General features: G+C 36.9%; 1 protein-coding gene across 1 annotated transcript; it reads left to right on the top strand.

The window, feature by feature from the left end:
* The first annotated feature begins 25410 nt into the window (after positions 1-25410).
* On the top strand, positions 25411-26988 carry LOC127093553 (uncharacterized). The gene has a single exon (XM_051032498.1). The coding sequence runs from the start codon at positions 25860-25862 to the stop codon at positions 26760-26762; it is 903 nt and encodes a 300-aa protein (XP_050888455.1). The 5' UTR covers positions 25411-25859; the 3' UTR covers positions 26763-26988.
* The last annotated feature ends 45101 nt before the right edge of the window (positions 26989-72089 follow it).

Here is a 72089-nt window from a genome sequence, read left to right as displayed (position 1 = left end):
CTTTAATTAAACATGCTCCCACTATTTTATTCAAAACAAATGACCCTCATCATTTGATTCGGAAAATCCCGTTGAAAGATTTTCTAGTGGGTCGAGATCCATATTTCACTTCGTTCTAAGTTCGCGTAGGCGGATTACACAAAACTAGGTTATTTAGGTAGGAACTCCTTCCAATTGTATCTCATACAACTCTCGAAAATTTCAGTTGGGTGAATAACTCCTTATTCCAATCCATCATATGGATCATTCCCAACTCTTACTTCTAAACATATATATAATCTTATTTTAATTTGTTTAGTTAAGTTTGACCCATTGTTTTAACAGTTGGATATTACAATTATCCCATCGCACCTTACTAATATAGAACATGCACCTCGCGTAGGCGAAACCTACATTATTCGATACTAGTCTTGATGAGTGTTAAAACTTGGAAAGCATAAACTTAATATTTAATTTGAGGGAATTGCAATTTTTCTGATCTCACCGGCTTGTTTATCATATAGACCGTCTCTCACATGCATCAACATACATTCACATGCATCAACATACATACAAATAAAATGAAACAGTTATGGCCCCTAGCGCAATTGTTCTCCCAAGCCAATGAGAGAACCTAAGCTAACCTACAACGATCTAAGTTTCTCCAAGCAAGATCTTCAAGGTTGTCCTCCTTTGGCACTGACTTCTTTGCTTTCTTCATATCATTACATTACAAAAGAAACTCGTTTTACATACGAGGGAGTGAGATAAGAAAAGAAGTTACATTTGGGAGATTAAGAGAGAGGCACGACACGCAGGTCGTATTTTAAAACCCAAAGCAGAATAAAGGAAAACTAAGGCCATAACCGATCACCACAAGACAATAATAAACACTTTATTATTATTATTATTATTATTATTAATTCCTTTAATTAATTAAAACCAAATTAAATCTCGACGACCGATCACCATATTTTAATGAACAATTCATTTAAAATTAATGTCGCTTTTCGCATAAACACTTGATACTTTTAAAGCACTGAGTTAGCCGAACGGGTGAATTTTGCCTTGCGTTAACCGGTTAACCATATGCGTTAACCGGTTAACACTGTTTGAAATCTGTTCAAAAAATTCTTTTCTGCCTTGCGTTAACCGGTTAACCAAATGCGTTAACCGGTTAACACTGTTTGAAAATGTCTTGGAAAACTGTTTTCCGCCTTGCGTTAACCGGTTAACCAAAAGCGTTAACCGGTTAACACTGTTTGAAAAACTCAAAAATTTTATTCCGTATTGTGTTAACCGGTTAACCATATGCGTTAACCGGTTAGCATTGTTCCAAAAAGTGTTTAGAAAGCACAACTCTTGTGCAGTCAAACCCCAATCGCGTAACTCTCTGACAACACAACCCTTGTGCCGTCACTAACCCTGATGCACCAATTCCAGACCGTCAAACACATCTTGATTGTTGATTCAGTATGATTGATCAACACGTCATTGCTTCACCATACTAATGTCGGATCAAGAAGCAAATGACCATTGATCGCTCAAAGGAAAACAATCATTGAGTGTTTGAATGAACGAAACGAGAACACTATATCATATATGATGTATTTTGCATCAGGATTACATATATCATATATATGTAACTTGATCGATCTCAATTTAATTTTTTATTCATTCTGCCTTTAATCATATTAATACAGAACAAAAACAGTTATCAGATTCATGGTTTAGTAAGTGGCTCTGATACCACTGAAGGAGAATTGCCATCCAAGGCGCAGCAGAATTTAAAAATTTCTCCATTTAGTGATCCTTACGAATGGGCATGATCAGTGATAGAATCGTTACCTCTTGTGGCGATTCAATCCTTTGGTGCAGATCTCTTGTAACGATCAAAACCTTGGATACGAATCCACGGGGTGATCACGAACGTTGAACGATGACAACGTCTCTACTCAGTCCACACGAATGAATTCCTTCAATCGCAGTGCTAGTTGTTATGAATGAAGGCTTTGAGTGAGAGAAAGAGAGATACAAAATTCCAACTCTTCAGTTGTGTTGTATTCCCATACAATGCTTCTGCACAAGAGTTCTATTTATAGAACCACTTGTGTGGGCTTCAAGCCAAAAAGCCCACTTAAGTGTATTTTGGCCCATATCTCATAATATGCCAAAATCACTTAAGTATTTGGTACCTTACCATACTTCGTATTCTACTTAAGTACACCGTACCTTACGATGTTCCTTAGTTACTCTATCTCTCATCAATCCGTCATTTGTATGTGACCCTGTAGGTTTTCGTGACGTTGGCAATTACATTAAATCACGCATTTAACATAATAAACAGTGAGCGGTATCTAGCAACACATCACTGCTACCCAAGACACAAAAATGTCATGTGATCTAACAAAACCTCCTGTGATAATAATTATGTGTATAATTACCCCTTTGCCCTTATGTCTATATTGAACACAAGGTATAGACCATGTCATCCTTGTCCAGTTCAATATTGGGCCCATAGACATTTATCTTGTTACGCAGGATGGGCAAATTCCATCTAGGACACTCATGTCCCTCAACATGCTTTGTGGAGTACCCATCAACTGTCTTTATGGTTATCCAGTTACGGACAACGTTGGATCAACAATAAAGCACTCGACTCTACATCTAGGATCCATAGTGGTTTCAGGTCGAAGAGTGGTATACACTATTATCACCATGAGAATAACTTATGACACTTTGCATAACTTTCTATATAGTATTCTCATAGCGGGTCAATCCGGTATAAATATTACTCTTAATATTCATACCTATGTTTAAGACTTGATAACTCTTTATCCATGATCCATGAGATATGATCATCAGTCTACAAACATAATAGTCTTAATGCTTTAATGTTATCCCACTTCACACTAAAGCTCGACTACGGATACTTTAAGAATAGTGTCCTTATGTTTAATGTGCTCTCATGATTAAGTCACACTTAATACATTAAACGGACTATCTATTCCAGGGACTTTATTAATCAACCATAATAAAGAAAATGCCTTTTATTATTAATAAATAATTCGATACAAGTACCAAAAGTATTGGCCTCTAGGGCTTACACCAACAGTAACAGCCATAGAAGAATCTCAAGACATTTCAAATATGAGAGTTGATGAGCTAATCGGATCCTTCCAAACATTTGAGATGGGAATATGTGATGGATATGAAAAGAAAGCCAAGAGCATAGCCTTCATGTCAAAGGCTGAAGAGGAAGATGAGGAAGGTGATCAAGATATTGATGAAGATCTGGAAAAAGAGGTAGCATTGCTGGGAAGACAGTTCAACAGACTTATGAAAAAGATTGATGTGAGATCTAATGTCAAGAACATCGTATCTGACATCAGTAAATCCAACAGTTTTGGTAGAAGAACAAGGTCTGAAGAAAAGCCCAAAGAAGTTCAATGCTATGAGTGTAATGGGTATGGTCATATTAAAACTGAATGTGGGACCTACCTCAAGAAACAAAAGAGGAGTCTTGCTGCCTCTTGGTCTGATGGAAGTGAAACAGAAGAAGCTGTAAATCATGTGACTGCATTGACAGAAAATGGGGTTCTGATGAAGAGTCAAGTGATGATGAAGTAACCTTTGAAGAGCTGGCCACTACCTACAAAGATTTGTGCCACAAAAGTGCAGGAGTGTGCAGACAAGTTGAAAGCCAGAAGAAAGTGATAGCTCAGCTGGAAAATGAAAAGGAAGAATATGTGGAAACCATCTCCAAGTTGAAGACTGAAGCAGTACTTTTAAACTCCAAACTAGATGAGATGACCAAGTATGTAAGAATGCTTAACAATGGATCTGACATCTTAGACAAGATTCTCCAGACTGGTCAAATAACAGGGGACAAATCTGGCATTGGATTCAATGAATCTAAGGCTGAGTGCAGTTACACTGGTTGCAAACCAAAATCCAAACCTAAGTGCAGCCATGTTAAAAACAAACTTGAGATGTCACATCATATGTCACGATAACAAAAAGGGAAGCATCTAAGACGGAAATGCCATTACTGTGGAAAATTTGGCCACCTGAAGCCCTTCTGCGATAAGCTATATGGTTATCCTAGCTCTGATCAGACTCAATATCAATCAAGACCCAAACCTCACAGGCCTGTCAACAAAAAGCAATGGGTTCCTAAGACAAATGTTACAAGTCTAATAGCTCACACTTCCTTAAGAGTTTCAGCCAAAGAAGATTGGTATTTTGACAGTGGTTGTTCCAGACACATGACTGGAAACAAAAACCTGCTAACTGACCTACATCCTCATGCCATGAGTTATGTTACCTTTGGTAATGGAGCAAAGGGTGAAATCAAGGGAATGGGTAAGCTGGATTGCCCTGGAGTTCCTGACCTTGACAATGTCCTACTTGTTAAGGAATTAACTACTAATCTAATAAGCATCAGTCAACTGTGTGATCAAGGCCTGAATGTAAACTTCACTAGAATTGAATGTCTGATTACTAACAAGGAAAATGAAGTGATCATGAAAGGAGTTAGGTACAAAGACAACTGCTACATGTAGAGCTCTTAAGAAACTGGCTACTCTTCAATGTGTACCTTAGCCAAAGAGGAAGAAGTGAAGATATGGCATCAAAAATTGGGCAACCTACATCTTAAAGGTATGAAGAGGATCATATCTGTTGAAGCTGTTAGAGGAATTCCCAACTTAAAGATTGATGAGGGAAAAATCTGTGGAGAATGTCAGATTGGAAAACAGACAAGGATGTCACACCAGAAGCTCAGACATGACATCTACCAAAGTTTTGGAACTCCTTCATATGGACTTGATGGGACCCATGCAAGTAGAAAGCCTTGGTGGGAAAAAGTATGCATATGTGGTGGTGGATGATTTCTCCAGATACACCTGGATCAATTTTATAAGAGAAAAATCTAATGTGTTTGAAGTCTTCAAAGAGCTTTGTCTAAAACTACAAAGAGAAAAGGAAAGCTCTGTCATCAAAATTAGAAGTGATCATGGGAAGGAATTTGAGAACAGCAAATTTGCTGAATTCTGCTCTTCAGAATGAATTCATCATGAGTTCTCATCTCCCATTACTCCCCAGCAAAATGGTGTGGTGGAAAGAAAAAATAGAACTCTTCAAGAATAAGCCAGAGCTATGATTCATGCTAAGAAGTTGCCCTACCATTTTTGGGCTGAAGCCATGAACACAACCTGCTATGTTCACAACAGAGTGACATTGAAGAAAGGGACTCCCACAACCCTATATGAAGTCTGGAAAGGAAGAAAACCTACAGTCAAATACTTCCATGTATTTGGTAGTAAATGCTATATCTTGGATGATCGTGAGCAAAGAAGGAAGATGGATCCCAAAAGTGATGAGGGAATATTTCTGGGCTATTCTACAAACAGCAGAGCTTACAAGGTCTTTAATTCCAGAACTAATGTATTGATGGAATCCATTAATGTTGTGGTTGATGACCAACAGACTGATGTCACAGACGATGTCGAGACATCTCTGAATGATTCCCCAACTGACTTCTCAGACAAAAATAAGGAAAGTGAACCTCCTCAAGCTGAACCTGAAGATGACAAAATTAACAAGGGACCCTCTATCAGAATTCAGAAGGATCATCCCAAAGATCTTATCATAGGAGATCCAACTAAAGGAGTCACTACTAGATCAAGGGAAGTGATCTCACATGGCAGCTTTGTGTCAAAGATTGAACCTAGGAATGTCAAAGAAGCCTTGACTGATGAGTTCTGGATCAATGCCATGCAGGAGGAGTTAGGTCAATTCAAGAGGAATGAAGTATGGGAACTGGTTCCTAGACCTGAAGGAGTAAATGTCATAGGTACAAAGTGGGTATATAAGAATAAATCTGATGAACAAGGGGTTGTTACTAAGAACAAAGCAAGATTAGTAGCTCAAGGATATACTTAAGTTGAAGGGGTGGACTTTGATGAAACTTTTGCTCCTGTAGCTCAAGGATATACTTATGTGTAATTTATGACAGTCCTTACTGATGCCTTTATGTAATATTTTGGGCTCTTAATGAGTTCCATGGATTTGTTCATTATCTCACCTATCACAGCTGTGTATGATGATGGTTTGTATCTCCTAACAATTATGTTTTAACATTTTTAATGTTATAACATCTGATCTGACATTCTCTGCTAGGATAATTGACATTTATTTTGTCTAATTGGTCACCTTTGGTCAATTTTGACTAAAAAGGGGGAGAAGTGTTTATGTGGAGCTAGAGTTGTGTGGAAATGTATGTGCTAGTGTAGCTGAACAAATGAATAACTATTATTGGAGGAGATGTGTTTGATGTAAGACAGAACGTTGTTCTGTTTACAGATGTCAAAGGGGATGTCTGATCTGGTGCACAGGTGATGTTGAAGCAGATGTCAGAATGATATTCTGACTGTTACAGGTGTTGTGGTTACAGGTGCTGTTATTTTTAAAGGAGATGTTGGTGATGCACAAACTTAGGGGGAGAAGTAGTACTCATGTGCATTTGTGTGTCTTACTAGTTGCATCTATAACTAGTAATTCTGTTTGTGTAGCACAGATTTAGGGGGAGGAGAAATACCTTTGTGCTTGTGTGTAGTACTAAGAGCTACTACTAGTAATTGTGTTTGCTTCAGCTGCTATTTAAACTGCCATTACGCTGTTTAACTGCTGATAGTTTCCTTGTGAACAAAAAGGACAGATATATGTTTTAGCCAAAATTTGCCAAAGGGGGAGTTTGTTGGTTCTAAGTGTTGGCAACAATTTTGGTAAAACAAATAGTGTTCACAATACGTTATTTGTGATGTCTTAACATAAGATATCTGTGTACCTGCTGGAGTTTCAATGGAAAACATAATTATGCAGGATTGTTTCAGAATGTCATACACAATGTCATGGCATCTGATATGTATGTACCTGCTGGAGTTTAAAAACATAATTATGCAGGATTATTTCAGGATGTCATACACAATGTCATGGCATCTGATATGTTTGTACCTGCTGGAAATTATAAATGAAATTATGGAATTATGCAGGATTGTTCCAGGATGTCAGACCCGATGTCATGACATCCTGTACACAGAACATTCAGTATAAATGTCCGGTGTTTTGCGATTGCACATTTAATGGCAATCTATGTATGATTGAAGATCTGATTTGCAGGCGCATTCAATCATTGATTACAACCTGATTTACTTATTTTTAGGAGATCTAACTAGCTGTCATGAGAAGATTTAATTGGAAAATAGTTTAGGGTTTTCAAGATGTCCAAGCCCAGCTGAATGCTTCTATAAAAAGGGACTTGGAAAACCTGATTTAATACACAACCAATACTGAGCGAAATATTGAGAGAGAGCTAGGGTTTGTGTCTTGTTTAGTCGTTAGACTTGTAAGCCATTCAAGTCACCCGTATATGATTGAATTGGTCTGATTTATGGTTGTAATTTGTCACTCAAAGCTTTTAAGCAAGAGTGTGTGTCTACTTGATCAAAGCTGTTAAGCAAGATCAAGTGTGTGTCTTCTTGATCAAAGTTGTTAAGCAAGATCAAGAGTGTGTCTACTTGATTGAAACTGTGAAGTAAAATCAAGTGTGTGTTATTGAAAAGTGTTTTCTTTTCTCAAGGGATTGTTGTTTAAAATCACAGGTGTGATTGTAGGGAAGTGAGTGGGTTCTCATATCTAAGAGTGCTTAGGTAGAAATTGCATGAGTAGAGATTAGGTGAGAAAGACTGTAACTTGTTAAAGTGTACGGAGAGTCTTTGAACTAATTCTATTTTAGTGAATTTCCTTCCTGGCTTGGTAGCCCCCAGATGTAGGTGAGTTGGACCGAACTGGGTAAACAATTGCTTGTGTCTCTTGCATTACTATTCTCTATCTTTATTCTATTTGCTTTACTCAGATATTAGTGTCGTGACATTACCTTCGACATCTCATATCTGATACCAGAATTTCACTTTTTATCTAAAGCATCTGAGTGTTGCTCGAGAAGCTGCAATCTATTCAACTTCAGTAGTTGATAGTGTTATGGTTGATTGTGTCTTATCGGGCCATAAGTTCAAGTTGTCTCCCAGAAACTGACAGCTTGCAGAAGTGCTTTTTCTTTCAAGTCTATTTCCAGCATAATCAACATCACAATAACCCATTAGATTATACTCTTTTAATTTTCTATAACACAAGTCACGGTTAATAGTACCTTTCAGATACCTGAAGATCCTCTTAACATCTGTTAATGAAGGTGTGAAAAACACAAGAAACAGGGGGGGGGGTCAATTTAGTTTTAAAAGTAAAAGTTTTTTACCAACTCAAAAACTCCATACAAATAAGAGAACAAATAGAGAAAGCCACAAGGATTTTTATCCTGGTTCGCTTGAAATGAAAGCTACTCCAGTCCACCCGCCAAGGTGATTTTGCCTTATACACAAGGACTTAATCCACTATAATCCAACAGATTACAGAAAAACCACAAAGAACAACTTTCTTTTTCTTATCAAGGATCCAACTAAACCTAGTCTCCTTAATAAAAATCACAAATAACAACTTTCTTTATCTTCTTAAGGATCCGACTAAAAGCTAGTCTCCTTAAGGAAATACCAACAAACAAGTTTGAATAAAGCTTTTTGTGTTACAAGTTGCTTCTACACAAGCTGATTTTACACAAGTGAAAAACAAACACTTAAAGAAAAACTGTGCACAAATTTGATAGCTTTTCACGTAGAAACAGACGTTTCAAGTTGTAGTAGTAGCGTTAGCGTTAGCAACTTTCTTCAAGTCCCAAAGTCCCTCTTATATAGCATAAGAAAGGTACCATTGGAGGGCAATTTAGGGATACAAAAAATGCATTTGTCCACTAACGGATTAGTGACAGGTGTGAAGAATCGTATTGTCCTTCGCCCACGATTTCAGGTAGTGGAAGGAATATTTGATTTGTACCATGTACTATTTGATCACATATCCATTTTGATCTTATTTTCAAATTCATTGGCTTCTGAGAAACAATTGATGAAACATGAAAAGAAGAAACACAAAGCTGAAATCAGAATCTTCAAAATCTTCAGTTAGAACCTTGACCACGTCAGTGTCTGGCTTGAGATCTTCAGAGTCTTTAGCTAAGCAACAAAACTTTAGAATCTTCAAAATCTTCAGTCAGAACCTTGACCACGTCAACGTCTGGCTTGAGATCTTTCGAGTCTTCAGTTAAGTAATAAAACTTCAGAAGCTTGCCATTCTTCATAAGCTTGACAATCAGAGTCACATCCAAAAGCAAAAGTGGAGAGAACATTGCAACATCAACATAGTGTATTTCCACAACTTCTCAGGAGTGAATCAACGCAGAAGCAGAAAGAACATTGCAGCATCAGCTTGGCTTCTTTTAGAACTTCTCATGAGTGATTACGCAGAAACCAAATTCAGAACAAATATTCAGAAACTGATGACATTGCATGTCAAAAACTCAGAATCAGAACTGGATGTTAAAGCTACACAATAACAAACCATTAGAGTACCAAAATTGTTCTCACACAAATTCAACATTGTTATCATTAAAACTAAAGGTATAGATGCAGAACCAAATCTTGTTTTAACAGTTAAGTGGGATTCTCTAGGATCTGATTGGAAGCGAGCACATAAATAGACACTAAACAAAATATCAGGTATAGAAGCAGTTAAGTATAAGTATGAATCAATCATACCTCTATAGACATTTTTATCTACCTTTGCACTTACCTCATCCTTCTCAAGGATACATATAAGATGCATATGAGTCTTTGCTATCTTGCATTCTGACATGCCAATTTTCTTTAGAAGTTTTTTTAGTATATTTACTCTGATGGATATATGTTCCTTCTGGACTTTGATTAATCTGAATTCCCAGAAAGATCTTGAGTTCTCCCATCAGACTCATCTCAAATTCTGCCTGCATAGACTTAGCAAATCCTTGCACAAAGAGGCATTAGCAGAACCAAATATGATATCATCCATATATATTTGAACAACAAGGATATCATTTTTGAATATTTTACAAAACAAAGTTGTATCTGAAGGTGAGAAAAACAAGAAAGGGGGGGTTTGAATTGTTTTGGAAAATAAGCGCTTTTTCAAAATAAAGACCACACAAGGAATTTATACTGGTTCACTTATAACACAAAGCTACTCCAGTCCACCCGGCCAAGGTGATTTCGCCTTCAACAAGGACTTAATCCACTAATCTTGAAAGATTGTTTACAACCAACGTCTAAGAGAAAGATCTCTTAGTCCTCTCAAGTATACAGACTGCGCAGAGTCACTTGAGGAAATAAAACACTAGATAAAAAGACTATGTAATTTAGAGTGCTTCTAAGATAAGCAAATATTACAGCAGTAAGAACAAAAGAGTGTTTCACGTTCTAAGCAAAAGCTTTGTGAAAGATTGAGAGAGAGAGAGAGAATGTTTCAGTGTATGCTTGCGCGCCTCTCAATGTTGATTGCTGTCCTTTATATAGGAGTGAAAGGACCGTTGAAATTGATGGCAGATAATTTGTCTTGAATAGGAATTAATGCCATAACTTCTGTTGTTTCTTGCCAAAACAACTTTGTCTCCCTGAATAACTTCTTTCCAAATATAGTTCCTTTCCATTTGAATTTGAAGTTAACGTTACTCTTTCTGTATTAGGAAATCCATTATCAAAGTCTGCGTGACTCTGGGAATCTTGGAATCTTGCTGTGTTGATTCGGAGCTTCTGATGTTTATCTTATAGAGTTCTGATGATGTCTTCAGATGACGCAGAGAGCTTCTGGAATGATATACCGTTGTTCAGAGTCAGAACTTCTAGAGTGCACTTCTTCTTCAGATGCTTCTGATATTCTGCTGTTTTGCTCAGAGTTAGAACTTCTTGAGCGTGTTTCTACTTCAGATGCTTCTGATCTTCTGATAATTTGTATCTGATATGATTCTGTATCTGATGACGTCATCAAATCTCTTCCTTCTTTCCTTAGAACCCTGCACACTTAGAAACTTTTCGTTAGGGTGCCATTTTTGGTTTCATCCTTTGTTATCATCAAAACCATGGAATATGTTGTAGAACAATTTTTGTTCTTACAATCTCCCCATTTTTGATGATGACAAAACAAACTTAAATAGCAGATGAAACAGGAAATATCAGATCAGGAGCTCCCCCTGAGATGAGCTAGGGAGTTCAAAAGTTCTTACCAGAGCTTCCAAGCAATGAAGTTTCGATACTTTCTGCAATTTCTTAAGTCCAATGTTAGATGAATTTATTTTTAAGAAAAGCATGTTGCAGAGTGCTTAGGGTATTAGGCAATTTTCATCAGAGCTATATTGATTTCTCCCCCTTTTTGTCAGAATCAAAAAGACTTAAACAAAATAATAAAAAAGATATTATATTCAGATAATAGAGCAACAGAGACAATGGCAAGAAAGCAAACAAGCAAACATCAGAACAAGGAAAACAAGGCAACAAACAAAAAATCCTAAGTGCCTAAGGGTTGGGAGGCGGAGGCATTCTCTGAAGCAGTTGAACCAGTATGTTCTGAATGTTGTCGTTGACGGTGTCCTGTTTGTCCATTCTGGCTCTGAGTTCCTTCTGGTCTTTTTGAAGTTCTTCAAGTGTCTTGAGAACCATGGGAATGACAGAAGAGGACTCCCCCTAAGTCAGCGCACTATGTTCTTCAGCAGCTCTGGCTTCAGCTTCTGCAGCTGCCTTTGCTTCAGCTTCAGCAGCAGCAGCAGCATCAGCTAGAGCTTTAGCCTCAGCTTCCTTGGCCCTTTGGATTTCTGCTTGTCTAGCTCTTTCTTCTTCTTGCCTCCTGGCTTCTTCTTCAGCTTCTCTGGCAAGTCTCTCCTGTAGTCTTGCCTCAGCATCTCTGATGAAGTCGTTTCTGACTTGCTCAGAGATGTGCTTCAGCTTGAAAGCCTCAGAAGTCATCCAGCCAATAACTCTGTTCCAGTGTGTCCTTACAGAGTCAGGATCATCACTGATGCCAGAGTTAATGGTCAGAGACTTGACCTTTTGTACTGAAGCCCCTGCGAACAACATTATGGCTTCCTCAAGGGTGGGCAGGGAATGTTCAGGTTCAGGTTCAGATGTTTGGGGTGGAGAGGTTGGAGGGCTTAGGTTTAATGTTAGAGGTTCAGGTTCAGCGGAAGTGTTTTGGGGGGTGATGTCAGAGGGTTGAGCTTCAGAAGGGTTGTTGGTTGTTTGTTCTGGGGGTGGTGAAGTGACTTCAGGTTCAGGTGGAGGTTGTTGTGGTTGTTGTGAGTTTTGGTTTAGAGAATAAAGGTGGGCTAAAGTGGGAGAAGCGGGGTCAGAAGGTTCTGGGTCAGAGGAGAGGATAAGGTAAGGGGGTGATTCTGGGTTTGAAGATGAAGAGGTGGTTTGATTGAGTTCTTCAGCTTCGGATAGAGGTAGTGATGTATGGGCAAGATTAAATTTAGGTCGAGGTTGTGAGGTTCTGGTTGTAGAAGGTGGGGTTTCAGAGGTGGTGTAGATAGGTGCTGGGAGAGGATTAGAGGAAGCCACGGGAGGTTCAGAGGGAATAGAGGGAGCAGACTTACCAGTAGTTACTTGCAGAGGCGCTGGAGATCTTGTTTCAGAAGTTTCTCCTAGCCTTGCTTTCTTTGCCTTTGAAGACTTCTTTTCGGAGGGACCTCTTTTGAACTTGACGAAGTCTGATTCTGAATCTAGCATATCGTCTAGTATGAAGTCAGAGATGTCTACTCCTTCATCCTTCAGACGCTGCATATAGTGAAGGATTGCTTCTCTGGGTTCATTCTTGTAGAACCTTGCAAGACCATGTGGCAGCTTCCTCTGATCTTTCAAGGCGTCCCAAGAGGTGTCCAACGTGGGTTTGACTTGAATCTTCTTCAGAATTCCCATACTCTTCAGATTTCTGGCATTCAGAGGCCTTCCAGTATCTATCGCCAGATCTTCCATAAGTTTGTTCTTCTCCAGATGATCTACAAGCCCATTTTCGATCAGAACATCAGACATAAGTCTTCCCAGAGGGATGTAGGTTCTGGGTTTCATGTTGTTTCTGGTCTCCCGTACAGAGTCTCTGAGATACTTGAAGAGTAGTGCTGGGAGGCAGAGCTTCAAACCCTTGTGAATGCAATACAGAATGCACTTCTGATCTGTATTGATGTAGTCAGAGGAGTTTGATGCTGGGCGGTGATGAATGGTTCCCAGAATGATCTTGAGCCATACTCTGAGGTTCTGATGAAGTTCTTTGTTCTTTGATGGATTGCCTTCAGTGTTAGGTTTGAAGATGGTGGGATTGATTACTTGAGCAATGTACTTTGATCTAGGGTTGATGTCGTAGATCCTTCTTCCTCCAGTTTTCTCCATGTTCAGTAAAGAAGCAATTGACTTTTCAGTAATCACTATCTTGACCCCCAACACGTAGGAGACGATGAAATGGTCATCAGTGTCAGCAAATCTCCAGAATTCTTTGATGAGGTATGGGTAAATAGGGCCATAGAGCCGTTGAAAGTAGTTTTCCCAACCTTGTTGACGAAGTTCTTCAGTAAGATCTACTCCATTCCTTTTCATGTTGTTGAAGTCTACCAGTGATTCACATAAAACTTCCAGTCCCTCAAAGGGAGTTGCCAGGTTGATATGAGGCTCACGATCAAGAACATGGGGTTCCTTGTACACTAGAGTAATGGTTACGCCTGTAACGATTGAAGTGGGAATGCTTGAGCTTTGGGTTGTGGTGCTTGATTCCATTTGTTGAGAAAGGTTGAAAACTTGTTGTTGTTGAGCATCCATTGTTGATGAAGATGAGTTGAAGATGAACTGCTTGCAGAAATGCTTCAGAGAATAGGTTTGAGAGTGAGTGAGAGTGAAAAGTGTGTGAAGTGTGAGAGGAGTGTTTAAATACCCTAAACAAAAACACATGCAAAACGACACACAAAACAGCGTTAGCACAAAAACCAAGTTAGCACGCTTGGGGGAAAAATGATTATGGCTCATTAATGAATGTCTAATCCCAACAGTATGCACACTGCTCGAGGAGATCTCAAACGCCTGGCCTTTGAATTTCTTCTGGACAGCTGTCTAGAAGTTCCAAGGTTAGACGTTAAGTGCTCCACGTGGTTTGATGTATCTGATCTTCAGGAATACCAAAGGATTGGTTCCTGGAGATTTCTAACTCAGATATCTTCTTAACTTGGTAGAAGTATCAGAGTCAGAGACAGAAGCTCATTTGTTTATGTCAGAGTCTCATTTTACATCTTCAGAGGCACAATTTATTCAGGGCAATTTTGAATGTTCAGATTTTCTAAGATAAAAAGAAATCTATCTTCAGCTAAAGGCTTAGTAAATATATCTGCCCATTGATGATCTGTATCAATGAACTTCAATGTTACTATCCCTTTCTGAACATAGTCTCTGATAAAATGATGTTTTATTTCAATGTGCTTAGCTCTGGAGTGTAGAATGGGATTCTTACTTAGACAAATGGCAGCAGTGTTATCACAGAAGATAGGAATGTTACTCTCGAAGATTTGCAGATCTTCTAACTGATTCTTCATCAAGAGCATCTGAGTTGTGCACAGTGATGCTGAGATGTATTCTGCTTCTGCAGTAGATAGAGCGATAGTTGACTGTCTCTTGCTGGCCCAGGATATCAGATTGTTTCCTAGGAGCTGGCAATTTCCATATGTGCTTTTTCGTTCTAGTCTATCTCCTGCATAATCTGCATCACAGTAACCCGAAAGTCTATACTCTGATGTTTTCTCATACATCAGGCCCAGGTTAGGAGTTCCTTTCAGATATTTGAGAATTCTCATAACTGCTATTAAGTGAGTTTCTCTAGGATCTGATTGGAATCTGGCACAGAGACAGACACTGAAGAGAATATCAGGTCGAGTAGCAGTTAGATAGAGAAGAGAGCCTATCATACCTCGATAGAGCTTCTGACAAACCTTTTTGCCTACTTCTTCCTTTTTAAGAATGCATGTTGGATGCATGGGAGTTTTTGCAGAGTTGCAGTCAGCCATGTCAAATTTCTTCAGAACATCTTTAATGTATTTTCTTTGATGAACGTACGTGACTTCTGAAGTTTGATTAATTTGAATTCCCAGAAAGAACTTTAGTTCTTGCATTAAGCTCATTTCAAATTCTGCCTGCATTAACTTAGAGAATTCTTGACAAACAGAGGCGTTAGCTGAACCAAAAATAATATCATCAACGTATATCTGGCATATCATGAGATCATTGTTAAGGTTCTTACAGAAGAGTGTGGAGTCAACTTTTCCTCTGATAAAATTGTGTTCCAGAAGAAAATTGCTTAAACGTTCATACCAAGCTCTGGGAGCTTGTTTAAGTCCATATAAAGATTTTTTAAGTTTAAAGACATGTTCTGGAAATTTTGGATTTTCAAAACCTGGAGGTTGGTTGACATACACTTCTTCTAATATATAACCATTAAGGAATGCGCTCTTGACATCCATTTGATATAATTTGATAGAGTGGTTTATAGCAAAAGAGACAAGAAGACGAATAGATTCTAACCTTGCGACTGGAGCAAAGGTTTCATTGTAGTCAATACCTTCTTGTTGACTGTAACCTTGAGCTACCAGTCAAGCTTTGTTTCTGACGACTTCTCCTTTCTCATTCAGCTTGTTTCTGAATACCCATCTGGTTCCAATAACGTGAGTGCCTCTAGGCTTAGGAACAAGATCCCAGACATCATTCTTTGTGAATTTATCTAATTCTTCTTGCATGGCTGAAACCCAGTCGTTATCTTGAAGTGCTTCATCACAGGACGTAGGCTCGATCAGAGACACTAGTCCCAGAGGAGTATCTTCAGAGGTCCTGAAGGTAGATCTGGTTCTGACAGGTTCGTCCTTGTTGCCCAGAATCAAATCTTCAGATACGTTGATACGACTTTTAACTTTCTTTGGGATTACTGGGGAATTAATTTCCTCAGAGTTCTGAGTGGCAGTTGCTTCTGGAGCTTTATCAGATCCTGCAAGAGTGATTTCTAAATCTGCAAAATTTTCAACTAGCTTTGACTTTTCAGGGTCAAGCTTATCGTCAAATCTGACATGAATTGATTCTTCCACAATTTTGGTTTCTGTGTTGAATACTCTGTAGCCTTTAGAGCGTTCTGAGTATCCTAACATAATACCTTTCTGTGCTTTGGAATCAAACTTGTTCAGATGTTCTTTAGTGTTTAAAATAAAGCAAGAACATCCAAATGGATGAAAATATGAAATGTTTGGTTTCCTTCCTTTACACAGTTCATAGGGAGTCTTATCCAGAATAGGTCTTATGGAGATTCTATTCTGAATGTAACACGCTGTATTTACAGCTTCGGCCCAAAAGTACTTTGCCACATTAGTTTCATTGATCATAGTTCTGGCCATCTCTTGGAGTGTCCTATTCTTCCTCTCTACAACTCCATTTTGTTGTGGAGTTCTAGGGCAGGAGAAATCATGGGATATTCCATTAGAGTCAAATAATTCCTCAAAGGATTTATTTTCAAATTCCTCACCATGATCACTTCTGACTCTGATAATCTTAGAGTCAAATTCTTTTTGCACTTTGGAGCAGAAACTAGTGAATACAGAGTGAGACTCACTCTTGTGCTTTAGGAATTTCACCCATGTCCAGCGACTGTAATCATCAACAATGACTAGTCCATACTTCTTTCCATTGACTGATGCTGTTTTCACAGGACCAAATAGGTCAATGTGGAGAAGTTCCAGAGGCTTAGAGGTAGTAACAATAGTTTTCTTTTTAAAAGATGTTTTTGAAAATTTTCCTTTCTGACATGCTTCACATAGAGCATCTGAAGAAAACTTCAGTTTAGGTAGGCCTCTGACTAACTCGAGTTTATTTAGCTGAGATAGTTTTCTCATGCTAATGTGGCCCAAGCGTCTATGCCATACCCATTGCTCTTCGTGAAGGACATCAGACATTTAACATTTTGTTCTTTTAAATCAGAAAGATTAATTTTATAAATATTGTTTTTCCTCTTGCCTGTGAATAAGACTGAACCATTGTTTTGATTTATGGCTTTACATGTTTTTTGATTAAAGATCACGTCATAACCGTTATCACTTAATTGACTTATGGATAACAAATTATGCATTAATCCTTCTACGTAAAGAACATCAGATATAGAGGGAAGAGTACCATTACCAATAGTTCCGGAGCCTCTGATCCTTCCTTTCTGATCTCCTCCAAAGCCTACGAATCCAGCGTCTTTAAGTTCCAGGCTTTGGAACATAGACTTTCTTCCCGTCATGTGTCGCGAGCATCCAGAGTCCAGGTACCATGACTGGTGTCTGAACTTTGCTGCATAGGATATCTGCAACATAAACAATCTTATCTTTTGGTACCCAGAGTTTCTTGGGTCCTTTCTGATTAGTTTTCCCAGAGTTTCTTATAACTTTGGGTTTTCTAGCATTTTCAAATTTTTGTTCTTGTGTGTGCGTATAGTGATATGAAAACGGAGATTTAAGTTGGTCACCAGTAGAAGTTTTATCTTCCTTAGGATCATACCCAATTCCCTTTTTATTGTTCTGACTGACTCCATAAATCATGGATGCCATGACACTCCTACCTATCCCATTTTTCAGAAATTCTTGAAAGGCTTCTTCGTATTTATAAATTATTATATTTGAAGTCTGTGGAGCTTGAGATAACACTTCTTCCAGTTCTAAACGATTTTTATTCGCTGCATCTCTTTGTAATGTTAAGGATCTGATTTCATCCTCTCGTTTTAGAATTGTCATCTCAAGTTTGCCACATTCTTCAAATTTTGCTCCAAGACAGCCTTTTATATTTTTAAACTTTTGTTTTAATTTCTGATATGAGCTAAGAGTTTCTGACAAGCATGATTCTAGATTAGATCGAGAGAGTTCAGAAAATACCTCTTCAGATTCTTCATCTGAGCTGCTCCTGGATGTGGTAGCCATAAATGCCACATTGGCCTGTTCATCAGAGTCAGATTCTGATGAGCCAGATTCACTATCATCCCAGGTAGCCATTAGTCCTTTCTTTGTCCTGAAGGTATTTTTCTTGAAACTTTCTTTTCTGGGATTGTCTTTCTTTAGCTTGGGGCATTCATTCCTGTAATGACCTGTTTCTTTACATTCATAACAAGTAATATCTTTGTTAGTTTTACCTTTTGAGGTTGATTCTGATCGATCCCCTATGGGTCTTGGTCTTCTGAAGTTGTTGTTCCTCTTTTTCCAGAGTTGTTTAACTCTTCTGGTCAGGAGGGACAATTCTTCTTCATCATCAAAATCTTCTGGTTCAGAGTCATCAGCATCTTCAGTTTCTGCCTGGAATGCTTTGGTTCTGTCAGATTTGCGTCTTTCAGATCTGGACTTTAATGCTACAGACTTGTTCTTTTTCTGATGCTCATCTTCCTCTAGTTCTATCTCATGACTTCTGAGGGAACTGACAAGCTCTTCAAGACTGATATTGTTCAGATCCTTTGACAGCTTCAGGGCAGTAACCATGGGTCTCCACTTCTTTGGCAAACTTCTGACTATCTTTTTGACGTGGTCTGCAGTTGTGTATCCTTTGTCTAGAACCTTGAGACCTGCAATAAGAGTTTGGAATCTAGAGAACATTACCTCTATGGCTTCGTCATCTTCCATTTTGAAAGCTTCATATTTCTGGATAAGCGCCAGAGCCTTTGTCTCTTTGACTTGGGAGTTTCCTTCATGAGTCATCTTCAGAGAGTCAAGTATGTCTTTGGCTGTTTCTCTGTTGGTGATCTTTTCGTACTCGTTGTAAGATATAGCATTGAGAAGTATGGTTCTGGCCTTGTGGTGATTTTTGAAGACACGCTTCTGATCTTCTGACATCTTGCTTATGGGAACTTCAACTCCATTTTCTGAGACGGGAGGTGTGTATCCATCTGTGACAATGTCCCAGAGATCAGCATCATAGCCTAGGAAGAAGCTCTCAATCCTGTCTTTCCAGTAGTCAAATTTTTCTCCATCAAAGACAGGAGGCTTAACATTGTAACTGTCTCTTTCATTTGTGTGGGCCATAGTTTTTCTCGTTCTGGATCTCTCTACACTGTTAAGTGTTTGATTAGAAAATCAATAACAGAGCCGAAGCTCTGATACCAATTGAAGGTGAGAAAAAAAAGAAAGGGGGGGTTTGAATTGTTTTGGAAAATAAGCGCTTTTTCAAAATAAAGACCACACAAGGAATTTATACTGGTTCGCTTATAACACAAAGCTACTCCAGTCCACCCGGCCAAGGTGATTTCGCCTTCAACAAGGACTTAATCCACTAATCTTGAAAGATTGTTTACAACCAACGTCTAAGAGAAAGATCTCTTAGTCCTCTCAAGTATACAGACTGCGCTGAGTCACTTGAGGAAATAAAACACTAGATAAAAAGACTATGTAATTTAGAGTGCTTCTAAGATAAGCAAATATTACAACAGTAAGAACAAAAGAGTGTTTCACGTTCTAAGCAAAAGCTTTGTGAAAGATTGAGAGAGAGAGAGAGAATGTTTCAGTGTATGCTTGCGCGCCTCTCAATGTTGATTGCTGTCCTTTATATAGGAGTGAAAGGACTGTTGAAATTGATGGCAGATAATTTGTCTTGAATAGGAATTAATGCCATAACTTCTGTTGTTTCTTGCCAAAACAACTTTGTCTCCCCGAATAACTTCTTTCCAAATATAGTTCCTTTCCATTTGAATTTGAAGTTAACGTTACTCTTTCTGTATTAGGAAATCCATTATCAAAGTCTGCGTGACTCTGGGAATCTTGGAATCTTGCTGTGTTGATTCGGAGCTTCTGATGTTTATCTTATAGAGTTCTGATGATGTCTTCAGATGACGCAGAGAGCTTCTGGAATGATATACCGTTGTTCAGAGTCAGAACTTCTAGAGTGCACTTCTTCTTCAGATGCTTCTGATATTCTGCTGTTTTGCTCAGAGTTAGAACTTCTTGAGCGTGTTTCTACTTCAGATGCTTCTGATCTTCTGATAATTTGTATCTGATATGATTCTGTATCTGATGACGTCATCAGATCTCTTCCTTCTTTCCTTAGAACCCTGCACACTTAGAAACTTTCCGTTAGGGTGCCATTTTTGGTTTCATCCTTTGTTATCATCAAAATCATGGAATCTGTTGTAGAACAATTTTTGTTCTTACAGTATCAACCTTCCCTTTGGTGAAAATATTTTCTAAAAGAAAATTGCTTAGTCTTTCATACCATGCTCTAGGAGCTTGTTTCAGACCATACAATGATTTCTTAAGTTTGAAAACAAAATCTGGGTTTTAATGATTTTCAAAACCGGGAGGTTTGTGTACATATACTTCTTCAGTTATGTAACAATTCAGAAATTCACTCTTAACATCCATCTGATACAAGATGATGTTATGATCAACATCAAAAGAAATTAAGAGACAAATAGACTTTAACCTAGAAATCGGTGCAAAGGTCTCAGTATAGTCAATCCCCTTTTGCTGACTATAGCCTTGTGAAACCAACCTGACCTTGTTTCCTACTACCTCTCCTTGTTCGTTCAACTTGTTTCTAAAGACCCACTTTGTCCGAATAACATAAGTTCCTTTGGGTATAGGCATAAGAGTCCACACATCGTTTCAGGAGAATTGGTTCAGTTCTTCTTGCACTACCAAAATTTATCTCCCAGAATCAATTATTCAGAGTATGACGGTCTTTTAATGAGCTTTCTCAGAGGAGTCTGAACTTCAACAACTTCTGGTTGAATAGTTTCAGAGTCTTTTGCCTCAACATCTTTTGCTTATGAAGTTTTACCTTCAGAACCTGAATAATTGATCTCAAAATCTGCAAACTTCTCAACTAGCTTTGACCTTTCAAGGTCAAGCTTATCATCAAATCTAACATGAATTAATTCCTCAACAATTCTTGTTTTTGTGTTGTATACTTTATAGCCTTTAGAGCGTTCGGAGTATCCTAACATAATACACTCTTGTGCCTTAGAATCAAACTTGTTCATATTGTCCTTAGTGTTCAACATAAAACAGTCACATCCAAAAGGATGAAAGTATGAAATGTTAGGTTTTCTGCTCTTCCATAATTCACAGGGAGTCTTGCCTAGAATAGGTCTTATAGAGATCATTTATGAATATAATATGTTGTTGACTGCCTCTGCCCCAAAGTGCTTAGCCACATTAGTCTCATTGATCACAGTTCTTGCCATTTTTTGCAAAGTCTTATTCTTACTCTCTATAACTCCATTTTGTTATGGAGTTCTAGGATATGAGAAATCATGGGAAATGCCATTTTCATCAAAAAAAATTCAAAATATTTATTTTTAAATTCTCCACCATGATCACTTCTGACTTTAACAATTCTAAAGTCTTTCTCGTTTTGCACTTGAGAGTAGAAGGTATAAAACACATAATGTGACTCATCCTTGTATATTAGAAACTTAACCCATGTCCATCTGTTGTAGTCATCTACAATGACTAATCCATACTTCTTACCATTGACATAAACAATTTTCACTGGTCCAAAAAGGTTAATGTGTAGAAGTTTCATAGACCTAGAGGTAGAAATAACATTCCTTGCTTTGAAAGAATGCTTCACAAAGAGAATATGAAGTAAACTTGCCTTTCATTATTTGCATTTTAATTGTTATTGCATACACCGTGTCACACACATTGTCTAGCACACCGTGTTTGACATCTTTTCAGAAGGAGAACAAAATTTCAGTGTGATTCATATAAAGAGAATTTTAGAGATTGAGAAACACTTGAGTAGAAAATAAAATTTGCACTAAGAAATTTGAGTGACTATTTTCGTATAACTTATATGTAATATTTTGTAACAACTTTTAGAAATATAATGAACCAGAAAGCCACTTTTTTCCACATAATACACTGTTTATTTTAGTTGTTATTGTTCTTTATTTTTATACATTAATATTTTGATGTGATTGAACTTTTCAATTTTATAACCGGTGTAAAAATTATTTTTATATTAATATACTTTTATATGAATTAATTTTGTGTTCAATTCATTTCTACCAAAATTCGTTATGTCAAACATCAAAGTTGTGATGTCAAATACAAAGTATTATTTATTTTGATGTGTATATTTTTTTAAATAGATATAAAAGATAAAAAAATAATATAGACATTAAGTGTTTTAGATTCAAACTCAATCTTCATGAATATGTAACATCGGTAAATTTTTTAAGCGAAAATTTTGTCATCAATTATGATCCTCCTTAATTCAAATGATTAGTTTCTCCAATTCCATGCCAAAAATATCTGATTTCTATTGAAAAAAACATTCAATAGGATTTTTTTAATTCTCTTAAATAAGTTAAGGACCACTCTAATTGATGATAAAACATCACATCTCCAAAACGAATTAAACTTTGTCGTTAGTTTTTTCTATTACTCTCTTTTGCCAAAATATAATTTATCGTGCAAGTGACTTCACTGACCTAGCAACATCAACTGGTTTCTGTTTTAATGTAAGGGTCTATTTCTAAGAGTACATTTTTGATGAACCCTAAAATCATAAGTAGAAGATTGAATTTGACATGAAGAACAAAATGATGGTTTACTGCTACTAGTACTCTCTGTCCTAAATTAGCAAGACATCGTTATTCTGACCTCTGCTGTGAGGACGTATGTTATTGTTAGCCTAGCTGTCTGATGGACAACGTGCTTGCATTTTCAAACCACTTTTATGGCCCCACTTCCTCCCCTCCCACTCCTTCTCTTTAAATACATGCAAATCAAGGGAATATTTTCACCCTCCAATTTTCCATTTATATATTAAAGAAACTACCATCAACTTTATTAGTAGTACATAAATTAAAAGACTAAACTTCTCTTTAGTTGTCCATCGGTGCTTGTCACATTATGTTTTTTTTTGTTAAATTAAAATTTAGTTGAGTTTGCCATTAATGTACAAATAAATATTGATATTGTTTAGTTAAAATTTATGTTTTGAATTTAAATTCAAAAAATTCTTCTACTTAATATATATATATATATATATATATATATATATATATATATATATATATATATATATATTATATATATATATATATATATATATATATATGGCAAAACGTGTTAAGTTCGTTGAGTCAATCCATTTAATCCACCATTTTTGGCGGACTGGAGGGAGGTTTTCGGTTCGGTATTTTAAGTTGGTCCGTCCCACCTAACCCGCTTTTAAAATGGATGGAAAGAGGAGCGGAACGGGGTTTTCACGCAGACTTTTTGTTAAAAAAAATTATTTTTTATTTGGAATTAAAACAATGTTAATGTGGTGTGTAGTAGACATACTTTTAAAACAAACTTCATGTCTTCAAATCCTAATATTCATTTTTCACATAATCAGGAACACCTTATTTTGAAGATATTAATTGGTCTATAATTCGTTCTTTATCTTTATTCATAGTGGAAAAAGTCTTTATTGCAAAATATAGAGAATACATTCTTTTCTCTTTTCTCTTACTCGTTGTCATTGGAGTCAGATTCTAAAGCTTTAAAGTAAGATTTGCATATAGAAGTTTGTTTTTCATTATGATAATAAAGTTTCTATTAATATTTTATTCTATTTGAGTTTTTATTTCATTTATTTTTTAACATTAAAATGCTCAACTAAGTGCTTATTATTTGTCTTGATAATTATTAAATAATGAAGCTTTGATTTTTCTTGGATTATTTTATTTTTGAGATGCTTCTATTGATAAAACTACTAATTTTGATGTTGTTGATCTTGATAATTATTAAATAGTGAGTGAGGATGAGGAGAGAGATGGTTGAAGATTTTATCCAATGACTATGATATCATCCGAAGCTTAATATGTTCACAACATATATGATTATTGATGAAGTTTTTGACATGAAGCCTTTAATATTAGTTTTTTGTTGTTGGTTCTTAGTTGTCTTTGTTTAGATTGTGCTAGTTTGCTTTCTTGATTTTTGTCCATATATATCCTTAACTAGGTTGTGCTTATTGATTTTTTAAACCAAATGAATTATTTTGCGAATTTAGTGTGTTTGTTTTAAGTTTATAGTATTATAGTTACATTGTTTAATTTATGTTGGAGAATATGACATTTACGTTAAGACAAACACACTAAAATCCCAAAACAATCCATTTGATTTAAAGTTTTTGCCGGCCTCTTTGGTAATGATTAACAATTTTGTAAATTATGTAGTAAATCAAATTGTAAAAAAATATTGACGGATTGCCCCACCAACTTGTTAGTAAACAGAGAGAGCTTGACTTTTGAATTCGGACGCCTAAGTTGGTCTGCCCCATCCCGCCCCACTTTTGAATTCGGACGCCTAAGTTGGTCTGTCCCATCCCGCCCCACTTTTGAACGGACTTAAATGGGAGGGCCTAAACGGGGCGGGTCGCCCGCTTTGCCCACTTTTGAACGGGCTTATATTGTTTTCATTTCATTTACATATTAAAATAAAAAGGACGGTAGAATTTCAAAATTCAAAGCATTATGAAAGGTTTTTAATTCAAAGAGTATTTTTTTAAAAATATAATAATATATATTATTTATTATTGTTAAAATTATCATTAACTCATTTGTTAAATAATAAACCGTTATTAATTTTGTTGTTATGTTATAAAAAGCATCATTAAGTTGGACGAGGGATAAAAATATAGATGAAAAATTATAGAAGAATATCTTTTAAAGAAAATATTTTAAAGAATTAAAATCAAAATTTGAGATATTTTAATTAGGAGGGATCAAAATCATGATGTCACCGATATCCTAGTTGCGTGACTCCAAGAAATATTTCCTAAATGAATATCATATTTTATGTATGTGTGGCTGTATTTAGGATGCACTAGATGGACTACAGTATAAGATTAAAATATATTTCAGTTAAATTATAATTAAATATAATCTTATAAAATATTTATTATACTTAAATTATAATTAAATATCATCTATATTTATTTTATCATAGTTAAATCGTAATTAATCACATATCACCTTCAAAGATGAGATGAAGTATATGTTTGGATACTCGAATGCAAACATATTTAGATCATGATTTATATATGCTTTTTTTAAACATATTTGGTTTGAGTTTTAGAAGATTCAAATACAATTTTAGATGTATAGAGTTGATTTTCCAATAATTTTGAGATATTTGATTCTTCTAATAAAGTAGAATAATAGAGTAGAATTGATTATATCTTTAAAATTGATTCTTAAGTAATTTTGAATTGTTCAATTCGTATAAATCACTTTAGATTCCATTTACTTTTAATGAGAATCAATTTATAGAATAATTTCCAAAACCAAACAAGCTAGTAAATAGCTTTTTTGACTTTGTATTATGATATAACAATGGAAATAGAAAAAGATGCTTTTTCTTGTTCCATCTCTAACCTTACCTTTAATGAGTATTGTATTGAGTAACCCTCACAATTCAGCCTTTACAGCATCATACCCAGTTCCCATTTTCTTCCTTATTGTCTCCTTTCTCTTTCCTTGACCTGTCACCATCTCATTTTACATCTCTTCCTTCACAATTCATCATCAAAATATTATAAAATTACACACTTTATTTTATTAAAATAAACTAAATTTTGCGATTTGTTAGTAGAAAAACAGAGTGATTGACAGTGAAAGTGTGAAACAAGTATACTTTTTTGTCTGCTTCTCTGTAACCTTGTTTTACTCTCTACATTCCATTTCCTTCAATTTTGTCTTTAACTTTCCACGCTCCTCTCTCTAGATTCATTCATTTGTGGGGTTCAATTCTCTTCAAAACTCTGTTTTTCACCTCTGCCATTTTTCTCTCTTCTCCTCAGATACCACTTTTTTCGGTGACCCTTTTGTTTTAATTTGATAATTCTATCAAAAAGTTTCAAAATTGAAGAAAAAAAATGAAGGATTTCCCATCTTGTTTTGGAGAGAATGCAGTTCAGGTATCAGATTCATCGTCTTCAAATTCAAGCAAAACTGCACAGAATATGGTGATTTGCGTCTACCAATGTTCAATTAGAGGTAGATCTTGCTTAATTACAATCACATGGAGTAAAAGTTTAATGGGTCAAGGGTTTAGTGTTGGGATTGATGATTCTTCAAATCAGTGTTTGTGTAAAGTGGATATAAAGCCTTGGGTTTTTTCTAAGAGAAAGGGTTGTAAGAGTTTAGAAGCTTATTGTTGTAAGATTGATGTGTATTGGGATCTTTCTTCGGCTAGATTTGGTGTTGGGCCTGAACCGTTGGAGGGTTTTTTTGTAGGTGTAGTTGTTGATAAACAAATGGTTCTTCTTCTTGGTGATTTGAGGAAAGAAGCTTTTAAGAAATCAAATGCGGTTCCTTTACCTTTGAAAGCGGTTTTTGTTGCTAAGAAAGAGCATGTTTTTGGTAAGAAGTTTTTTGGTAACAAGGTTGTGTTTTGTGATAATGGTAAAATTCATGATCTTGTTATTGAGTGTGATACTTCCACTGCAAAGGATCCTTGTCTTATAATTCGGCTAGATAGTAAGACTGTGATGCAGGTGAAGAGGTTGAAGTGGAAGTTTAGAGGAAACTATACTATACTTGTGGATGGATTTGAAGTTGAGATTTATTGGGATGTTTATAATTGGCTTTTTGGTACATCTTTTGGAAATGCTGTTTTCATGTTCAGAACATGTTTGTCTCATGATAAGATTTGGAATGCTCAACCTGTTTCTGATGCGAATGTTTTGCAGTGGTCTTTCTCTCAGAGGTTTTCTGAGTCCAAATTGCAACAAGGTCTTGGTTTCTCGCATGTTTTGTATGCTTGGAAGAACGAATAGAGTTGCGTTGTTTTTCCGGCGTCATCGGTTGAGTACTAACAGAACTTTTAATGAGTTGTGATTGATTTATCGAAGATGAGAACTTTTGTTTGTATTGTTTCACCACTTATACCTTTTATTTCTCTGTGCATTTGAACAAATCTTAAGAATTTTTCATCCCTAATGGTTGTATATTTATCTTCAAGTGTTAATTTTATGATTCATATTACAAAAACTTAATTGTCAAGTGTTTGTCTTATTTGTTGTTCAAGTGTTGCTTCATATCCTTAGAAACATATCCTCTATATCCTTAGTTTCATACTATCATATATTATCGCCGCAGGCACTGAAGCACACATTCATACAGCACACGTTCATACATTCAGTGCATCAGTGACCGTTCGACCGAGATCTAACTTTTAAGAGGGTAGTTTATGACATGGCTTTTGATGTCTTTGCAAAATCTATCTGCTAATTAAACCGATTAGATATTGTCGGCTAATTATGACATCCCGTTCATCACTCCTCCATATAATGCCTTGCGGCTCTACTTTGTTCGTGTATGTTTGGATCGATGGAGAGTTTGACAAAGCTAATGTGGCACTCTGATTCGTTAAAGCTCCAAAGTGTAGTTTTTGTCAAATTCAAAGTGCCTCGCTGCGATTCTGCCAATCTAACCATGAATACAAACATTTGTTGATCTTTTATTCTCTTTCACATCAAAATCTAATAGTTTATGTCTTGTTTTATGATTCTGTCATGCAAATCATGCCACAGGTATAAACAATGATTGTTGCTGACAATGGTAATTTCTTGTAAAACATAGAGCTGCAAATTCAGATGCCAATCTCATATCTAAGAGCTAAGAAATCAAGGACAGTCCAAACACAAGAGCTAACTGTACTGCTTCCATTAATTACTTTATTTATGCTGCTGTGTATCACATTCTTTTCGTAGCATTTGTCTAATTAAATAATAGCTTTCTGAGATATCAATGTGTTCAATTATTTGCTTTCACCACAGATCCTTGCCTGTATAATCCATACAATAATTTTTCCAGTATTGATCTTGTAACTTGAAACTGTTTGGATAAACAGCTTAAACTAAGCACTTATAATTTAAGTGCTCTTCATATAAGTACTTATGTATACATTGTTTCTATGACAGAAGATAAAATAATGTTAAATTAATTTCATATAAGCCATAAGTTATTTGCTTAAGATATCATAATCAACATGTCATAAGCTATTATAATAGATAATTAAATAAATCATTTGTAGCATCGATATCTCTGAACAGAGATGTGTCAACACATGTGTTTAACTTAATATATTTATATTAATAAAGTATATATGATATATATACTAAATAATAAGTATCTTAAGGACACTAGTCATGACAACTATAAGATGATTACATCTTGGTGGTTTCTCTTGTTGGGTGGTAAGATGTCATAAGTATTGTTTGTTTGCTATTAGATTCCAAAAGTTAGGTGTTTCTACAATTTTGAAGTGGGCTACTAATACCCTCTCTAACATTTTTAGAACTATTAAAAAAATCATAAAATTGAACTGAACCACACATCCAAACTAAACCATTATTAATGGAACTAATCTTTTAAACTAATGAACCGAAACAATTTTTTTTAAACGGTTCAATAATCAAATTGAACCACATTTAATTTAACAAAAATTAACTAAATTGAACGGCAATTAGTTACCCAAATTTATTGTATGTATTGCTAGGAATAATTCTAAACACTAAATAGAATTATTCAGACTTCGAAGACAAAGAACAATGGCAACAAAAATAAATATAATCGAGTAATACAATATTTGTCAAGAGTGAAGATAAAACACGATAAAAAACAAGAATGCGAAAATTTGTTTATCCAATTCGATCAGATGATCTAATCGGGGGAGAGATCGACCTTATGATTCACTATACTTCAAAAGTTATTACAAAAGATTGTCAAATGAGGTTAAAGAAAATAGTCACCAAACTCCTCAAGAACAAACCCTATTTTCTACACAAATATTTCCCAACCTCTCAAACTTGTTGAATTGTAATTCCTTGTGTCGAAGCAGATTGCTCGACAGAAACAAGGAAGTGTTGATTCACCTAGGTGTCGAAATGTCGAAGAGTATCTCGACAATAATGTTAGACTTAGTTTTATTTGTTTGTTTAGATGAGTTAATTAGCTTAGTTTTGGGTCTTGCTCGAGGAGCCAGCAAACCCAAAATCTATAAATAAGGAGTAACCCATATTATTGTAAACACTTGAATTTTGCAGTTGCAAAAGGAATAAATAATCACAGTTTGTGAGCAGAGAGAAACTCTGCAGAATCAATTCATCTTCTTCCCTCTCTCGATAAACCCTAACCATTTTCTTTCCCCAGTTCAATTTTCTTTTCTTGTTTTCATCATCATTGTGCAGCGATACAATCTTGCAACTAAGGTTGGTTGATTCACTCGAGTGAAGAAAAAGAGAGAATTCGATCGGTTGATTGAATCTTTTTCATCAAGATTGACTTAGAATTAGTCAATGTTTCGGGTTTAATTCCAACATCTGGTATTTAGAACATTGACTGAATGATTCTTGGAAACATAACATGATGAATCTTCGAAACAAGAATTTTCCTACGAGTCTCCAAATTTTGAAGAATCAGAATTATGAGAATTAGTGCAAGCAGATAAAGGTTGTCTTTTGCTATCAAGATCTTTGGGATCTTGTAAAGGAGGAAGTGACACCGCTTGCAACAAACGCGACAGATGAAGAAAAAGTTATACACAAAGAGTTAAAGAAGAAAAATTATAAAAGCATAACTGATTTTTTCACTAGGGTTACAAAACGGGTGAATCAAATCAAGGTATATGGAGAAGTGTTGACATCAAGATCAATTGTTTCAAAGATATTGAGGTCATTAGCTCCAAAGTTCGACCACATGGTAGTAGACATAGAAGAGTCGAAAGATTTGTCAGCATTGACAAAGGAAGAGCTTCAAGGGACGCTTGAATCTCATGGACAAAGAATGACTGAAAGAGCTGCAGGAAAGTCAAAGAGTGGTGTGGCTTTGCAGGCGCAATCAATATGAGAAAATAAAGGCAAAGGGAAGTGACTCGACAAAAAAGGTAAAAGAGGCTACAACAATTCGAAATCAGCAAGAAGGAGGCTGGTCGAATTAGAGAAAGTCCTCATACAAAAGCAACCAAAGAGGTGGTTGTAAGACCCCAATTTTGATCCTAAGATCCCTCATGCTATCTCATCATTTGCATTGGCTTTGGGATCACACCTTGGTATCCTCTTCACCCCTCATTCATTGGGTTTGCATTAGGAGAGATCACCAAGCACGTTTGATTGTATCATACTTTATTTTCCTTTGTTTACTAACCAAAATACCAAAAATATGTCTAGTGTAGTTTCAATTCTTTTGTAGGTAGTGTGTGCATCCATTTGTGCCCTATCAAGCTCATATCTAGGGTTTAAGACCCTCAATGCAAGGGATCAATCAAGGAAAGGTTCACATTGGTTCTAAACATCATATATGGGTCCCCATGTTCTTTATTTGATATTTTGATCAAGAAATCATCAAGAGTTTGAAGTTTGTTTTCCTTGGAAGCCCTAATTCATCTAGGTATCTTGTGTGACTTCCTTAGCAAGTTTCTTCAACAATTGATCAAATATTTCAAGCAATACTTCATGACACATCATATTATGCATATATAATCCTCCATTATCCCCAAGGAGCAAGATAACTTCAAGTTTGCAAGTTGGTTCAAAGAGGTTGACCAGAGAAGGTCAACTAGTCAAAACCGGGGTTCCCTAGACCATATCTCCTACAATTTGTGTCATATGAAAATGATTCAAATATAAAAGTTACTCTTTATGACATTACAAACAACTTTAATGTTTATATCAATATCTAATTTTGCTTGGAAAGTACTTTTTATGTTGAAAGATTATAGGTCATTTTGTTTGTGCCCTAGTTAGGAGGTCAACTTCTAAGAACCATAACCTGCTCAATTATTATGATATGAAGACCATCCAAGTTTCATGATCAAATTCACGATGTATTCTCCAACTTTTTTATTTAAGAAATTTCAAATTCAACTTGAAAGGGCATCTACCAAGAGGAAACATTATAGGTCATTTTAGGCCATCATCATTGAACAAGCAATTTTCCTCAACTTCTGAAATCCATAACTCCCTCATGCAAGATTCAAATGGTTTCAAATTTGTGACCAAATTTAAGAGGAATCGAATAGCTACAACTTTTATGAAGGAACCATTTTCATTTGAAGCTCATAGAAAAAGTTATTTAAGGTGGAAGAAGTGGTCATTTGACTTATAACTTAGAAAATTTTCAATCATGTTTGATTTCTCCAACTTCAACCTCAAAATTCATCATGATCAAAGCTCCGAATGGAAACGTATTCAACAACAAAGTTGTTCCCCTCTATGTTACCTTTTCAAGAAGTCCAAGATCATGGAAATTGGAGAATTTTTGAAGGACTTGCTCATGGGTATAAAGAATGGTCCCATTTGGAAGATTCTCATGACCAATTCTCTAATACAATTGCATGGTCTCATGTTAAGCTTTCAGCATCACATGTACACAAGTTTGGACCATTTCCAATCATTTGATGGGCCTATCACACGCCCATGTAACCATGCACACTTGAATTACTATTTTTGGCATTTGAATGGAAGTGTGTAGAAATCAATTACCATGGATATAAATACATCTCATTCTGCTCAGAATCAAGGAGACCTTGCCCAAGCCTTGCTCCTGCAACTTCCCCAAACCTCCACTAAAGGATAATCTTGAAGATTTCATTTGAAATCGAGTTTCAATTTCACTTCTGTTTTGAGGTTGAAATTCCAAGTGTCCAAACCATTTGAGCATCCATTTCATCTTCTGCAAGCTAGTGAAAGCAAGCCCAAGCAAATTGAGATCCAGATCGAGCTTCATCACTACAAACAGAAGATGAATTTTTTGAAACTTTCCTTATTCTGTTCTCCCTCAACTCTCCATCATTTCACTTGGTTTTTGGTTGGCTGAAGTTCTACAAATGTAGGCAACAAGATTGAGTTGTTTTGAGGCCAAATCGAAGTAACTCAGATCATGCACCTCAAATTTCAAATCCATGTATCTTTTAATGTACTTGGAATTTGGAGAAATTGAGGTCAGATTCGGACTCCTGAGGATTTTCTCTTTAAATTAGTGTATTCAATTGTCTTTTTTATGGAGGTTGGTGGTGGACCAGTCCGGTGAGGTCTACCAGAGAAGAAGACCGGAGCTAGGGCTCCGGTGGTGCGTTGACGCCCTTCCAACCATCTGATCACGTTTGAATGTTATAATTTTGGCCCTTGGTTGTAATGACCACGTGTGCTACGCGTTGACTGAGGTATTCCATGTTCCATACGCGCGTGGCCATCAGATCTGCCACTTCAATTAATGAGGGAGATCTGATGGCCCATGTTTTTTCATCTATTTTAATTAATTCTGATTTTATTTTAAATCCTTCTATTTTGTTTAATTCATAATAAATTTATTTTCAATCAAAAAAATATGAGACTTTCACCAAATATCTTTAAATATCTTCCTCTTTCATATTTTGAATTAAAATCAGTTTTTGGATTAATTTTGATATTTTTTGTGAATTAAATGATTTTTTACTTGTTTTTAAATATTTTAAAATACTTATGACTTTCCAAAAATTATGAATTTTTTTGTCTAAGGTTCTTTGACCTTGTTTGTGTTGGTGTAAGCTCTAGAGGCCAATACTTTTGGTACTTGTATCGAATTATTTATTAATAATAAAAGGCATTTTTCTTTATTATGTTTGTTTAATAAAGTCCCTGAAATAGATAGTCCGTTTAATGTATCAAGTATGACTTAATCATGAGATCACATTAAACATAAGGACATTATTCTTAAAGTATCCGTAGTCAAGCTTTATTATGAAGTGGGATAACATTAAAGCATGAAGACTATTATGTTTGTAGACTGATGATCACGTCTCATGGATCATGGATAAAGAGTTATCAAGTCTTAAACATAGGTATGAATATTAAGAGTAATATTCATACTAGATTGACCCACTATGAGAATACTATATAGAATGTTATGAAAAGTGTCATAAGTTATTCTCATGGTGATAATGGTGTATACAACTCTTCGACCTGAAACCACTATGGACCCTAGATGTAGAGTTGAGTGCTTTATTGCTGATCCAACATTGTCCGTAACTGGATAACCATAAAGACAGTTGATGGGTACTCCACGAAGCATGCTAAGGGACATGAGTGATGTAACACCGATAAAACAAGATAATTATTTAATTTAAGTTAATAATATATTTATTAATTTAATTAAATAATTGGAATTTTTATTATTGGATTATTATTTTATTGGAATAAAAGTTGGAATTTAGAAAAGGTCCCATTTAGTAAAAAGGTTTCTTTTTCACATGAAAAGGAAAAAGGGGCAGAAAAGTGGAAAAAGGGCAAAGAGAACCAGAGAACAAGGGTTGGAGAGAGGAAGAGCTTGAAGCTGCAGGATTTGCCGGATTAACTCAGGTAAGGGGGGTTTATCGTCGATTAATGGGTATTATGGGATAACATGTAGTGGGTAGTGATAGACCATTGATTTGACTCTATTCGGAATGATGCATGATGAAATTGTGAACTTTTGGATGAACGAAATTGGATTATGATTGAGAGGAATTCGTAGGAATTAGATGTAAAAATGTTAGAATTGGTGAAATTGAATAGGGTATGATTCGTGTTAGATGATATGAACGATTACTGTGAAAAATTGGATTGTAGGAGGTTGGAATTGGTAGATCTCGTAGCAGAGAAGACCATAGCAGATCTGGAAATCTGGTTTCTGGTCATACGCGTATGGCACTAGGCAATACGCGTATGAGATGGTCTGGTACGCGTATGGCACTAGGCAATACGCGTATGGATGAGGAAGATGATGTTTTGAACGTGGTTTGGTCTCTGTTGGTACGCGTATGGGGAAGTGGTACGCGTAGCATACGCGTATGAGATAGGTGGTACGCGTATGGAATTGGCTGAGAATTGGGCCATACGCGTATGGGACTAGGCAATACGCGTATGGGCAGGATTGTGATTTTTCTGTGCTGTTGTTGTGCAGTTTTTGGTTGTTCAGCTGAGTAATGTAAATTAGCTGATGTATGATAGAGTAGGGATCATTTCCCGTTGTTTTGAGTAGTATAGGTATTAGTAGAGTGTGATAATGCTGTGATTGATTATGTGGTATGACATGATATGATTATGTGGTGAATATGTTGATGATGTATGATGATATGCATAATGTTGTGAATGTATCTATCATGTCTGAAATTATGAATGGACTGTTTATGGCTTAGAGTGTGAGCATATGTCCATTGTGGATGATTGTTGATGTTTGCATGACTAAGTGATTTAGCTTGCATATTGTGGCCTTTATGGTGGTAGCTAATTCCCATGGTGAGGAATTAGTGAGTTAGTATTGTGGATCGTTGTTGATGTTTGCATGCTAGGTGATTAGCGTGCATATCATAGCCCTTGGGGTGGTAGCTAATTCCCATGGTGAGGAATTAGTGAGTGAGTCACTAGGTCTCAAATGAGTGGGACTAGTGAGCTTGGTAGCCGTATCTGGATTTGATCGGTGAGGTTGAACTATATGCTCACGAATAGTCGGTACCGCATGCATGGAGTCTCATTGCATAATGTATGTATGTATGACGTATAATATGAATGGATGTATTCCAATATTATACGTGTGTTTTATGGTTGTGTTGAGTTTGAGTATGATGATGATGATGATTATGAGTTGATATTGCCGTTGCTGAATATGTGAGATCTGATTAGGGTGGTGATATGTGTTAAATTACTTAGCATTACATGATATTTTATAATGCTTATTACATCGATTGAGGAACTCACCCTTACAACTATGTTTCAGGTAACGAGCAATGATTGAGTAGGAGCTAGTGCTTGGAGTCTAGTGTAGTTCCTTAGCGGGTCATGCTCTGATAGATGTAACATCGGGATGGGATGTTTTTAATTGTCTTATTGTTGGTTGTTGAACCATTTTACATGTAATGTGTTACATGTTTTACAATGATTGATGAGATTTCTATCCGCTGCGTATTATGCAAATGCTTATGTTTTGAATTAATAAAAGAGCATGACAGTTATTTTGGTGAATGGTGTGAAGTGATTGTGTGACACCCTTAATTGCATATCTACTCTGATATATATAATTGTTGTTTTAATTAAATATTTGGGGTATTTTAGAAGGGTGTTACAAGTGACCTAGATGGAATTTGCCCATCCTGCGTAACAGGATAAATGTCTATAGGCCCAATATTGAACTGGACAAGGATGACACGGTCTATGCCTTGTGTTCAATATAGACATAAGGGAAAAAGGGTAATTATACACATAATTATTATCACATAAGGATTTGTCAGATCACATGACATTTTCGTGTCTTGGGTAGTAGTGATGTGTTGCTAGATACCGCTCACTGTTTATTATGTTAAATGCGTGATTTAATATAATTGCCAACATCGCGAAAACCTACAGGGTCACACACAAAGGACGGATTGATGAGAAATAGAGTAACTAAGGAACACCATAAGGTACGGTGCACTTAAGTGGAATACGAAATATGGTAAGGTACCACACGCTTAAGTGATTTTGGGCATATTATACGATATGGGCCAAAATACACTTAAGTGGGCTTTTTAGCTTGAAGCCCATACAAGTGGTTCTATAAATAGAACCCTTGGGTAGAAGCATTGTCACTCTTGCATTCCGTTTCTCTCTCTCTCAATCAAAGCCTTCATTTGTAGCAGCTAGCACTGAGATTGAAGGAATCTGTTCGTGTGGACTGAGTAGAGACGTTGTCATCGTTCAACGTCCGTGATCGCCACAAGAGGTAACAATTCTATCACTGATCATGCCCATTCGTAAGGATCACTAAATGGAGAAATTTTTAAATTCCGTTGCGCCTTGGATGGCAATTCTCCTTCAGTGGTATCAGAGCCACTTACGAAACCATGAATCTGATAACTGTTTATTTTTCTGTATTAATACGATTAAAACAGAATGAATCAAAGATTAAATTAAGATCGATCAAATTATATATATGATATAAGTAATCCTGATGCAAAATACATTATATATGATATAATGTTCTTGTTTCGTTCATTCAAACACTCAATGGTTGTTTTCCTTTGAGCGATCAATGGTCGTTTGCTTCTTGATCCGACATTAGTATGGTGAAGCAATGACGTGTTGATCAATCATACTGAATCAACAATCGAGATGTGTTTGACGGTCTGAAATTGGTGCATCAGGGTTAGTGACGACACAAGGGTTGTGTTGTCAGAGAGTTATGCGATTGGGGTTGTGACTGCACAAGAGTTGTGCTTTCTAACAAATTTTCGTACAGTGTTAACCGGTTAATGCATATGGTTAACCGGTTAACGCAAGACGGAATACTGTTTTCTAAAAGATTTTCAAACAGTGTTAATCGGTTAACGTATATGGTTAACCGGTTAACGCGAAACAGAATACAGCTTTCTAACAGTTTTTCAACAATGTTAACCGGTTAACATATTTGGTTATCCGGTTAACACAAAACAAAATACAAATTATGAACAGATTTTCAAACAGTGTTAACCGGTTAACGCATATGGTTAACCCGTTAACGCAAGGCAAAATTCACCCGTTCGGCTAACTCTGCGTAATGTGATCGGTCGTCGAGATTTAATTTGGTTTTAATTAATTAAAAGAATTAATAATAATAATAATAATATGTTTATTATTGCCTTGTGGTGATCGGTTATGGCCTTAGTTTTCCTTTATTTTGTTTTGGGTTTTAAAGTACGACCTACGTGTCGTGCCTCTCTTTTAATCTCTCAATGTAACTTCTTTTCTCATCTCACTCCCTCGTATGTAAAACGAGTTTCTTTATGTAATGTAATGTTATGAAGAAAGCAAAGAAGTTAGTGCCAAAGGAGGACAACCTTGAAGATCTTGCTTGGAGAAGCTTAGATCGTTATTAGGTTAGCTTAGGTTCTCTCATTGGCTTAGGAGAACAATTGCGCTAGGGGCTATAACTGTTTCATTATATATGTATGTTGATGCATGTGTATGTATGTTGATGCATGTGAGAGACGATTTATATGATAAATAAGCCGGTGAGATCAGAATAATTGCAAATTCCCTCAAATTAAATATTAAGTTTATGCTTTCCAAGTCTTAACACTCATCAAGACTAGTATAGGATAATGTAGGTTTCGCCTACGCGAGGTGCATGTTCTATATTAGTAAGGTGCGATGGGATAATTGTAATATCCAATCGTTAAAACAATGGGTCAAACTTGACTAAACAAATTATAATAAGATTATATATGTTTAGAAGCAAGAGTTGGGAATTATCCATGTGATGGATTGGAATAAGGAGTTATTCACCCAACTAAAATATTCGAGAGTTGTATTAGATACAATTGGAAGAAGTTCCTACCTAAATAACCTAGTTTTGTGTAATCCGCCTACGCGGTCTTAGAACGAAGTGAAATATGGATCTCGACCCACTAGAAAATCTTCCAACGGGATTTTCCGAATCAAATGATGAGGGTCATTTGTTTTGAGTAAAATAGTGGGAGCATATTTAATTAAAGGCCTAATTAAATATGTCAATGATACTTATATTTTCATTAATTCTTATGTAGATTACCATGACAACAAACACCTCTAACAAAATCTTGCGATCAATCCTTAACAAAGAAAAATTGTCTGGGACAAATTTTCTGGATTGGCACCGAAACCTGAGGATTGTCCTCAAACATGATAAAAAGATGTATGTCTTAGAGAAACCTGTTCCTGAAGAGAAACCTCCTAGTTCTGCACCTAAGGCAGAAAGAGATGCTTATAAGAAGCATGTCGATGATGCCAATGAAACTGCTTGTCTCATGCTAGCTACCATGAACTCAGAATTGCAAAAGCAACATGAGAACATGGCAGCGTTCGATATGATCGAACACCTGAAGATGCTCTATCAAAAGCTAGCGAGGCATGAGAGGTTTGAAGTTTCAAAAGCCCTTTTTCAAGGCAAGTTAGCTAAGGGAGCCCCTGTAGGTCCCCATGTGCTCAAGATGATTGGGTATGTGGAAAACCTTGAGAGATTGGGTTTTCCCCTCGGAAAGGAACTTGCGACTGATTTGATCTTGCAATCGTTGCTAGATAGATTCAGTCAATTTGTCCTAAATTTCAATATGAATGATATGGACAAATCTCTTCCTGAACTGCTCGCCATGTTAAGAACTGTTGAGCAGAATCTGAAGTCAAAAGGGAAGTCCATTCTGATGATCGGAAATGAAAAGAGACAGAACAAAAGGCCCACTAAGCAGGGTGAGAAAGGGAAAGGCAAGGAAGTTTCCAAACCCAAACCCACCGTTGCTGCTTTAAAGCCTAGTGGAGGCATAACAAAAGAAGGCACCTGCTTCCATTGCGGTAATACCGGACACTGGAAGAGAAACTGCCCAAAGTACCTGGAAGATAAGAAGAATGGAGTAGAGACTTCAACTTCAGGTATTTTTGTTATTGAAATTAATTTATCTACTTCAGCATCATGGGTATTAGATACTGGATGCGGTTCTCACATTTGTACAAATGTGCAGGGACTAAAAAGGAGTAGATATTTGGCAAAAGGTGAAGTCGACCTACGAGTTGGCAATGGAGCAAAGGTTGCTGCTTTATCCGTAGGAACTTATGTATTGACTTTACCTAGTGGTTTAATAATTCAGTTAGAGAACTGTTATTATGTACCTGCAATTAGCAGGAATATTATTTCCGTTTCTTGTTTGGACAAGTTTGGTTTTTCATTTATAATAAAGAACAATTGTTGCTTAATTTATTTGAATGATATATTCTATGCTTTTGCACAAATGAACAATGGACTATATGTCCTTGATCTTGAAATGCCTATTTATAACATTAATACTAAAAGGATGAAACCTAATGAGTTAAATCCAACTTACCTTTGGCATTGTCGATTAGGCCACATAAATGAGAAACGCATTTCCAAACTCCATAAAGATGGACTCTTGGACTCTTTTGATTATGAATCATATGAGACATGCAGATCTTGTTTAATTGGAAAGATGACAAAGTCTCCATTCACAGGAAAAGGTGAAAGAGCTAATGATCTTTTGGCCCTCATACATACTGATGTATGTGGACCACTGAACATACCAGCCAGAGGAGGTTTTCAGTACTTCATCACATTTACTGATGATTTCAGTAGATATGGTTATGTGTATTTAATGAAACACAAATCAGAGTCCTTTGAAAAGTTCAAGGAATTCAAGAATGAAGTACAAAACCAACTAGGTAAGAATATTAAAACTCTTCAATCAGATCGAGGTGGTGAGTATTTAAGCCTAGAGTTTGATGACCATCTGAAAGAGTGTGGGATCCTATCCCAACTTAGTCCTCCTGGAACACCCCAATGGAATGGTGTATCTGAGAGAAGAAATCGAACCCTGTTAGACATGGTCCGATCCATGATGAGTCACGCCGATCTTCCAAACTCCTTTTCGGGACATGCACTATTGACAACAACTTACACACTTAACCGTGTTCCATCCAAAAAGGTTGAGAAGACACCATATGAGATATGGAGTGGTAAGAAACCACATATGTCTTACATGAAGATTTGGGGTTGCGAAGTTTATGTGAAACGACAAATTTCAACAAAGCTTGAGCCCAAATCTGACAAATGCTTATTTGTGGGGTATCCTAAAGAAGCAAAAGGGTATTACTTCTACAATCCTTCAGAGGGCAAAGTGTTTGTCGCTCGAACTGGAGTTTTCCTAGAAAAGGATTTTATTTCCAAAGGAATCAGTGGGAGGAAAGTAGAGCTTGAAGAAATTCAAGAATCACAAAGCATCGATACACCTATGGAGGAATTAGAGCAGGAAACACAAGTAGTTATGGAAGAGCAACCTGCTCAAGTAGAACAAGACCAACGTAGGTCAAGCAGGATACGTCACCTACCTGAGAGATATGGATATCTCATAACAGATCAAGGTGATGTATTACTCATGGATCAAGATGAGCTTGTGACCTACCAAGAGGCCATAACTGGTCCCGAGTCTGAGAAGTGGCTAGAAGCCATGAAATCTGAAATGGATTCCATGTACACAAACCAAGTTTGGACCTTGGTAGAGCCTCCTGTAGGAGTCAACCCTATAGGATGCAAGTGGGTCTTCAAAAAGAAGACTGACATGGATGGTAAGGTACATACCTATAAGGCAAGACTGGTTGCAAAAGGATATAAACAAATTCATGGGGTTGACTATGATGAAACCTTTTCACCAGTTGCAATGCTTAAATCTGTTCGGATTTTACTTGCTATCGCTGCATATCATGATTATGAAATATGGCAGATGGATATCAAAACTGCTTTCCTTAATGGGAATCTTCTTGAGGATGTGTACATGACACAACCTGAAGGATTTGACATACCAGAAGAAGCCCAAAAGATATGTAAGTTACAAAGGTCAATTTATGGATTGAAGCAAGCTTCCAGAAGCTGGAATCTTCGTTTTGATGAAACAGTAAAACAATATGGATTCATCAAGAACGAAGATGAGCCTTGTGTCTACAAGAAGGTTAGTGGGAGCATGATCATTTTCCTAGTATTATATGTAGATGACATATTACTCATTGGAAACGATATCCCTATCCTGCAACAAGTAAAGTCTTGGTTGGGGAAATGCTTTTCTATGAAGGACCTAGGTGAAGCAGCCTATATATTAGGAATCAGAATCTATAGAGATAGATCACAAAAACTGCTTGGCCTAAGTCAGAGTACGTACATAGACAAAGTGCTGAGACGCTTTAATATGCATGATTCCAAGAAAGGATTCATACCTATGCAACATGGCATGTGTCTATCAAAAACACAATCCCCTTCAACTGAGGAAGAAAGGGATCGCATGAATAAGATTCCATATGCATCTGCAATAGGATCTATCATGTATGCCATGTTATGTACTCGACCAGATGTCTCGTATGCTTTAAGTGCAACGAGTAGGTACCAATCTGATCCTGGTGATGCCCATTGGGTAGCTGTCAAGAATATCCTTAAGTACTTGAGAAGGACTAAGGACTCATTCTTGATATATGGAGGTCAGGAAGAGTTGGCTGTGTTTGGATACACCGATGCTAGCTTCCAGACAGATAAGGATGACTTTAGATCGCAATCTGGTTACGTGTTTTGTTTAAATGGTGGCGCTGTGAGCTGGAAAAGTTCAAAGCAAGATACAGTTGCTGATTCTACAACCGAGGCCGAGTATATTGCTGTCTCAAGTGCAACAAAGGAAGCTGTTTGGATCAAAAAGTTCATTAGTGAACTTGACATAGTTTCTAGCATTGTGGAACCCATTGGTCTCTATTGTGATAACAATGGTGCTATCGCACAAGCTAAGGAGCCTAGATCTCACTAACGATCCAAACACATACTTAGGCGTTATCACCTCATTCGAGAGATAATAGATAGTGGAGATGTGAAAATATGTAGAGTACCTACACTCGACAATATTGCTGACCCACTGACAAAGCCTCTTGCGCAACAGAAGCATGATGACCATACTAGATCTATGGGCATTAGGGATATGCCTGATTGGCTCTAGTGCTAGTGGGAGATTGTTGGTGTAAGCCCTAGATGCCAATACTTTTGGTACTTGTATCGAATTATTTATTAATAATAAAAGGAATTTTTCTTTATTATGTTTGTTTAATAAAGTCCCTGGAATACATAGTCCGTTTAATGTATCAAGTATGACTTAATCATGAGATCACATTAAACATAAGGACACTATTCTTAAAGTATTCGTAGTCAAGCTTTATTGTGAAGTGGGATAACATTAAAGCATGAAGACTATTATGTTTGTAGACTGATGATCACGTCACATGGATCATGGATAAAGAGTTATCAAGTCTTAAACATAGGTATGAATATTAAGAGTAATATTCATACTGGATTGACCCGCTATGAGAATACTATATAGAATGTTATGCAAAGTGTCATAAGTTATTCTCATGGTGATAATGGTGTATACCACTCTTCGACCTGAAACCACTATGGACCCTAGATGTAGAGTCGAGTGCTTTATTGCTGATCCAACATTGTCCGTAACTGGATAACCATAAAGACAGTTGATGGGTACTCCACGAAGCATGCTAAGGGACATGAGTGACCTAGATGGAATTTGCCCATCCTGCGTAACAGGATAAATGTCTATGGGCCCAATATTGAACTGGACAAGGATGACACGGTCTATGCCTTGTGTTCAATATAGACATAAGGGTAAAAGGGTAATTATACACATAATTATTATCACAGAAGGATTTGTCAGATCACATGACATTTTCGTGTCTTGGGTAGCAGTGATGTGTTTCTAGATACCGCTCACTGTTTATTATGTTAAATGCGTGATTTAATATAATTGCCAATGTCGTGAAAACCTACAGGGTCACACACAAAGGACGGATTGATGAGAAATAGAGTAACTAAGGAACACCGTAAGGTACAGTGCACTTAAGTGGAATACGAAATATAGTAAGGTACCACACACTTAAGTGATTTTGGGCATATTATAAGATATGGGCCAAAATACACTTAAGTGGGTTTTTTAGCTTGAAGCCCACACAAGTGGTTCTATAAATAGAACCCTTGGGTAGAAGCATTGTCACTCTTGCATTCCGTTTCTCTCTCTCTCAATCAAAGCCTTCATTCGTAGCAGCTAGCACTGAGATTGAAGGAATCCGTTCGTGTGGACTGAGTAGAGACGTTGTCATCGTTCAACGTTCGTGATCGCCACAAGAGGTAACGATTCTATCACTGATCATGCCCATTCGTAAGGATCACTAAATGGAGAAAATTTTAAATTCCGCTGTGCCTTGGATGGCAATTCTCCTTCAGTTTGACCTAGGATAAATCCCTTGGCCATTTATTCAGTGATTTGAAAGGATTTGAGGTTTTGTCCATTTAAAAATGCATTTTAATTCATTTTAAAATTGATTTTTTAATTGTTTAATTTTTTAAAAATATTGTTGAGCCATTTGTTTGACCTTGTGAGTTTGACTATCTGTTTGGCCTTGATCATGGTTGATTTGAACTTCTATTTGACCAATACTATTGGATTCAGGGGGTCGATGAAATGTACATTTCATCCCTCAAGACAAATGAATAGTATTGATCAGATGAATTTCCTCCTATGATCAATTTGGGTTTCTATTCCCCCCGTTTTCATCTTCATCCCTATTCTCTCCCAATCCATCGTTGACCAATGATTTCTCTAATGTCCAAATGCTAGTTGATTCATCAGTGACCTTGTGTTAGATGTTTCAACATGAGCTGGATTGAGATAGGTCCATCCCATATTTATTTCTGTGTGTGGTATGTTTTAGGAGCTTGGTTCTTTGTACCAAGTCTCTTACATGCATTAATACCAATATATTTATTCCATGAACTCAAATAGTTGTGACTTCTACATAAATCCAATTACAATTGCTTAACCTAGAGCTAAATTTTTCCCACAAGGCACATCATTCTAGTAAGTGAGATTTTAAGTCTCTTATCCTTCATGGTATTGTGTGAAGATTTGACCTTTTTTCCATTTGTGAGATATAGTGACATACTTGTTGATTTATCCAAGTTGGAGGCCTTCTCATAGATGATGTCTTGGTTTAATTCTTCATACTTGTGAATGGATGGTTGAGTGTTCTCTAAAGAATGACCTAAACAATTAATCTCTTCACTAACATTTGACTAACATTTCATTAACATTGCTTTACTTTCAAGTTATTTACTTAATGCCATTTAAATTCAAGTATATTTATCATTCATTGCCATTTACATTTCATGCAAGATTTTTATGTTTCAGTCATTTTCACTTTTCTCACTCGAGCCATATCTTCTAATTGTATATATTGTATGAATTTGACTTTGTTTTATTTGTGGTCATAGGACCTTAAAATACTTAATAACAACAAAAAAATCTAAAAAAATATGTTGGTGGACTGTTGAACCTTTGCCCCTTGACTTGATCTAAACTTTTAGACTTAGGATTAGGTAACATTCCCTATGCTCTAAAGGACTTGGCCAATGCCAATATTTTGAGACTAAGTTATCCTTGACAGTGCCTCTCATATGATGCAAACCTTGAGTGCCCTTAGTTCATCTATTATTTTGTCTTTGTGCTTAAATTGTTATACTGTACTTATTGTTTATATCTGATGATTGTTTTTGTGAGTTTACTAAGGAAATATTTCATTTGATACATTAGAAGACATTGAAGACTGCTTGCTATTAGAGTGCTTTCTAGGATATTATGACTATCTTTATTTGATGCCTTGGACTTCATATGATTTTCTTGGATATCTACTTATGTTTATGGTCTGCTTAAAAGTCCAAAGGAAATGGATTTCTATATGACATTCTTGTCTCGTGGATTGCATCCCATTGGTCAGATCTTTTCAACTCTTAACTTTTAAATTTTTGTCTAGGGTAGCCTCTTCATCTCTTCCCATTTCTTTAATTTCAAAATCTCTCCCTCTTTTCAAAACCTTCTTTGTTTGTGTTTTTCAACTTAGACATTGTTTTAAGTTAGAAACTTTGGCCTTATGCCATTGAATTTTTTTAAACTTCTTTTCTTAAATCAAAATTGTGAATGAACTTAACCATATTGACTTTAATTTCAAAAAGACAAAAATAACTAACAACCCTATTCAAATCTTTGGCCATCTTTGTGCCTTTCTCTGCTAAACTTTTGTTAAAATCAATTCACCAACTTCTTTGAAATTTTTACCACGAACTACGGTGTTTTGATCCCTAATTTTTATGTTGGTACATAGGCATAAGACCGAAGATCTTGTCAAACACAAAAATATAATTAATAAATTCTTATCTCATCCCCCCCATTCCATTTTTACCAATATCTTTTCAACTAAAACACTTGCACACAAAAAAGGGCTCCCTAGGAGTACCTAGTACACTTTGGATGCTAATACCTTCCCTCTGTGTAACCAACCCCCTTACCTGTAACCTCTGGCATTTTATTAGTTTTGATTTGAAAACTTCTTATCTTTGAGTTTTTGTTCGTACTTTTCCCTTTTCCTTTGGAAACAAATAAGTCGCGGCGGCGACTCTGATTTTTCAAATTGACGTCGGGTTTATCCATAGCTCGATGGTCACGAATGCACCGATACAAAAATAAAGTGGAGACTTTGTTGGGGAGTAATCCTCAGTGGGTTTAGCCTACTTTTTTGTGTGCAATATTTTGTTGATATTTGATGTTTGTTTGTTTGTATATGTTCTTTGTGTGATATGATCTGTCTGTTGTGCTTGGTGATCTCTGAGTAGTAAGATAAGTTCTAACCCGAACTTGAGTGCAATTAAGATATGAGGGTGGTATAGTCATGTTCAACTCGTGTGGAGTAGTCCTTAACGAGATGTCTTGAGACCCATCTACTCAGTGGAGACCCCCCTTGGAATTACTGATGTCACATGAGTAAATCGTGGATAGGCATTACGTTTTCCGACCTGGGAGTCTGAGAGGTTGAGGACCGTAGAATATATAACCCAACTTGGCCTATTTTAGGACGTAGTGCGGAGACTATTCAGGTGTAGAATTGATAACAGTTGTTACACGATACTACACTCAGACGAGTTTCTCTTGAGAATACTATGGGTTGATGAGCCAGTTATCTAAACCTATAGTATCCGATAGATGGGATCACAACTTTGGGAAATTTTTAGAACATGCTCTACAGGTTTTTATCCGTAGTACACTCCTTTGGGATGGTTCTTAACCCGACTCCATGATCGTGACTCACAACAAACCCTTTGATTCTCAGTTAATCCAATCAGTCTCATCAAAATCAATGGAACTTGGGTGTTGATAAGGTGAAAAACCTAAATCCACCAAAATGGATGATTGATCTTGATGATGACCTGATCCATGCATTCATGCACATCATAACATTCATCATGACAATAAATTTTCAAGGAACTGAGGTCTTATTTGCAAATGATTTTCAGACCATGGATTATGGACGGAGGAATACTAAAAAGTACAGTTTCAAATGTCCTGATTTGAAGGAGCTAAAGAAGCTGTCATCCTTTGTATTAAATCCTTTGGACTTCAAGAAACGACATGGGAAGCTTTTGTCCATATTACCTACTGATGTGGTTGAAGGACTCTTGAGTGTCTTGGTCCAATTCTATGATCCTCTCTACTGATGCTTCACTTTTCCGGATTATCAATTCATGCCTACGTTGGAAGAGTATGCCCATCTCTTGGGAATACCCGTATCTAATAAAGTACCTTTTAGTGGATTAGAGGGGATTCCCAAATCTCAAGTCATTGTCGAAGCTATTCACCTGAAGAAGTATGATATTGATGCTAATTTAATGAAGAAAGGAGAGATTCAAGGGTTGACATCTGAGTTTCTCATTGGTAGAGCTACTGCTTTTGTTCAAGCGGGTAGCACAGATGCTTTTGAATCCATCTTTGTCTTACTTATCTATGGCTTAACTTTGTTCCCTAATATTAACAATTTTGTTGATGTTAACGCCGTTAGAATTTTCTTGATTGGTGTAGCGGTAAATTCATGACCATCAAGCTATGGATAAACTTGACGTCAATAAAACCAGAGTCTCCACCGCGCTTTTATTGTCTCCAAAGGAAAAGGGAAAAGTACGAACAAAACCCAAAGATAAGAAGTTTTTAAATCAAAACTAATAAAATTCCAGAGATTACAGCTAAGGGGGTTGGTTACACAGAGGGAAGGTGTTAACACCCAAAGTGTCATAGGGAGCCCTTTTTTGTATACAAGTGTTTTGATCAAAAAATGATGTTTGATAAAAATATAGAGGGGGAGGGGGGGAAAAGATAATTCATTAATTGTATTTTGTGTTTGACAAGACCTTCGGTCTTATGCCTACGTACCAACATAAAAATGAGGGATCTGTAGCGGTAAATTCATGATCATCAAGCTATGGATAAGCTAGACATCAGTTAAACAAGAGTCGCCACCGTGCTTTTATTGTTTCCAAGGGAAAAGGGAAAAGGGAAAACCCAAGAATAAGAACTTTTCAAATCAAAACTAATAAAATGCCAGAGATTACAGGTAAGGGGGTTGGTTACACAGAGGGAAGGTGTTAGCACCCAAAGTGTCCTAGGTACTCCTAGGGAGCCCTTTTTTATGCGCATATGTGTTTTTGTACAAATAATGTTTGCAAACAAATAGAATGGGGGGGGGGGGGGTGAGAAAAGAATTCATTAATTATATTTTTGTTTTTGACAAGACCTTCGAACTTGTGCCTACATACCAACATAAAAATGAGGGATCAAAACCTCGTAGTTCGTGGTATCAATTTCAAAGTGAGTGCATTTGCTTTTAACAAAAATTTAAGTTTGAAAGGCACAAAGGCCTAAAAATGGTTTGAATGAGTCTTAGTTCTTTTTGGCTTTTGATATTTTAAGTCAAGTATAGTTAAGTTCATTTACAACTTTGATTAAGAAAATGAGTTTGAAAATGCAATGGCATAAGGCCAAAGTTTCTAGTTTGCAAAAATGGTCAAAGTTTAGAAATCAACAAACATAAGCAAAGAAGACTTTTAAAAGGAGGGAGATATTTTGAAATTTAAGAAGTGGGGAGGAAATGAAGAGACTAATCCTAAGCACAAATTTAAAAGTTAAGAGTTGAAAAGATCTGACCAATGGGCTGCTATCCAATAGACAAAAATGTCATATAGAAACCCAAATTTCCCTTGGACTTTAGAATCACACAACAATCAATATACAAACAACATGCTGAAGAGCAATGCATCAAATAAAGATAGCCACATCCAAGTTTGACAACTTTATGATCTTCTTCAAAATTTGCCCATGTATCAGATGACTTCAAAGATGACACAAATCACAGGTTCAATATAACAACTTTATAATGACCATGTTGCAGATGAACTCAGATGGATCTTCAATGATGTATCAGATGGAGTTTCAAATTTCAAGCACTTGGTTACATGAAAGTTGGCATTGGCCAAGTCCTTTGCGTAGGGTGTGTTTGCCTAAATTCTAAATCCAATTGTCTTAGATCAAACCAACAGTCCACACAAGATATTTTTTAGGGTTTTTGTTCTTATTATGTACATTAATGGTCAAAGACCACACAAGCAAACACAATATACACAAACAAAATATATCACAAAATATGGTCCAAGTGGACAAAGTGAAAATGACATTAACATAAACAATTTGAATGGTATGAAATAATGACAAATGAATAAATCTTGAAAATTAAATTTGCATTAAAAATAAATGACTTGAAATTAAATGTTAGTTGTTAATGAGTTAGAAGTTAGTATTGCTTTTGCTTTGCTTTTGTTTTAAGTCATTCTTTGGAGAACACTCAACCCACTTATCACAAGCATGGATCCTTGAACCAAGACATCTTCCAAAGGAAGGAAAAAAGGCCAAGTTTCCATACAATACCATGAAAGATGGGAGACTTACATCTCACTAACTAGAATGCCATGCCTTTTGTGTCAAAATTTAGCGCTATGTTAAGCAATCGTAATTGGACTTACGTAGAAGTCACAATTATTTGAGGCTGGGCAATAGAATTTTGGTGTTAATGCATGTTAGAGACATAGTATGATGAACTATGCTCATGAAACATATCACACACAAAAATAATATGCAAAGTGGGGGGCCTAATCTTATCCATACTTATGTTGATTTTGCAATCAACTAGCCTTAGGATATTAAGATATCATAGGTCTATGACATGAATGCATAAATAAGGGGAATGAGATGAAGAGGGAAGGGGAATGAATCAAACACAAATTGGACAAAGGAGGACTTTTACCAAGTTAAGACCATTCATTCATTTTGGGAGATGGAATGTACATTCCATCAATCCCCTAAATCCAATGATCTTGAAATTCTGGTATCAGATATGAGATGTCGAAGGTAATGTCACGACACTAATATCTGAGTAAAACAAACAGGATAAAGATAAAGAATAGTAATGCAAGAGACACAAGCAATTGTTAACCTAATTCGGTGCAACTCACCTACGTCTGGGGGCTACCAAGCCAGAAAGGAAATCCACTAAATAGAATCAGTTCAAAGACTCTCAGTACACTCCACAAGTTACAGTCTTTTTCACCTAATCTCTACCCGTATGATTTCTACCTAAGAATTCTTAGATATGAGATCCCACTCACTCCCCCTCAATCACACAAATGATAATAAACAAGAATTGTTTATGAAAATAAGACACTCTTCAAAGACACACACTTGATTTTACGTAGCAGCTTCAATCAAGTAAACATACACTCATGCTTAAAAGCATAGAGTGACAAATTACAACTCAAAAATCAGACCAATTCAATCATCTATGGATGAATTGAATGGCTTACAAGTCACACGACCACACAAGACACAAACCCTTATTCTCTCTAAATATTTCGCTCTGTATTTCTTGTGTATCAAATCAGGTTTTCCATGTCCTATTTATAGAAGCATTCAACTGGGCTTGGACATCATAAAACCCTAAAATTATTTTCCATTCAAATCTTCTTATGACAGTTGGTTAGATCTCTTTGGAAAATAAGTTAAATCACGTTGTAATCATTGATTGATTGCGTTTGCAATTAACTCCTCAATCAAACATAGATTGCCATTAAAAGCGCAATCACATAACACATAACATTCAGACTGAATGTTCTGTGTACAGATGTCATGACATTGGGTCTGACATCCTGGAACAATCCTGAAATAATCCTGCATAATTATATTTTTAAACCACCACCAGGTACAAGATATCTTATGTTAAGACATCACATGCAACATCTTGTGAACACTCTTTGTTTTACCAAAATTGCTGCCAACACTTAGAACCAACAAACTCCCCTTTTGGCAAATTTTGGCTAAAACATATATCAGTCCATTTTGTTCACAAGAAAAAACACATCAGCAGTTAAACAGCATAACAACAGTTTAAGCAGCAACAAAAGCAAACAAAATTACTAGCTATAATAACAACTAGTAAGACACACAAATGCACAAGGGTACTTCTTCTCCCCCTAAGTCTGTACAACACAGACATCTACTTCAGCAATAACCACACCTGTAATAATAGCACATGTAATAATCAGAATATCCTTCTGACATCTCCTTTAACATCACCTGTGCACCACAAAGCATGCACAAAACATCAGACATCTCCTTTAACATCTCAGAACAAAACATCATTCTGTCTCCCATCAGACATCTCCTTCAACATCATCAGCTGTTCATCTGTTTAGCCTAGCTGTCTTCATCAACACATACATACTAACTGCAGTTCTCCACATACTTCTCCGCACAGCTCCACATCATCACTTCTCCCCCTTTTTAGTCAAAATAGACCGAAGGTGACCAATTAGACAAAATAAATGTCAATCAGCCTAGCAGAGAATGTCACAATAGATGTTATAACATATAAAATATTAAAACATAAATGTCAGGAGATACAAACCATAATTATACACATCTGCAAAAGCTGAGATAATCAGAAATCCATGAAACTCATAAAGAGCCCAAATATTACATCATGGCATCAGAAAGGACTGCCAAAAATTACAAACATTAACAAAAAAACAAATTATCCAGCATCCAAAACAGCCAAACCAACAGGGGGACCAGTCTTCATAATAGCACACAGCACATACAGTCTTCATAATAGGGGGAACATTACAACTCAGTCTGAGGAAGTAGCATCTTCTTCACCTTCAGATTCAGAACTGCCACTAGATTGATCTTGAGAATTGGACCTCTCACTTGAGGTATATGCATCTGACTCCTTGGTTTCACCAACCTTATCCATATCTTCCTTCTCTAAGCTACTAATGAGAACCTCTAAAGCCTCTTTCCTTGCCTTGGCAACCCTAATCCCAGTTTCCAGCTCCTTACAAGTTTCCTTCAATTGAGCAATCAAGCCACCTTGAGTGGCTGGCTCCTTCCTTGCAGATGTCATGACAACATCATTGACGTGGCTTCCTTCAAATAACTTGTAGTGAATGGACAATTGAGGCTTCCTTCTGCTGAGAATATCACTTGTGTTGAGAATGCCAGGTTGCTGGCTTAAAATGATTCCACAAATGATATATGGAAAGGCAATAGGCAACTTTACTGCATTAGTGGAGGCATGTCTAACAATTTGTTCAAACATGAACCTTCCAAAATCAAAGTTGAGCCTGGTTCCAATAGCATAAATTATTCTTCCAAGACCATTAAAGATAGTTGAGATATGATTTGTGGGCACCCAGTTGGCTGAACTAATCTTATACAAGATGGCATATTTAACAGTTAATTTTCCAGCTGATAGATGCTTCTCGCTAGGCCATTCCTTGACTTGGCCAACAGTAATAGTCCTATAGACATCATTGTTTGTAGCCTCTAACTCCACACCTCCTTCAGTTCCTCTCCCTAGGAACTTATTGATTATGGTTGGGGAGAACCTTACACATCTATCTCTCACAAAGACCTTGCAGAATTCCTTGCTACTCTAGTCAGAAATATCCTCTGGGATATTCACAACAAAATCTTTCACTAACCCTTCAAAGCATTGGGGAAAAGCAACAACAGTTTTCATCAGACCAATAGTCTTAATCAATTCCATAACTTCCTTCACTTCTACAACCTCCTTCCCTAGCTCCCTCTCAACAACAACTCTCCTTTGAATAACAAACTTCCACTTGGCAGCACCATCTTCCAGATGGAAAGAAATGTTGTCCAAATGTACAACTGCAACCTTAGCTGGAGACTTTTTAACAGTCTGCCTTTTAGCAAGAGAGATGTCTGGGACATCGTCTTCGACATCATCTTCAGAATCAGAGCTTTCTCTGATCTTCCTCTTTTTGACCTCTACTTTACTCAATGATTTAGAGGGTCCTACACCAGCAACCTTCTTACCTGTTCTGGCTGTCAACATCTCAGCCATAGTCTTCCCTTTTCTGGTCCTTAGTTTCTTTGTAACACTTGGTTTGACATGATGGAACAAGGTGTCATCTTCTTCCTCTGAACTCTCTTCCTCCAGATTAATAGCATTCTCAGCAGTTTCATGAGAAACATCTGCTGGTTTCTTACTAGGCAAGGTTTTACCTAGAGAGCATAGTCCCTCAGCAGCCATGTCTTTCTCTGATCTAGATGAATCATCATCTTTCTCAGTTTAGGGTTCCACCTCAGGTGAGGGGTCCCTTCTAGACAGAGGGGTTGAAACACCCTTGATTGCATGCCCTTCGTTTAGAATCCTAGTTACCAGGTTCCTAATGGCACGATCTGTAAAGTGCATGTCATCCTTATGAGGAGGGTTATCAGGAATGTTACCTTGATTACTTCCATCCGTGGAAGAAATACCAGGGGCGTCGCCTGGAATAACAGAGAGGGGAATAACCTCCAAAATATCTTCATCCAGAAACTCCATGGAGGGAGTCCTTGCCTTGTGAGTGGGTTTTGATCCTGAGGATGAGGGATGTTGTGACATTTTGTTGGACTTTTGAAAAAAATCTTTTTGCCCTAACAGAGGTTGTATGAGAAGTTGGATGAAGATGGAAATGGTTGTGTTGAGGTAGCGTGTGGAAATGGCATAGATACTAGTTCCAATACTAGGTAATGATTTACCATAAATGTGGCACTTTCTTTTAAGTGGGCAGACAATATTTTTATTACCTTTTCCACTCCACTTTAATTGCTATAACTTCTCATGAATACAAATCCCCACTTTCCCTCTTAAACATTCAAACTGATTATCATCCAAATCCCTTGCAAATTTGTCAGCTAATTGCATTTCATGCTTTAGTGCTATGATTTTTTCTTCCACAAATTCTCTAATGAAGTGATGACAAATATCAATGTGCTTAGTCCTGCTGTGCTGAATAGGATTTTTGGAAATAGTTATAGCACTCAGGTTGTCATAGTACAATGTCATGACATCGTGTGTGACATTGTATTCAGTCAACATTAGTTTCAACCAACCCTGTTGAGAACAACTACTTCCAGCTGTTATGTATTCAGCTTGATATATAGCACAAACACCATTTTCATCTTTGAATACTTTCGAATGTGTAGGAGCAGGTGTCCTTGCATTCTTCATTCCAACCTTCTTAACATTGTTCTTGTTATATTTGATTTGAGATAGAAAAATAGACTCTTCTACCTGCTTCTTGACTTGAAGCCTAAGTCCAACAAGGCTTATCTCAACTTCAGACTGCATTTGTCTAACAACAGGTTCAACCATCTGGTCTGTCCTCCCATCAAACCCAATTTTATCCATATCTTTTTGAGCCACCATGAGCTTTTCTCTTTCATTTTTCACAAATAGGATCTTGTCAATACCTCCCCTCTTGTAACCATTGTTAGTGAGGAACATTATGAGTCTCTCATACCGAGCCCTAGGAGCTTGCTTCAAACCATAGAGGGCTTTCTTCAATCTGTACACATGCCTTTTAGGCTGTTCAACACATACTTCCTCTTTCAAGTAGCCATTTGAGATCACTTCCCTTGATCTGGTTGTGACCCTTTTACTGAGATCTTTGGGATGATCCATCTGAACTCTCATGGAGGGTCTCATGTTGACTTTGTCAGGTTTATCTTGAGGAGGTTCATTCTCCTTGTCTGAGAAATCAGCCGGGGGATCATTCAGAGATGTCTTAACATCGTCTGTGACATCAGTCTGTTGGTCATCAACCATACCACTAATAGATTCCTTCATTACTTTGGTTCTGGATTTAAAGACTCTATATGCTCTTTTGTATACCATTAAATGATTCCTCTGAACTCTCTTCCTCCAGATTAATAACATTCTCAGCAGTTTCATGAGAAATATCTGCTGGTTTCTTACTAGGCAAGGTTTTACCTAGAGAGCATAGTCCCTCAACAGCCATGTCTTTCTTTGATCTATATGAATCATCATCTTTCTCAGTTTGCGGTTCCACCTCAGGTGATGGGTCCCTTCTAGACAGACGAGTCAAAACACCCTTGACTGCATGCCCTTCGTTTAGAATCCTAGTTACCAGGTTCCTAATGGCACGATCTGTAAAGTGCATGTCATCCTTATGAGGAGAGTTATCAGGAATGTTACCTTGATTACTTCCAGTCGTGGAAGAAAGACCAGGGGCGTCGCCTGGAATAATAGAGAGGGGAATAACCTCAAAAATATCTTCATCCAGAAACTCCATGGAGGGAGTCCTTGCCTTGTGAGTGGGTTTTGATCCTGAGGATGAGGGATGTTGTGACATTTTGTTGGACTTTTGAAATTTTTTTTTTGCCCTAACAGAGGTTGTCTGAGAAGTTGGATGAAGATGGAAATGGTTGTGTTGAGGTAGCGTGTGGAAATGGCATAGATACTAGTTCCAATACTAGGTAATGATTTACCATAAATATGACCTTTTCTTTTTAGTGGGCAGATAATATTTTTATTACCTTTTCCACTCCACTTTAATTGCTATAACTTCTCATGAATACAAATCCCCAATTTCCCTCTTAAACATTCAAACTGATTATCATCCAAATCCCTTGCAAATTTGTCATCTAATTGCATTTTATGCTTTAGTGCTATGATTTTTTCTTCCACAAATTCTCTAATGAAGTGATGACAGATATCAATGTGCTTAGTCCAGCTGTGCTGAATAGGATTTTTGGAAATAGTTATAGCACTCAGGTTGTCATAGTACAATGTCATGACATCGTGTGTGACATTGTATTCAGTCAACATTAGTTTCAACCAACCCTGTTGAGAACAACTACTTCCAGCTGCTATGTATTCAGCTTTATATATAGCACAAACACCATTTTCATCTTTGAATACTTTCGAATTTGTAGGAGCAGGTGTCCTTGCATTCTTCATTCCAACCTTCTTAACATTGTTCTTGTTATATTTGCTTTGAGATAGAAAAATAGACTCTTCTACCTGCTTCTTGACTTGAAGCCTAAGTCCAACAAGGCTTATCTCAACTTCAGACTGCATTTGTCTAACAGTAGGTTCAACCATCTGATCTGTCCTCCCATCAAACCCAATTTTATCCACATCTTTTTGAGCCACCATGAGTTTTTCTCTTTCATTTTTCACAAATAGGATCTTGTCAATACCTCCCCTCTTGTAACCATTGTTAGTGAGGAACATTATGAGTCTCTCATACCGAGCCCTAGGAGCTTGCTTCAAACCATAGAGGGCTTTCTTCAATCTGTGCACATGCCTTTTAGGCTGTTCAACACATACTTCCTCTTTCAAGTAGCCATTTGAGATCACTTCCCTTGATCTAGTTGTGACCCTTTTACTGAGATCTTTGGGATGATTCATCTGAACTCTGATGGAGGGTCTCATGTTGACTTTGTCAGGTTTAGCTTGAGGAGGTTCATTCTCCTTGTCTGAGAAATCAGCTGGGGGATCATTCAGAGATGTCTTAACATCGTCTGTGATATCAGTCTGTTGGTCATCAACCATACAATTAATAGATTCCTTCATTACTTTGGTTCTGGATTTAAAGACTCTATATGCTCTGCTGTAGCCCAGAAATAATATTTCATTACTTTTGGGTCCCATCAAATCCATATGGAGGAGTTTCAAACCTTTGGAAGTGATGTCATGTCTGAGTTTCTGATGTGACATCCTTGTCTGACATTTTCCACAGACTTTTCTTTCATCAATCTTCAGTTTGGGAGTTCCTCTAACAGCTTCAACAGATATAATCATATTCATCCCTTTAAGATGCAGATGGCTCATCCTTTGATGCCATGTCTTCACTCCTTCTTCTTTGACTAAGGTACACTTTGAAGGGTAACCATTTTGAGAGCTCCACATGTAACATTTGTCTTTGGACCTGACTCCTTCCATGATCACTTCACTTTCTTTGTTAGTAATCAGACATTCAGTTTTAGTGAAGTTAACATTTAGACCTTGGTCACACAGTTGACTGATTCTTATTATATTTGCAGTTAAGCCCTTAATAAGTAGGACATTGTCAAGATCAGGAACTCCAGGACAATCAAGCTTACCAATCCCTTTGAATTCACCCTTTGATCCATCACCAAAGGTTACATAGCTCGTGGCATGAGGATGAAGGCCAGTTAGCAAGTGTTTGTTTCCAGTCATATGTCTGGAGCACCCACTGTCAAAATACCAATCTTCTTTGGCTGAACCTTTGAAGGAAGTGTGAGCTATTAGGCTTGTAATATTAGTCTTGGGAACCCATTGCTTTTTGTTGACAAGCCTGTGATGTTTGGGTCTAGGTTGATAGTGATTCTGATAATGAACAAGGCTAGGATAACCATACATCTTATAGCTGAAGGGCTTTAGGTGACCAAATTTTCCACAGTAATGGCATCTCCATCTTTGGTGTTTCCCTTTATGATGTCTTCCCTTCTGATGTTGTGACATATGATGTGACATCTCAGGTTTGCTTTTAATATGGCTGCACTTAGATTCATTAAACCCAATGCCAGATTTGTCTCCTGTTATTTGTCCAGTTTGGAGAATCTTGTCTAAGGAGTCAGATCCATTGTTTAACATTCTTACATACTTGGTCATCTCTTCCAGTTTAGAATTCAAGAACACAACTTCAGTTTTTAACTTAGAGATGGTTTCCACATGTTCAGCCTTCTCATTCTCCAACTGTATTATCACTTTCTTCTGGCTTTCAACTTGTTGACTTTCATCTAGTTTGGCATTCAGAACCACTGCTTCTGTTTTTAATTTGGAGATGGTTTACAAGTGTTCTACCTTCTCATTCTCAAGTTGAGTTATTACCTTCTTCTGGCTTTCAACCTTTTTACACACCTCTGCACTTTTGTGACACAACTTTCTGTAGGTAGTGGCCAACTCTTCAAAGGTTACTTCATCATCACTTGAGTCTTCATTAGAACCCCATCTTCCAGTCAAGGCAGTCACCAGATTTGCAGACTCTTCTGTTTCACTCTCATCAGACCAAGTGGCAGCAAGACTCCTCTTCTATTTCTTGAGGTAGGTTCCACATTCAGTTCTAATGTGTCCATACCCATCACATTCATGGCATTGTACTCCTTTTCCTTCTTTGGGCTTATCATCTGACCTTGTTCTTCTTTCAGCATTGTTGGATTTACTGATGTCAGATGAGATGTTCTTGACATTAGCCTTAGATCTTACATCCATCTTTTTCAACATTCTGTTGAACTGTCTTCCCAGCATTACTACATCATTTTCCAGATCTTCATCAACATCCTGACCATTTTCCTCCTCAGTGTTTGAAATGAAGGCTATGCTTTTGGTTTTCTTTTCAGATCCATCACACATTCCCATCTCAAATGTTTGGAGGAAACCAATTAGCTCATCAACTCTCATATTGGAGATGTCTTGAGACTCTTCTATGGCTGTCACGTTCATAACAAATCTCTTAGGGAGTGACCTGAGTATTTTTCTTACTAATTTTTCATCTGTCATCTTCTCTCCCAGGGCTCCTGAGGCATTAGCAATTTCAAGGATACTCATATGAAATTCATGAATATTTTCATCTTCTTTCATCCTTAAATTTTCAAACTTGGTAGTGAACAGTTGTAGTCTAGACATCTTCACTCTAGAGGTGCCTTCATGAGTGGTTTTGAGAATGTCCCAAGCATCTTTAGCCACCTCATAGTTGTTTACCAATCTAAAGATATTCTTGTCTACTCCATTGAATATGGCATTCAATGCTTTAGAATTTCCAAGGGCTAGATCCTCCTCCTCCTTGGACCATTGTTCTTCAGGCTTCTTATCAGTTGTGGCTTCTCCTTCCTTAGTAATTACTGGATGTTCCCAGCCTGTTAACACAGCCTTCCAAGCCTTATTATCAAGAGATTTTAGGAAAGTTATCATTCGAGGTTTCCAATAGTCATAGTTAGATCCATCCAAAATTGGTGGCCTGTGAACAGATCCTCCATCTCTCTCTATAGTACCAGAAAGTATTGTCCCTAGATCTCACCCAGAACCAGAGCAGGATGCCTACTCTGATACCAATTGAAATTCTGGTATCAGATATGAGATATCGAAGATAATGTCACGACACTAATATCTGAGTAAAACAAACAAGATAAAGATAAAGAATAGTAATGCAAGAGACATAAGCAATTGTTAACCCAGTTCGGTGCAACTCACCTACGTCTGGGGGCTACCAAGCCAGGAAGGAAATCCACTAAATATAATCAGTTCAAAGACTCTCAGTACACTCCACAAGTTACAGTCTTTTTCACCTAATCTCTACCCGTATTATTTCTACCTAAGAACTCTTAGATATGAGATCCCACTCACTCCCCCTCAATCACACCAATGATAATAAACAAGAATTGCTTATGAAAATAAGACACTCTTCAAAGACACACACTTGATTTTACTTAGCAGTTTCAATCAAGTAGACACACACTCATGCTTAAAAGCTTAGAGTGACAAATTACAACTCAAAAATCAGACCAATTCAATCATCTATGGATGAATTGAATGGCTTACAAGTCACACGACCATACAAGACACAAACCCTTATTCTCTCTAAATATTTCGCTCTGTATTTCTTGTGTATCAAATCCGGTTTTCCATGTCCTATTTATAGAAGCATTCAGCTGGGCTTGGACATCATAAAACCCTAAAACTATTTTCCATTCAAATCTTCTTATGACAGTTGGTTAGATCTCTTTGGAAAATAAGTTAAGTCACGTTGTAATCATTGATTGATTGCGTTTGCAATTAACTCCTCAATCAAACATAGATTGGCATTAAAAGCGCAATCACATAACACATAACATTCAGACTGAATGTTCTGTGTACAGATGTCATGACATCAGGTCTGACATCCTGGAACAATCATGCATAATTCCATTTTAAATATCCATCAGGTAAATTTTATCAGATGTCATGACATCGTGTATGACATCCTGAAACAATCCTACATAATTATATTTTTAAACCAGCAGTAGGTACAAGATATCTTATGTTAAGACATCACATGCAACATCTTGTGAACACTCTTTGTTTTACCAAAATTGCTGCCAACACTTAGAACCAACAGATCTTAACCTAACAAAGTCAAATCAACCTTGACCAAGGCCCAACAAGACAAATCAAACTCACAAAGTCAAAATGGCTCTACACAATTAATTTGGCATTTAATCAATTAAAAATAATAAAAATAATGCATTAAATTAAATATGGTTTGTCAATTTCCTAAAACCTCATCAAAACACCCAAAAAATGGCCATGAGATTTATCATAGGTCAAACAAGGTCAAAGGACCTTGGAGAAATTTTTTCAGAAATTTTAGAAACTTAAAAGTATTTTTAATAAATTAAAAATATTCACAAAATCAATCAAATCATGAAAAATATTAATAATGATCCAAAAAATAATTTTAATTCAGAAAATGAAAGAGGATTTTAGTTAATTTTTTTTGGTGAAACTCTCATATTTTTTTTGGATCAATATTAAAATTAATATGAATTAATGAAAAACAAAGGAATAAAAATAAAAATCAGATAATAAAAAAAACGTGGACCACTTGATCTCCCTCATTAATTGAGGTGACATATCAAGTGGTGGAGAGCGCACGTTCCATGGTGTGCGCTAGTCAATATTCCACACGCTTGGTAATCACAATGAGCACTTCAGATTAAAAGGTTTTAAATCAAATCAATGGCTCTGAACACTTCCAGCTCATCGCCGTAGCCAAAGGCCGGTCATCTTCTCCGATGACCCTGGCCAGACTGGTTCATTCATCATCATATCATAAATGAAAAAGGAGGACATGATCTTAAAGAAAAAATGGCGTAGATCACGAATATCACCTCAATTTAACCTAACTCCAAATATATAGAGAGATACGTGGAGTTGAATTTTGAGGTGTGTCAACTGAGTTGCTTCAATTTGACCTCAAAGCAACTCACTCTTCTTGCCTACATTGGTAGGACTTCAGACAACCAAGGATCCAAGAGAATTGATGAGAATTTAGAGAAAATCGAAGAGAAGAAAAATATGGAAAAATACCTTCAATGCTGTGCAGAAATGGACCTCTCTTGCTTCAATTCTTGGTTGATCTTACTTATGGAGCTCGTGGAAATGGATTAAGAAGGATGCAAAGCTTTGGATCTTGGAGTTTTTGAATCTCCAAACAGTGAGATTCAAACTCAAATTTCAATTGAGATTTATCAGGTTTTCCTTTGAATGGTGAGGGTTTGGAGCTAGGGATTCAAAGCTGGCGTGCAAGGTACTTGAAACTGAAGCATTGGACCTCTATTTATAGAAAAAGATGAGTGTTATTTGCACACTTGAAAATACTTCCAAAATTGGCAATACAATTTACATGCTTGCATTGGCGTGTGCAGGCCCATGAAACAACTCTACTAGGTCCACAATCAACTGAAATGAGGTCTGAATGAAGCTTGGATTGCAAGGCAAATATATTTGAATGTTTGAAGCATGATCCTTGCCAACTGATACAACCCTGTTTAAGCCATGTGCAGACCCCTCAAACTTTATCCAAAATGAATTAATTAGGACTCTTTGGAAAGCTTAGATCAAGAGGAACAACTCTTATGTTGAACACTTTTCCATTTGGAACATGTATAATGGTCAATTTTGAGGTGGAAGTTTGGAAATTTCAACATGTCAAAATATTTTCTAAGTGTCAAGCCACATGTTCAATTATTCCACCTTGCCTAACTTTTTATGTGAGCTCCAAATAAGAAAAGTGTCTTTATAAAATTTATAGCTATTTCAAAAACCTTCAAAAGGGTTACAAATTTGACATCATTTGGGTTTGGGATGAGTGAGTTATGCATTTTTCAAGTTGAGGAAAATCACTTGTTCAATGGTATTGGTCCAAAATGACCTATAATGTATCCTCATATCACATGCTCATAAAAGTTGAATTAGTTCTTACTCCATACATCAAAGTTGTATTGTACACCTTTAATGTGATTGTGCAACTTGGACACTATATCTCATAGGCGCTCCTTGATACGACAACTTGGACAATGTTTACTTTGGAAGCACATTCAACGAAGATCCGGTGTCAACTATAAAATTTGACAAAGCGTCACCTTTGCAGTTCATGGAGATATGCAAAGCCAAGTTATGATTCCTACCCTCCTCGGGGAGTTCTTCATCGCAGAAACTGAGATTATTGCAGGAAGTGATGTTAGCCATAATATGATTGAACTGATCCACCGTAACATCTTGTTCCATATAGGCTTGCTCAAGAACTTTCTATAGTGCTTCTCTGTGCGCTTCAGAATTCATCAACAGACACAGTACTGAGATCTTCGAGGGGTTTGGAGCAGCTGTTCCACCATATTGAACTCACTCTTCTTAATCAGCCGGAGTACCTCATCATTGTCATTAGGCTTCAAGCTGCTGGATTCACCAGACTAACACCTTGGAGCACTGACCGATTCTACAACAGGCACATCCACCTTCTTACCGACAGTCAAATCTTCAACATTCTTTGGGAACGCCGACCCAAACATACGACCACTCCGGGTCACCTTAGTAACATCAGCAATGCTTACGACAGAACTGGTCATCGGCAAAGCAACCTCTTGACCATCTTTCACCATAGTTGCATTATACTGATAAGGAACAACTTTATCGGATGCGTACATGACTGGACCCGCCACCCGTATAACCAATGGCGATACCGATCTCTTGCTGACACTATTACTATTTCTGCTGTCATACTGAATAACCACTCTCTCAGGATTCTTGAAAACATGTGCTATAACATTGACATAGTTATCTATATGATGGGATTGAACAATTTGGGTCAAGCCTTCATCCATCAACCGCTGAATGTCTCTCTTCACAATCATACAACCTCTAGGGTTGACACTGTAGATAGCACAACCATCATGGTCATGCTCACAATCACTAACCAAGAAGATGTTCTTGTGCATCCTCACCAAGGACCTCCTAATGAAGCATACATCGAATACCTTAAACTCCCCTGGACAACCGTCTACCATATCAATAGACGAATTTCCATGGGCAGGCAGTGGGTTAGCTTTAACATTCAGTGCACGGTCTTCAAAGGACACCATTCCACTCTTAACCAGCTTCTGAACTTCATACTTGAGGGGGTAACAGTTCTCTATATCATGCTCGGGAGCTCCTTGATGGAAAGCACAACAGAGTTCTGGTTTGTATCACCGGGGAAGTGGTTCAGGGATTTGCAGAGGACTTCTTGGTTGTAATAGGTTCTTGAGAACCAAAGAGGGATATAGTTTTGCATATGTCATCTAATTTGAGTCGAAAGAGACCTTCTTCCTCTTAAAAGTTTGTCGCTGATGATTGTTGGTATTGTTGTTGTTGTAGGTGTTTGTTCGTTGTTGTGGTTGTTGTTGTTGATGTTGTTGTTGAATTGGTGTTGATTGATTTGTTGAAAATACAGGAATGACTGAAGATACTTGATGATGATGTTGACGGGGTGGTTGATTTCTTCTAATCTGAGGCCTCCTTTGCCTCCCAACTGAAACTGCATTAGCTTCATTGTTCTTCTTCTTGCTGAAATTGTTGGCATACCTCTTGTTGGATGACACCTCCTCTCTAGACAACCGTCCTTCTCAGACACCTTCTTCTAGCCTCATCCCCATGTTTACCATTTCGGTAAAGTCACTGGGGGCACTGGCAATCATCCGCTCATAATAAAATGAGCTCAGGGTCTTCAGAAAAATCTTAGTCATCTCCTTTTCCTCTAAAGGAGGGGTGATTTGAGCAGTAAGCTCTCTCCATCTCTGCACATACTCCTTGAATGTCTCCTTGTTCTTCTGAGACAATGATCTCAACTGATCTCTATCGGGAGCCATATCAACATTGTATTTATACTGCTTTACAAATGCTTCGTCCAAATCATTGAATGTGCAGATGCTCGCACTATCCAATCCCATGTACCACCTCAGAGTGGCACCAGTCAGACTGTCTTGAAAATAATGGATCAACAGTTGATCATTATCCGTTTGAGTAGACATATTTCGGGCATACATCACCAAATGACTGAGTGGACAAATATTCCCTTTGTATTTTTCAAAGTTAGGCACTTTGAATTTCACCGGAATCTTTATATTTGGGACCAAACACAGTTTCGCACCACTCTTCCCAAACAAGTCTTTACCCCTCAAAGTTTTCAACTCCTTACACAGCTCAAGGAATTGATCATTCATATCATCCATCTTTTCATACACATCCGGGCCCTCAGACGGCTCAGAATGATAGATGGTGTTTTCTACACGAGGCAGGGTATGCACAACAGGTGGAGGCATAAACATGACCGAGCTAGATGCCGACATAGAAGCAAACATAGGCGTAAAGCCTTCAGGCACGAAGTTCGGCGGCATTCCCCACGGGAATCCGGCAGGCATGTTGGGTGCAAAATGAGCAGCAGTTGCAGGAATGGTAGAGGTAGTCACCTCGGAAATGACAGTCCTCTGAGCAGGAGGAGTTGCGGGTGTTGGAGAAGACTGGCTCTGAGAAGCTAACACTGACTCCATCATGGCAGTCAGGCAGGCGATGTCTTCTTTCAAGTCTCTATTCTCTTGCTCAAGATGTTCCATGATTCTAGAGTGATTGGCACAAGTATTGTATCGATGAGTCAGCTTGGCTGAAGCACAAAAGAAACACCAATGAGACATCTGGCGAAAGAGAAACCTGCTTATGCAAATGATGCACGAAATGCAATGCTTGATTGTTTTTATTTTCAAGGAACTTACTATATTATTTGCAAATATATATATATATATATATATATATATATATATATATATATATATATATATATATATATATATATATATATATATATATATAACAATAATTGCAATAATTTGATATGACAATAAAAATCTCTTTTATTTATATAATTGGAAGGATTAGACTGAGTACAATTTCAGAAACCAAATGAAAAATACAAGAGAAAAGGAGACTAGTCATCCTAAGGATCCCTAACAACAATGTCAGAAGATCTGGCTGTAGGCGCGTACTTCCTTCAAATGCGTCGGATTTTGGTCTCAAAAGAAGCCTTCATCTGAGTCTTCTCAAGGACAAGCTAGTCAACAATCTTCTTCCAAACAACGAAAGGCTGAGGCATACTAGAGGAAGATGAAACCTCCGACTCTCTCTGTCTCTTTGTCACTCGGTCTTCAAGTAGCTCAATGAGTGCATCTTTGTCCTTAGACTCAAGTTGCAACTCTTCATGTTTTCTGCTTAAAGCATGGAAACGCTCTTCCCGCATATCCTTCTCTTGTTTCATCTTGGTGAACGCGTCTTTCAACTCCTCTACATCCTGGTTAGGGAGAGTTAAAGGTTCAACCATAACCATAGACATAGATCTTTCACAAGGATAAGGCATTTTCAACTCCAAAGCTCTTTTTTTCACCCAAAGAGTGTAAGCTTCTAAAGCTACATAATTGCACGGACCAAGCTCGGATCTTCCTTTCCTATGCACATTATGCCAAGCATGCACAATCTTCTGCTTCAAATGTTGGGGATCTTTACCCTCTTGATAGAAAAGACCTTCTAACAAGGTGTTATTAGTTTTGTCTCTCAAGGGGAACCCAAGTTGACGATGAGCCAAAGCAGGGTTGTAGTTAATTCCTCCTTGTGTACCAATGAGAGGCACATTAGAGAATTCACCATAACAATCAATAATCTCCAAACTGCGCAAAGAAGGATCATACCAAACTATATCATCATTAGTGAGAGACATAAGTCTATGAGACCACAACAGACATTGTTTATTCTCCATAAAAGTAGGTGTCTGAGGCAAGTGAGAAATAAACCACTTGTACAGAAGAGGACTACAACAGACAATCGTTCCACCACCTTTATAATTCCTTGGATGCAAAGAGAAGTACATATTACCTAACAGAATAGGCATAGGATTCCCAATCAAGAAAATTCTAATGGCATTAACATCAACAAAACTGTCGATGTTAGGGAACAAAGCTAGTCCATATATGAGCAACACAAAGATAGCTTCAAAAGCGTCTACACTACCGGCTTTAGCAAAGGCAGTAGCTTCCTTGATGAGGAACTCAGAAGGCAACCCAAAAAATCCTCATTTCTTCACCCAATGAGCCTCTATCTCAGACTTCTTCAAGTGAAAAGCTTCAGCTATAAGATGAGATCTGGGAATCTCTTCCAATCCACTAAAAGGCACTTTGTTATAAACATGTATCCCTAAGAGATGGGCATACTCCTCTAACATATGCACAAGCTGATAATTTGGAAAAGTGAAGCAACGGTAGAGAGGGTCATAAAACTGAACCAACACACTCAAGAGTCCTTCAACCACCTCAGCATGCAGGATAGAAAGAAGTTTCCCATGGAGTTGTTTGAGTCCAAGGGATCTAATACAAAAGATGCTAGCTTCCTTAACTCTTTCAAATCCGGGCGCCTGAAACTGTACTTCTTAGTGTTCCTTCGTCCATAATCCATGGTCTGAAAATATTTGCAAATAATACCTCAGTTCCTTGAAAGTTTCGCGTGATGAATGTTATGATGCGCATGAATGCACGAATGCAACAATCACGAATAAGGGATTACACACAAGGCAAACAAACAAAGGTCAAGGTATGAATCGATTCATTGTCAAGATCAATCATCCATTTTGGTGGATTATGGTTTACACCTTATCGACACCTAAGTTCCATTGATATTGACAAGACTTGATTGGATCAACCAAGAATCAAGGGTCTGTTGTAAGTCACGAGCATAGAGTCCGGGTATGAACCATCCCAAAGGAGTGAACTAAGGATAAAACCTGTAGATCATGTTCTAAAAAGTTCCCAGAGTCTTAATTCCATCTATCGGATATTATAGGTTAGGATGACTGACTCATTAACCCATAATATTCTCAAGAGAAACTCGTCTGAGTGTAGTATCATGTAACAACCGCTATCAAGTCTACACTTGAACAGTCTCCGCACTACGTCCTAAATAGGCCAAGAGGGGTTAAAGGTTCTACGGTCCTCAGCTTCTCGGATCCCAAATTAGAGATAGTAATACCTAACCACAAATAACTTATGTGACATTAGTAACTCCAAAAGGGTCTCCACTGAGTAGGTGGGTCTCAAGCCAACTTTTTAAGGACAACTCTGTAGCGGGGTATTCGTTACCATTAGATATATTGACTAAATCTAAGGTAAACCATACAAGTCAAGTCGCCACCGCACTTCTATTTATCCAAAGGAATGGATTGAAAGCGAACAAAAACCTAAAAGTTTTATCGAATCAAAAACTAGTAAAAATGTCAGAGATCTGGGTAAGGGGGTTGGTTATGCAATGGGAAGGTTTTAAGCACCCAAAACATCCTAGGTACTCCTAGGGAGCCCTTTTCATACTTGTTGTAAGGTTGGTGTTTTGTGAAAATTTATTTGTGCAAACATGATTGAAGATATGAGAAAAGAATTTACAAGTTATTTACATTTTGTGTTTGGATGGATAAACCCATTGCCTACGTACCATCTTAAAAAAAGATTAGGATCAAAACCTCGTAGTTCGGGATAAAAATCTCAAAATGAGTTGGTGAATTGATTGGTCCAAAAGCCTTAAGGTCTTTTGTTATCCAAGGGAGAAAACTCAACCTAAAACCACAAATCCGCCATGTAAGGATAGCTTCAACATGCTAGTGAGGGGTTAACCCTATAATAAGCATGGAAGACTCATTGTCCATCACTAAGGATATAGGTGAGTATTACATCTACCTCAAGGATAACTCAAACCTAATAGCTAAAGGTTATGAAAAGTTTTGATTAAGGAAGTGGCCATTGAAACCACAAAAGCATTTAAATGGGTTATACTTACCAATGAAAGGTATTTACAAAATATGGTCAAAATTGACTTAGAAGTTCAATTCAAAATAAGTGTTATGAAAAGAAAGTTTGAAAATAAAAAGCATAAGGCTTAGGTTTCTAATGTTTGAAAACAAGTGTTAAATGTTTGCACAAAAGTTTTGGCTTGGGTTAGAGTGGAAGGAAGAAGAAGAATGGCTAAAGTCCTAATCATACAAAAGATAAGGGATAAGAAACAAGACCACAAATGGAGTTCCTCTCTTGAGATCATATTGATGATCCAAGTAGCTCCCATCCTTTGGAATATGCAAGCAAAATGATAATAAGCTCAAGCAACAATCAGACAAGCCTCTTAAGAGATCCTCAATGTATCTTGTATCTTTCACTTTGGATGAACATGGCAATGGTTCTTCAATTTGAGCTCTCATAGAATTTCCTAGCACAAAAGGACACACATCAAAATTTCCATGAAGTAAATCAAAAATGGACAAGAGTGAGTTTAGAGGTTTGGTCCTTCTAGTCCATCTTCAACATAAAGGTCCTTTTACTCCAATTTGCATAGGGAAGGTCCTAGAAACTAAGTCAATTTTCCCATTTCTTTGCATTTGGTCCACAACAATCAAAACAAAACACAAGCACAATAATATATACACAATTATGTGCTCAAGTGAGCAAAAGGCAAATTGCATTAACATAAACATTGGCTCAACTGAGCAAAGGGGAAAAGCAAATGAATAATATGTACAAGAATAGTAAATTGCATAAATGTAAAGAGCAAGAATTAAATGTTAATGGTTAATGGTTAGTGTTAGTAGTTAGTGTGCCATAAGGCAAATTTAGCGCTATGTTAAGCAATCGTAATTGGACTTATGTAGAAGTCACAACTATCTGAGGCCGGCCAATAGTAATGTAGGTAACAACACAAGTTAGAGGTCTTGATTAGTGAATCAAACTCCAACAACTTGCCAGGCCAAAAAAGAAGATGAGAAATGATCTTGTATTGGTTTAAGTCCTTTGCATGATTTAGAAAGCAATCTATCCTTAATGCAAAGCCATTCACTTGATCATTTGATCAAGATGAATTAGATTTGAATCAAGGAAGATTAAGCCTCCCTAATCAATGCTAACCATCAACCTTTAACTCATTGATTAAAAAAGAAAAAGAGAAGAAGAAGAAGAAGAAGATGAAGAATAGAAATAAAGAATTAAAGTGCATTAAATGAAATGGAATGTACCAATCAACAAATGTTGACCAAAGATAGGGAAGATTAAGGTCAAACAATAGAAAACAGAAGCAAGATGAAGATTAGAAGTCAAGAAATAAACAAAGTATTTTTGGCATTTTTAATATTTAAAACAAAACTTGAATTAAAATATTAAAGAAAGGTCAAACTTCAAACTCACTTCAAATCAACTTTGAAAAGTCCAAGTGAATTATCCCAAGTTCAACAAGGTCAAACAAAGTTTGACAAAAAAATTCACCATTTTTAAAAGTCAGAAACTATTTTTAATCAATTTAAAATGAATAAAAATAACCTAATTGAACTAAAATCTCAAATAAATCTCAAATCAATTAATAAATTGATGAGAATATTTTTCATAGATCTATCATCATTCAAAGAGGTTGAGAAAATATTTTTGTATTTTTTGAATATCAAAAACTATTTAAAATGAATTAAAAAATAACCAGAAAAGAGAAAATTACTAAAAAATAGCAAATGATAGAATAAAAAATATTAAAAATCACTTTTAGAAACTAGAAATTAAAAGAGAAATAATGCAATTGGTCCCATAATTTTTGGACCAATAATAAAAGAGATGAATTTTAGAAATTGAAATGGAATTAAAAAATGAAATGGAAAATAAAATCAGAAATGGAAAATATGAAAAATCCACATGCGTTGGATTGTATCTCATTAAATGACGTGGAAGATCCAATGGCATTGACAAGCGCGCGTACCATGAACCTCAGTCAATGAGAAGCATAAAGAATAAAAGAAAGTCATAACCATGGACTGCTGAGATTAGATCTGGAAATGGAAAGGGACGGTCCAGATCTGATCTGGAGACCAGACGGTGGCCAGCGCCACCGTCTTCTCCGGCTAGCTCCGGTGGAGATCAAAAATTGCAGGTCAATAAATGATAACTAAAATGCACGATCCAGGCATCATTTGAAAGGTGGAGTGATGTACATCACTCCTATGCCACTCAATTCCACTCTAGATTCCTATTAAGAGAGAAATCAGAGATGGAAATTTGGTGGTGTTCAACTGAACTTGCTCGATTTCAACAATTAGGCACACAATAATGATGCCTCTATAGAGAGGACTTCAGACAACACAAGATCAAGGCAAATGGAGCAATGTATGATGAGATTCGAAGCAAAATTCAGTTGATCAAAACCTTTGGATTGTGAAGAATTGAGTCACTCTCTTTTGTTCCTTTTGCAAACAGAAGCTTCAATGGATCAAATGAAGAAGGTCTAGGAACTTTAGATCTTAAAAATCAATCAATGCAATTGAATTTCAGATCTGAAATTTTTAGAGAAAAATGAAGTTTGTTCCTTTGGTATGGGTGGGGATTCAATTCAGCAGGGATTTAGGCGCCATTAGGTTGAAGAATTGAAGAGCTATGGCAAGGTATTTATAGATGGAGAGAGCTGTAAGCAATGCTGAAAGTGTGACTTCAAATTTGCATGAACGGAAAGGGCCTCCATGCATGGGCCTGTACAGGCGCATGGAGGGCCCAATTCCACATGGCTTGGTAAGCTGAGATCATGAATGAATGAAATGGACGTGTAATTTAGATGTAATCAGCTCATGCATGGCAATTGAATCAATTTTTCAAAAATGCACCTAATTCTTCATGTCTTCGAAAATGATGCTTCCAAACTCCAAATGCAACCTTATGAGTAATGGTTAGAAAGCTTGTTGCATAAGGAACAAGCGCTATGTTGATCAAAACTCCAATTGGGCCTTGGAAATTAATGAAATTTGAGCTTGAAGTGTAGGGTGCAAAACATGTATATGTGAAGTTTCCAAATTTGGCCAATGTTCAAGCCCCTCTTTCTCAATGATGCAAGCTCCAAATGATAAAATATTCAATATGAACGTTGTATATCTTTTCAAGACAATCAATTTGGACTTAAATTTGGCATCATTTGGATTTTTAATGAAGTTATGGGCACTTGAAGTTGGACTTTTTCACATTTCAATGCATTTGGTCCAAAGTGACCTATAATGTTTTGCATTATCACATGTATTGCTTTTGAGATTTTGCAATTTTGCTCAACATAACATTTGAAGTAGACACAATAAGCTTTCCAATTAATAAAGTCTCACCTCAAAATCATGAAAAATGAATGAGTTATGTTCTTGGGAAGTTGACCCAAAATTAGGGTTTCAGTCAAAATGACCTATAATGTCTTGGGATGGATGATGACCTTCCAAGCTTCAAATCAAATTTTGATGAACATGAAAGTTATTCATATTGTCCTTAAGAACATTGTTTCGCTTGGGGTCATCTCCATTTGACCAACACATAAAAAGTTAGGTCTCAGTGCATTTCAAAATAGTCAGATGAATTGACTGATCAACTTCTCAAGTCCACAACTCATTTCTTGATGAATTGATGATTGAGGGCATTCAAATGAGTTCAAATATGCATGAGATTATGAATTAAAGAACTTACCTTGATTGTATTTGACCATGGGTTGAGGTTGCTTCATGAGCAAGGCATTGTTGATGATCAGATGAATTAGGGTTTCCTTGGGAAACAAACCTCAAACCCCTTGACTTGCTTTGATCAAAATTATGAATTGAGATACTTGGAAGGCATATTTGATGGATGAGAGCTTTGGGAACCATTACCATTCTTTCTTTCATCTTCTCTTGACCATATCAATGCACAGAGGATCTCCTAGAAGCTTTGGATCTTGTGATTGCTCAAGCTACAAACAAGAAATGTTAGTGACATATTTTTGTGCTTTTGGTTAGTAAATAAAATGAGAAAAGAAATGATATACAATTCAAGCATGCTTGGTGATCTCAAACCACTCACAAGAGAGATCCCACCCAAAGGTAAAGAGCCAAGATGCTTATGGTCCTTGAGGCTATGCAAATGCAATGTTATGATGCTATGAAGGATCTTAGGGCCAAAATTAGGGTCTTACAGATGCCCCTATTTAAGGTCATTCTAGCCGGAGAAGTGAAGGTTAAAATCTTCGTCTCGACGAGATAGAATGGGCTTAAATAATAACAAAGAGACGAATTTTGGTCCCTAAGAGACCTCATGATGCAGATGTATGTATGCAAAAAGGTAATACTTTGTGGGGATATGTGTCCACAAAGAAGAAAAGAAATCTAGAGAAACTAACAATCCCTATGAGTAATACACTCCATGGGACAGAGACTCTGGGACTCTTATGAGGATAAGAAAGGGAATAAATTGCGTGAGCAGGGCGCGACTGAAAACTTGGTGAAAGACACGAGCAGAATTCCAAAAGAATAAATCAATGGAAAGACCCGAGCTGACTCAAAGGCGCATGTATTGGGGAATATGCCAATACAGCGGAACTATCCATAAAGGATACTTCGGATGAAAATCCGGACTCAGATGGGGAGAATCCACTAAGGGATCTCACTGGGGAACATCCAAACAGGACTTCTCCGGGGAAACACCATGACGAGGTATTATCGGTTACTGGGTAATAAGCTCAAGGAGACATGTGACCAAAACACCGTTATAAGGGTGAAAGAACAACATGCTCGGGGAGAATGAATATCTAAGACCGGTATAAGGGTGAGAGATATTAAACATCCAAAATCATCTGAGGAAAACCTAAAAAGGTATATTTCAACTCAGGAAAATCTGACTCCACAGGGGACCAAGGTCATAATAGGGAGCAGAAGGGAAGGAACACCAGGGATACCGGTTACTGGGTATATAATAGGTGACCGACCAAGGCGTGAATTGGGGAATATTCCCAAAACACCCATCATCCAAAAGAGGGTTAAAAAGCAGACTCGATTATAAGATGGGCATTCGATTCCACAAAAGGAATACGAACCTTACTCGACTGGGGAAGAATAAAAAGACTTCGACCAAAGAGCGCAGGAGATATATTATCTATTACCGTCAGAACGTAGATAATATACTCGCATGGAAGATTATCCACAACCGGTTACTGGGTTAATAAAGGATAAATCGACCGAAAAGAAAGGACATCGGGATACCAAATACTAGGTATAAAATAATGACCAATCAAAGGGAGAAATGATCATTACCGACAAACGGTAAATGAAAGACGACCCGCTGGGGATACATTGACAAAAGCAATGATTCGGGAGATATATCACCGGTTACCGGAAGATATACTCAAAAAGGGTGAAGGACTATCAATACCGAATATTGGATAAAGATA

The sequence above is a fragment of the Lathyrus oleraceus genome, chromosome 6 (genome assembly GCF_024323335.1).
Source record: "Lathyrus oleraceus cultivar Zhongwan6 chromosome 6, CAAS_Psat_ZW6_1.0, whole genome shotgun sequence".
NCBI lineage: Eukaryota > Viridiplantae > Streptophyta > Magnoliopsida > Fabales > Fabaceae > Lathyrus > Lathyrus oleraceus.
Note: the sequence above shows the minus strand (reverse complement) of the source record. Positions and strands in the feature narration are given on the sequence as shown.

Excerpts from the sequence above, each read along its gene's own strand:
- LOC127093553 (XM_051032498.1), top strand. The coding sequence starts at position 25,860 with ATGAAGGATTTCCCATCTTGTTTTGGAGAGAATGCAGTTCAGGTATCA.